General features: G+C 45.0%; 7 protein-coding genes across 19 annotated transcripts; 5 read left to right on the top strand and 2 right to left on the bottom strand.

The window, feature by feature from the left end:
• Window positions 1-28,973: 28,973 nt before the first annotated feature.
• LOC117852582 (GDSL esterase/lipase APG) lies at window positions 28,974-30,853 on the top strand. The gene is made up of 5 exons (XM_034734721.2): window positions 28,974-29,265; window positions 29,371-29,501; window positions 29,654-29,887; window positions 29,969-30,224; window positions 30,338-30,853. The coding sequence occupies exons 1-5, from the start codon at window positions 29,010-29,012 to the stop codon at window positions 30,532-30,534; spliced, it is 1,074 nt and encodes a 357-aa protein (XP_034590612.2). The 5' UTR covers window positions 28,974-29,009; the 3' UTR covers window positions 30,535-30,853.
• Window positions 30,854-30,989: 136 nt separating this feature from the next.
• Window positions 30,990-39,328, bottom strand: LOC117852583 (uncharacterized). 7 transcript variants are annotated; one of them, XM_034734726.2, is made up of 9 exons: window positions 36,909-37,201; window positions 36,605-36,803; window positions 36,175-36,370; window positions 35,479-35,682; window positions 34,387-34,696; window positions 33,201-34,296; window positions 32,256-32,957; window positions 32,002-32,150; window positions 30,990-31,347 (listed from the first exon to the last, which is right to left on the bottom strand). In XM_034734726.2, exons 1-5 carry the CDS (start codon window positions 37,131-37,133, stop codon window positions 34,486-34,488), a joined length of 1,035 nt encoding a protein of 344 aa, XP_034590617.1. In that variant the 5' UTR covers window positions 37,134-37,201; the 3' UTR covers window positions 30,990-31,347; window positions 32,002-32,150; window positions 32,256-32,957; window positions 33,201-34,296; window positions 34,387-34,485. The 7 variants fall into 7 exon arrangements, with proteins under 7 accessions (XP_034590617.1, XP_034590614.1, XP_034590616.1 ...); XM_034734723.2 differs by having other exon boundaries at window positions 32,002-32,139; XM_034734725.2 differs by having other exon boundaries at window positions 32,002-32,409; window positions 32,798-32,957.
• Window positions 39,329-40,193: 865 nt separating this feature from the next.
• Window positions 40,194-44,013, top strand: LOC117853133 (nucleosome assembly protein 1;1). The gene is made up of 12 exons (XM_034735505.2): window positions 40,194-40,384; window positions 40,475-40,518; window positions 40,660-40,755; window positions 41,997-42,089; window positions 42,239-42,329; window positions 42,404-42,465; window positions 42,550-42,734; window positions 42,850-43,027; window positions 43,105-43,148; window positions 43,247-43,442; window positions 43,542-43,565; window positions 43,672-44,013. The coding sequence occupies exons 1-12, from the start codon at window positions 40,318-40,320 to the stop codon at window positions 43,729-43,731; spliced, it is 1,140 nt and encodes a 379-aa protein (XP_034591396.1). The 5' UTR covers window positions 40,194-40,317; the 3' UTR covers window positions 43,732-44,013.
• A 301-nt stretch (window positions 44,014-44,314) lies between these two features.
• LOC117853134 (cysteine synthase, chloroplastic/chromoplastic) lies at window positions 44,315-46,781 on the bottom strand. 2 transcript variants are annotated; one of them, XM_034735506.2, is made up of 6 exons: window positions 46,440-46,781; window positions 45,757-46,087; window positions 45,516-45,641; window positions 45,185-45,343; window positions 44,842-45,035; window positions 44,315-44,737 (listed from the first exon to the last, which is right to left on the bottom strand). In XM_034735506.2, the coding sequence occupies exons 1-6, from the start codon at window positions 46,551-46,553 to the stop codon at window positions 44,612-44,614; spliced, it is 1,050 nt and encodes a 349-aa protein (XP_034591397.1). In that variant the 5' UTR covers window positions 46,554-46,781; the 3' UTR covers window positions 44,315-44,611. The 2 variants fall into 2 exon arrangements, with proteins under 2 accessions (XP_034591397.1, XP_034591398.1); XM_034735507.2 differs by having other exon boundaries at window positions 45,757-46,097; window positions 46,440-46,780.
• Window positions 46,782-50,952: 4,171 nt separating this feature from the next.
• On the top strand, window positions 50,953-53,084 carry LOC117854069 (uncharacterized). Its single transcript, XM_034736348.2, has 2 exons — window positions 50,953-51,443; window positions 52,742-53,084. The coding sequence occupies exons 1-2, from the start codon at window positions 51,134-51,136 to the stop codon at window positions 52,777-52,779; spliced, it is 348 nt and encodes a 115-aa protein (XP_034592239.1). The 5' UTR covers window positions 50,953-51,133; the 3' UTR covers window positions 52,780-53,084.
• Window positions 53,085-53,223: 139 nt separating this feature from the next.
• Window positions 53,224-55,788, top strand: LOC117854068 (cysteine synthase). The gene is made up of 7 exons (XM_034736347.2): window positions 53,224-53,841; window positions 53,976-54,103; window positions 54,231-54,433; window positions 54,548-54,673; window positions 54,839-54,997; window positions 55,153-55,346; window positions 55,452-55,788. The coding sequence occupies exons 1-7, from the start codon at window positions 53,728-53,730 to the stop codon at window positions 55,575-55,577; spliced, it is 1,050 nt and encodes a 349-aa protein (XP_034592238.1). The 5' UTR covers window positions 53,224-53,727; the 3' UTR covers window positions 55,578-55,788.
• Window positions 55,789-57,123: 1,335 nt separating this feature from the next.
• Window positions 57,124-61,624, top strand: LOC117851469 (cysteine synthase, chloroplastic/chromoplastic). Of its 6 annotated transcripts, XR_004639544.1 has the most exons (9): window positions 57,124-57,285; window positions 57,404-57,531; window positions 58,168-58,370; window positions 58,494-58,619; window positions 58,974-59,132; window positions 59,283-59,476; window positions 59,562-59,654; window positions 60,842-61,034; window positions 61,124-61,263. XR_004639544.1 is itself a non-coding variant. In XM_034733293.2 (8 exons), exons 2-8 carry the CDS (start codon window positions 57,482-57,484, stop codon window positions 61,415-61,417), a joined length of 1,119 nt encoding a protein of 372 aa, XP_034589184.1. In that variant the 5' UTR covers window positions 57,124-57,285; window positions 57,404-57,481; the 3' UTR covers window positions 61,418-61,624. The 6 variants fall into 6 exon arrangements, 5 of the variants coding, with proteins under 5 accessions (XP_034589184.1, XP_034589188.1, XP_034589187.1 ...); XM_034733293.2 differs by lacking the exon at window positions 60,842-61,034 and having other exon boundaries at window positions 61,124-61,624; XM_034733297.2 differs by lacking the exons at window positions 60,842-61,034; window positions 61,124-61,263 and adding an exon at window positions 59,927-60,136.
• The last annotated feature ends 7,340 nt before the right edge of the window (window positions 61,625-68,964 follow it).

Raw genomic sequence — 68,964 nt, 5'->3', positions numbered from 1 at the left:
AGTGCTCTTTTGCGACTGCTTGAACTGCACAAATGAATCCTAGTGATCTCTTAACTTCAGGTGCTTCGTGAAATCTACTGTAAGGCCCTTCTTTATGTAGTCTTTGTTTAGATTCTTCTTGTACGTCTGAAAAGTAGTTGCACCCTTTTGAAAGCTCCAATCTTTCACTTTTTCTTCATCTACACCTTCAAACGTGAAGTTTTCTTTTATCTGCTCCCATATCATTTCCATCTCTCGCTCGGGGATCGTGCTTATGGGGACCGTGCTTGTGGGGACCACGCTCTCATCAATTTCGGAGCTTTTCCAATTCTGAAAGTTTATTGGGATGTTATCCCTAACAAGAAACACAATTTGATTCATCAATTTGGTTTTAGCATTGTCTGGAGCAATTGGTTCACCCTCTTCATTAACTTCCATGATGATGATACGGCCCTCTAACTTCTTCTTTGAGCCTCATTTCCGTTTAGGCCTACTTGATCTAGATGGCTGAAAAATGAAAAAACTATTAATACCCAATAATCTTGATAAGTAGAGAATTCAAATTATGTTTATGTATAATAATTGCTATACCTCGCATTGTTGCCCATCATTGCTTCCCTCAATAATTGGTTGCTCCTCATTGCCATCACCAGACATGTTGAGGTAGATGTCAGTCTGGCTGTGATCAACCTCTTCATTCGGTGGATCGTTCGTGCGACCTTGAGCAATCAAGTCCATTAGGTATTCCTCATCCAATCGGGCCTGCTCATCCTCTGATCGTACCATTGTAATTAAAATAATAAAAAAGAATTATTCTAAGAATGACTATAACTTATACAGATTTTCAAACAATAAATAACTTATACAGATTTTCAAACAACAAATGACTAAAAAAGAATGAAACACTTATAAAATTTGTTATAATAAATGACTACAACAATATTTACTGTGAATTGCTAGTAAATGACAAAAAATAAACACTTATACAATTTGTTACAATAAATGACTACAACAATATTTACTGTGAATTGCTAGTAAATGATAACAAGAAATGAGTTAAACACTTATACAATTTGTTACAATAAATGACTACAACAATTATTATTTACTGTGAATTGCTAGTAAATGACAAAAAAGAATGAATAAATAAAACTTCTACATTTTGTAACAATAATTGACTACGGAATGGATGCCTAATATTTATACATTTTCTAACAATAATTGACTGAAAGATTAACACGATTTCTAAAGAAATTTGGAAATTTCTAAAAGTATCAAAGTAGTTTTCTAGTATTTCTAAACATTTCTAACAATTAACACAATTTTCTAACATCTCATGATGTACAATTTACAATTAATAGGATTTCTAGCTAATTCAAGAATTTTTCTATATTTTCTAGCTAATTCAACATTTTTTCTAATTTTCTGGCTAATTCAACATTTCTAGAAATAAAAAATAAAAAAATGACAACAACCGGCCGCGGGCCTACGTCAACGGAGAATACAGAACCCGCAACCGTCAGTTGCGCTTTGTGGAGGACAAGTCGGGGGCGGTGCCGGTGGTGTCGGGGCGGCGGAGTGGGGGAGGCGCCGGCGGTCGGGTCGGGGGCGGCACCGGTGTCAGGGAGGCTGGTCGACAGCACGCCGACAGGGAGGAGGCCGGCGTGGAGTGGAGGAGGTGGCGCCGGTATGGTGGAAGAGGGGCGGCGGCGGAGTGGGGGAGGCGCCGGCAGCCGGGTTGGGGGCGGCGCTGGTGTCGGGCGGGAGGCCGATGGTGGTAGAGTGGAGGAGGCCGAGGTGGCTATCGGTGTTTAGACCCGGCAACCTACTAAGGGGGTACCCAAGGTAGTTTTTTATGTGTGGGGCTCGTCGAAGACAAGGAACTCAAAGGTGAACTCAAACACACGATTTAGACAAGTTCGGGCTGCTTATGTCGCGTAATACCTTACGTCCTGTGTATTGGTTGGATTGTATTGATTGATGTTGTTCGGAGGGGATCCCTGCCTCGCCTTATATTGCCGGGGGTAGGGTTACAGGTCGGTTGTTTTACAAGAGTACTAGTTGGATTCGACTAGAGAGTCTACTCTAATGGCTACGAGTAGTTTTCTAATCCTCGACTAGTTCTTATCCTCCATGTAGACCATGCTATCCTGCACCGTAGTCTCCATGTCTGACACGTCTTGGTATACAGTCCTGTATCTAGGACTATCCAAGCCTCCCGGTGGGTCCATAGATGTATGGTCGACAAGCCCCCGAGTACTTTTTAGTCAAATGCAGCAGTATCGAGTACTTCTGTAGACGTCTCCGACTAGTTTGTGGTGCTACTTTTGAGTACTCCATTGGATTGAGTCTTCGAATGTGCTCGAGTATTGCCATGCAGCTAGAAGGTGCTCAAACCTCATTTAACTTAGTCTTGATTCTTCAATCTTCAATCTTGAATTTTATATGGAAGTGCAATGAAAATCGCACTCCATATGGAGTAGCCCCCAAGCCTTAGGTTGAATTGAAGAATCAGGCTGAGGGTCAATCTTGTAATTTCACATATTTTTTCCTTAAAACTCAAAGAAAAAACTTTTTGTCCAACGGGCACGTGGCACACAGCCCCTGAGCCGTTACACAACTAGTTTGGGTATAAGGGTCAACCTTTGGTCCACGTGATCGTTCAGCTTTAGAAACCTTATCTTTTTCAAAAAAAATTGGAAATAGTTCCAACGATAATTGAGGGCTTTTAAAAACGGAATATTCCCCGTAATTTTTGCCTCTCGGTTAACTATGTCGTGATTATAAATAACGGAGGGACTCATCTCTTCCATTTCACCCGAGCCATTGCACCCATTCATCTTCTGCACTATTGCCCTAGCGCCGCTGCTTGCCATTCTCGAGCTCGAGTGCCCTCCTCCCTCACTGCCTAGCCCTCCAACTCATGCGCCTGAAGACCATAGGGGCAATGGCACTGAAGAAGGCATCCTCCAGCAAGGTGGTGAACCAATAAGCGTAAGGCCGCCAAGAAGGAGAAAGAGATCCAGCTGCTGGCGCCCAAGTATGGGAAGACTGATCAGACGGCGCCACTGAATCAGGCCTGCGCCTGGAAGAAATCCATCCTGAAAGAGGTGGACATCCAAGCACTGGTGGATGCTGATCTTCTCTAGGAGAAGAAGTTCATTGATTGGAGGGAAGCAGCCAGCAACCCCTGACCTCTGGAGAGCTACCCTAATGAGACATTCATCTTCGCACATTTCATTAAGTGCGGGCTGGCTCTACCATCGTCCGACTTCTTCTAGGGTCTTTTGAGGTACTACAACTTGAAGCTAGTTCACCTCAACCCCAATTCCATTCTCCACATCGCTATCTTTGTACACCTCTGTGAGGCGTTCCTAGGCATTCAGCTCTACTTCTAGTTGTTTCGGAAGTTTTTTTTAGAGTGAAGCCCCACCCTAGATTGGAACATACAGAAGTAGTCGGGGGGGGAATCCAGCTTCGGGAACAAGTCAAGAGCCAGTACCTGGAGTACGAACTCGTGGATTCCCACTCTGGATGGAAGCAACGGTGGTTTTACATTGGAAACTATGAACCCCGTCTTCCCAAGGTCACCGGTTGCCGTCCAGTATGGAATAACAAATGGCTGGACGAGCCGAGTACTACCGATAGCTTTCAGCTGCCAGATTTGATTAAGAATATCGCTGCCCTCAAGAGAGAAGGCCCGACCGGAATCTGTGTGGCCTTCAGCTTCATTAAGAGGCGTGTCCAGCCCCTGCAGCTGCGTTGCACTCCAGAGTATGACTACTCGGGTCCCAATGACCCATCGCGGATGACGTCAAAGGAGTTGTCCCCGGATGAAGTGCTGGCACGTCTAAAGTGATTTTTCAAGAATGTCAAGGGCCAAATCCCGTAAGTACCCGTGGCCTGCAGCCCCTGAGTACTAATTTTAGCGTCTGTTATTTTCTTGACTAGTCTTCTTTTTGCAGGATGAACTCAACTTGTACATCTCCAACCCTCCTCCTCCTAGAGCTAACATCACTCCATGTGCACAGTCCCTTGTGGCTGTGCAGAAGATGATTGAGGAGGAGGAGAAGGGAAAAAAAAGGATTTGCCGGATTGGTCCTCATTCAGCAGCTCTGAGTCAGAGGCTGCTAAGAAGTATGTTGTAAAGCCCCATCTTTCTGATAGGGTGGGGTCATCTTTTGGGGCATCCAAGCATGAAGCTAAGGACGTCCTTGAAGTCAAAGTGGAACCACCCCCGAAGAAGGCCCGAACTGCTGCCATCAAGCGGGTGGCCAAGAAGTCATCCGCCGATGAAGTCCGGCCACCGGTTATTACTCCTGAAGATCAAGTACTTGTAAGTTGTATTCCTTTCTACCATGCCTAACTTATTTCTGAAATTGGCGAGTTGCAGGTAGTCGAGATGGAGACAGAGGCAGTAGAATCGACTGCTGATGTCGTGCAGCAAAAGCTACCGACGATAGAGGAAGTTGTGGTGCTGGAGGATGACCCTGTCCCGGTGCATACTACTCGGGTGGTGGAGATGACAACGGAGGCTGGCAAGGATCCATCTGCGACCTAAGGACCTGTGCTAAAGAAGTCATCGCCTACCATGAAGTCTCTGTGATGAGGACACCACGAGTACATCTACACCAGCAGCACCTCAGGCGCCTCCAGTTGCTCCTCCACCTCAGGCGCCTACAGTTGCTCATCCAGTTGGGCCAATCACTCGAGCCCGTGCGAGAGAATTAAACTTCATCATGCTGTTAAGGAACGAAGGCCCATCGGAATAAGAAGATGGCCCAACAGGGCAGCCCAGGTGGGGCGCCTAGGGTTGGGCGCCGTGACCCCTTCGGACTCCAGGGGCTGCGCCCCCTTTATTTAGTCCGAGTCCTTTTTGTTTACGACTTGAGTTTTGTTTTACATATAGCTTTAGCTACTCTTGAACACGCGCAAATACGCGCTGTCCTTGTGATTCAGAACTCCACCTTCGAGTGATATTTAGATTGCTCGCCTCTCTTTCTTGTTCGTTCTTCGATTGCGGACAGGAATCGATCTTCGTGATCAGGCTGATCTCGCACCAGCGAGGTTGGTAACCATCGGGAGTTGGTTCAGCGATTGCATTGGCGCTTCGGGTTCGCTCGTCGTAGTCGGATCGTTAGGGTCTACTTCCACCAAGTCGAATTTATCTCCACTCACCGAAAGATCGGGCACTCCGACTCTATCACTCTGTGTCTAGAGATTGGGCACTCCATCAAGATAAGAAGGTCCACCACGTAAGTATCTGACCACTAATTTTAACTTGATGTCGCCGAGTAGTGTGTTGTAACGCTTGCCTTGTTTTAGGAAATCCACCAACGTGGAAGCTAAGGGCTCGAGTTCAAAGTCTGGAGTGGATGGCAGTAGCCACTCAGTCCAGGAAGTCGTCCTGAAGTCCGCAGTTCCACCATCGGAGGGGCAGCCCGCACCTGAGATTGTTCCAGGTGCGGTATCCTTGTCGCAGCTCTTATGCATGACATTTTGGTGTTACTTAACATTTTTGCAGTGCCAGCCCCCAAGCTGCCAGAGGTCGAACCCATCATGGAGAGTACTTCTAGGTGGTGACGCAGCTGGTGGCCCTCATGCTGAATCCAGAAGCCGAGGCAGAGCCAGAGGCCGAGGTGAAGGTGGCGACTGCGGATGAAATCGAGGCTGCACTTGCAGCCCCCGAGCCAAAAGCTGATGTCGAGGCTACTAGGGCACTTCGATTGTTAGCTATTGTCCCGCCGTCTGAGGCAGGGTCATCAACTATTCGCAAGGCAGCCTCTCTTCTCCCTTCGGTAAGCGGTACAACTAGCCAGGAGCTGGTTCCCCTCGGTGCACCTGATGCTAAGGAGCACGAGGAGCGTGATGAAGACTAGATTGCTCCTGGGGTGGACCTGTAGAAGATCCAGTTGATTGCTGACCCTCTGGCCACCATTGAAATGCATTGCCGTGTGGGCGAATTTACAGAGGTAAGTTTCACTTCTGCCATAGTCTTTGTCTTGGAATTGGTACTCGGTGCTTATACGAGTATTTGCTCCATAGAAACTGATCCGGCACTCATGCGAGAAGTCAAAATATATCCAAGGGTATGGGGACACTATCTGTGACGACCGGCCCCAAATCTTCCAAGTTAATCTTAATCCTAGCCCTGAGCACCTGTCTAGTTTTCTGTGCCTAAGTGTTCAGTTCAACCTTCCGACCGGTCCCGACCCCTGAGACCCGACCCCTCCCCGCTTCGCTCCGATTCCGACCCCGCCAACACCAGCCCACCGTCGGATCTTCTAAGTCCTTCCTAAAACACCGTTCTATCCGACCGGTGGGCCCGTGAGATCTTTTTCCCCCAGATCTTCCGCGACAGGCGCACTCGAGTTGCATGCCCGCGTTAGAGTCTCCCCACCGCGTGGCTCATCTTCTCCGACGCCCGCCGCTCAGCCTCGTCTCTGACCCGCGACCGAATGGATTCTCGCACCCCCTTCCCCAATGGCAGCGGAAGCCCCTCTGCAACGTTTCTGCAACACCTCGCCTCCCGCGCCCATCATCACACCGCCAGATCCCGGCCGCAGAGCCCGATGTCGCCCGTCTTTTCCGTCGCTTCGAACACAGTCGCGCCGCCTGGTCTTCGCTACCCGACGATTCCTCCTTCACCAACCCAGACCACGGCAGCGACAACTCCTTTCCCCACCCTGTCAGAAGCCACCCGACAATCTGTTGCTCCGCGCTCGCCCGCGCGCCCGCGGCTGCCTGTCTTTTCACCTGTGCGCCCTCGATTCTAGCGCCGTTAAACCGGTCTCTTCCATCAAATCTACCGCACGACGACGCCCGCCTCCACCAAATCCCAACCACCAGCATACCCGCTCCTGCGCCGCCCTGACGCTAGAGCCCAATGACCGCTGGCGTCATCCCCGAAGTCCTGCACCACAGCCCTCGTCGCTCAATCGCCGCCCCAGCAGAGCACTCCATTGCTTCTTCCCCAGCCTTCGCGCCGCTCCCCTTCTCGCTCCTGCGCCGCTTCCCTTCTCCCTTCCCAGCCGCTATAAAAGGGAATGCGCGAGCCCGCCGGAGTTCCCTTCGCCATTGCTGCCTTCCGCCATTTCTCCAGCTCCCTGCTCAAGCTCCCAGCACCACACCCTAAGTTCCTGAGGAACTCTCCTCTCCGCTCCCCTCCGTTTTCCCCAAGCCACCCAGCCGCTTGCTCCTCCGTGCTGCGTAAGAGCTCACTTGTGATCCACAAGAAGCACCGCCGCCGCCGGAGCACTGCCGGACTTAGCCGTTGTTCAAAGCCTTAGTCCCTCCGCCCAAGTCTGCTTCTTCCCGACCCCAAGCTCTCCTTATAGGAAGAAGGTAAGCTGCCGACCCCAGTCCGCTTCGCCCGACCCCTCTTATCCGCCCGACCCCGGTTCCATCTCGCCCGACCCTATCTGTTCCGCCGACCCCTATCCGCCTCGCCCGAGGGCTCGGCTGTGATCTTTTTCTTCAACCCGAGGGTGTATGTGTAAAACCTGGGAACCCTTCAGCGCTTGAGTCTGAGGATCCCTAGTATACCAAATCCTCTAGTTTAAGGATCAGACCATAAGTTCCTTTCCCAACCCTTACCTCTTGATCTCCACCAGCTCCCTTGAACCTCCCCACCCTCCTGCTCTTTGTCGCGAGTTTCTGGGCTCAGACTTGCAAGTGTTGCTGTTGAAATAACCGTCTATGCTAACTCTTGCATTGCATTCGTGTAGAGCTGCGCCTCGCCGACGGCTTCTACGAGCTACACCCTGCGCCAGAAGACGACGGTGTAGCGGAGCTCCTGCCCCCAGAAGCCGAAGCCGCACCTGAAGTCGAGCAGTTCTCTTCCTCTTTGCTCGAAGGCAAGCCCCGGTTGCATGAAAACCTTGTGTTGTTTTCCAAACTTGCGCATGCCTTCCTTAAAACATGCTTGTGCATTTACGTATAGGAGTTGTTTTAAACCCTAGATGCATGACTTAGCTTCCCAGGATTTGAACACTAGCTGTTGGACCGAGTAGCTGCCTTGCCTAACTAGGAGACGGTAAAAGCCGAGTGATTCCCTGTCACTCGTGAGTTGTAGGAGTTGGATGTCTACCTTTCTGTTACAACTATAAGGACGATGGATGGGGCAGGGTTTTGGGTAACTCTCTTTGGTGGTCGGATGGTTGCCCCGTCTGTCTATGAAAACTTGCTAAGGCCCGATAGTGGTAGTGTTCGTGATCAAGTGTTTGAAAGTACTAACCTCATACTTAGTATGGAATGAGGAAGCCGAGTACCGGATTCAACCTAGACGTGAGCGGTCGCCCCATTGTTCTTGGAACGGAGTTTCCCCTGCTGGTTGTCGCACGTGGTGGCAAGCGTGGTCACGGAACGGCAGAGGCCGGGTATGTGGAACCTTGCACCAAAGGAAATGGGCCCGACACGGGTTAGGGGATTGATGGGGAAGGCCGACACAGGAAGCAACCTTCGGGTGCGCGGATGTTGTGAGGTTAGGTTCACCATGCATGGTTAAAGAACTCGAATCGATTCGTCTGCCTCTCACAGTTTGAGATTGCTTGATCGCTATGTCACCCTGAGTAAATGAGGAATCTGATGATGACATGGTTTTGTTGATATATCTACATATCTTGTTTGGTTCTATGATTGCTTAGAATAGGTTGCAAAAACCTAGACCGGTTAATGAACCTAGAACCGGAGCTAAAACTTGAAAATAGGGTTTTACTTAGCGCTTTTGGCAAACAAACCCCCAGCCAAGAAGCCCTGCATATCTAGAAGTGTGGAGTAGTTTTACTCCTGTCGGTTAAGTCTTGTTGAGCTTAGTAGCTCAGCCTTGTGGTGGCTCCTGTTTTTCGGGTGAAGTTGCTGCTCCCGACCCTCCTCCTGCTGGCACTTGACCGCCCCAGCTCCCTCCGGGTTGGACGGTTGAGTAGGATCCCTCCTCGGACGGTGAGGAGAGGGATCTGTGATGTCCCGGCTGGCCTCACCAGGACGTCCGACCCCGACGATTGCTTCCGCTAGTGTTTTACCTTCTGTGTTTTTCTGAAACTCTGTAAAACTCTGATGTTTATTTCATAATCAAACTAAGTGGTTAAGTTGTTAACCCGGTGGACTTGTTGTACTCTCTGGAACCGCTCACCTTCATGTGAGTCTGCTAAAATGGTCCTGTTCAAGTGGTTAAATCGGAGGAAATCCGACGGCACTTCGTGTTTACTCGGCTTAGGCATGAGCGTCGCGTATCAGGCGGCTAAATCATGTTTAACCGAGTAGATCCGAAGTGGATCCACCACACTATCCTACGGGCCGAGGTGCTGGAACAAAAACTAGCCGAAGAGAGGTAGTACTCCTCTCGGTTTCTTATGAAGTATGATGGCCAGGCCGCCGAGTATTGGAACCTTGTGCAGAAAACTAATGAAGAAAGGACCGGCTCCAGAAACTCAACAAGGGCCTGAGGAACCAAAATGAAGGTAGGCTGTTATCCTCCGTTGTCTCCGAGTACTCATTTGGCCTTGGCGGTACTTACTTGTTCGATGCCTTTGTTCTTGCAGATCTCATCAAAGAGAATAAAGATCTCCAGGGTCGCGCTATGGACTAGCAAAACTCGTACTACCGGGTCACGAATGAGTACAACAAGTTGACCACGAAGTATGAGACTCTGGAGCACAAGCTCAAGAAGGAGAAGAAGCTGCACGTTGATGGGGAGTTCCAACTTGTTGACTTGATGACGAAACTCTGAGCGCAGGAGGCTAAGTTGGCGGCCAAAGATCTTGCTCTCAAGGAGCTAACAGAAGCCGCTCAACCCATCGCTGACATGGTGGAGCCCCCAAAGGAAGGCGTAGAGCCCCACCCCTTGGCAGTAATACTCAAGAAAGTACCCGATAAGATCACTAGTTACGTCAAGAAGACAGTAGAGTTTGTCTCCAAACAGTTGCTAGTGATGGTGAAGTCATTATACCCACAAGCCGACTTGGCTCCTATGGCGGAGGGCATCCCCGAACACTGCTCTGATGAGCAGTTCCAACATTATCTGGAGGAGATGGCTCCGATTGCCGAGGAAGTAGCCAGTCAAATAAACCTTGAGTAGCGGCAAAAACAATTGTTATAATATAAACAAGTTATGTGTATGAAATGTAAATTCTTTGAAGTCTTGTCGCAATTTTTGTTTGCATGTCAACTTGTTTGAATATTTTTGGTTTAGTGCATGTCACGAACTACCCTAATGTTTGCTCGTGTGGTAGTTGTGAGTGTCTGCACACAAGGCTACTCTTGTGGGCCTCTTCAGATACACGATGTTGAGTACAATTTAGGATGCAACCCTTTTTTGCGGAGTGCAAGTACTCTAGTATCTGGGTAGTCAAACTTCTTAGACGAGTAGACTTTTTCAGGACTTCGTGATCTGGAGCCTACCTTTGCAACCTCTCTGGGTTGTTCAAGTGTTGTGCTCCAAAGGCCTGGAACTACAAACTTATTATTACAAGTTGCGACTAGACAGACTTGTCTAGATAAGATCTCGGGTAGTGTAGATAACTCCCAATTTGTTTGACAACTTCTTTTTGCGAAGGCCGTCGATGGATAGATTTGTCCAAGGAGCTAATTAGCTCAAAGATTTTGTTTGCAGGCTTGCCTTTGTGCAAATTGCTGCTACCTAACGAGTTGAATAACCCGAAAGATATGTGTGCAAACTTGTGAACACAAGTCGCAAGTGGGCAGAGATTGGTCATTTCCCACAAAAAATAACTCTGCTTTATTGAATTGTAATTATACAAATGAGGCCAATGGCCAATTTACATGAGTATGTAAACTATGGGTAGTATCGACTCAAGTGTTCAATGTTCCACGAGTTGTCGACTTCTTCGCTAGTAAGAGTTTGGAGCCTATACAACAAAGGTCCAGTGACCTTGGAGATGATGAAAGGACCCTCCCAAGTGAGTTTAGCTTGTGCAGCCCCTTGATGTCTTGAATATGCTTGAGGACCATGTCGCATGTGGTGAACGAACGTTCTTTGATGTTGCAATCATGATAGCAGCGAAGTCCTTTAAGGTATCTTGCTGATTGGATGAGTGCTGCACAACGAGCTTCTTCGAAGCTGTCTAAGTCTAGACGCCTTATTTCTTCAGCCGTACCTTCCTCATATTTCTCGACTACTCGAGATTTCCACATGACGTCGGCAGGCAGGATGGCTTCTGATCCATAGACTAGGAAGTAGGGTGAGTACCCCGTAGGCTTGCACGGCTGTGTGCGAAGCCCCCAGAGGACATTGGGTAGCTCCTTGAGCCACTTGCCTCCTTTGGTGTTGCCAATGTCATGTAGTCTCTTCTTGAGAGCTTCCAGTACCATCCCGTTGGCGCGCTCAACCTGGCCGTTGGCCCATGGATGAGCGACTGAGACGCATCGGACGTCAATCCTGCTATTCTCACAATACTCTCAGAACTCATGATTGTTGAAATTCGAGCCTAGGTCTCTGATGATGCGATTGGGGAAACCGTAGCAAAGGACTATCTTGTCGAGGAAGTCAAGTACCCTGTCTGCCTTGGGACAGGTTATTGGTTTCACCTCGATCCACTAGGTAAACTTTTCGATCACCATGAGTACTCAATAGAAGCCCCTGGGCGCCGTAGGCAGAGGGACAATCATGTCTGCCCCCCAGCATGCGAAAGGCCAGGAGGGTGGTATGGTGATCAACTTGTAGGCAGGGACATGTTGCTGCTTGGTGAAGAATTGACAATCTTGGCACCGCTGAACTAGTTCTTCGGCGTTAGCGAGAGCTGCAGGCCAATAGAATCCCGCTCTAAAATCTTTGCCCACAATCATTCTGGATGATGCGTGGTTACCGCAGATGCCGTTGTGGATCTCTTCCAGTATGTCCTTTCCATCTTGCCTTGAGATGCACTTCATGAGTACTCCTGATGATGCACCTCATGTAGGGATATGAGGTAGGCTACGCTAGTGCAAAAATAAAAATTTTCTACCACGTAAACCAGGAAAACAGCCGTACATGGATCACGGGATTACCACTCGACGCACTGGTGCGAAAGATGAAGAATCGCGTCGGGGTAGTGAAGTCGATCAGCGTAGTCAATCATGTCGACGTCGAGTAGCTCCTCAGCAGCTCGTCCACGTGCAGCAAGATCCTTCTCGTGCCGTGGCTCATCATTGGCTCGTCGACGACTCGTCATGGCTCGTCCAAGTGCCTCGTCGGCGACTCGTCATGGCTCGTCCAAGTGCTACAGGTGCAACACCTCCAAGGTATCCACACGTGCAGGGAGGAAGTGTCACAAGCCGAACTGCTAGGTCCGCGAGTTGCAACAGGGCGAGGGTATGGGAGGTGCGGCAGATGTGTTTCGGCCAAAGGGATGAAACCATAGGGCGCCCCATCCCTCTATTTATAGAGGTTCCTGACGGGCCTCTGGGTCTGAGGCCCATTAGTACTTCTAAACCTGATCCAACTCGGATCATATCCGAATTGGGCTTCCAGCCCCTTAAGTGTGTGATCCTATGGGTTCGAATACGTATAGACATGGCCTAACTACTCCTACTCAGCCCAATAGTCGGTAGCGGCCTCTAGCAAGACGTGCCAACTCCTATACGCACACGAAGATCATATCAGATGAACCGTCACAACATCATGTACATGCTATTCCCTTTGCCTCATGATATTTGGTCTACCTTCAAGCCAACCGCTCTTTCTCGATCCTGTGATTCGGAATCCCTTTGTAGGTTAACTCTTCACCGTACGTAGCATGGCCATGCATTTCCAGATCCGATCACTCGAGGGGCCCAAAGATATCACTCTCAATCAGAGAGGGGCAAATCCCATCTTGATTCACCATGCCTCACGGCATGCTTCCTGACAAACCTGAAAGCTACATTTTTAACTACCCTGTTACGATGTAGCGTTTGATAGCCCCTAAGTAAGTCGATCCACATCTTGAGTCATGCAACAATCTCAGGTCTAAGGACAAAGCGTACATGTTGTGTAAAGAGAGAACTACTTCTCGCGTTGGGTCAGTCTTAGCACATGTCTCCACATATACCTACATTATTAGTTTGACATCTCCATGTCCATGACTTGTGAAACATAGTCATCAACTAATACATGTACTAGTCTAATATTCATGTGTGTCCACACATGAACTCCGACTAGGGACAACTTTTAGCATAACCATACAAGTAAACGGTTCCATATACAATTCACATAATTGTAGATCAATTCAAGTAGCCTTTAATGGATATTCAATGAACACAATATACAAATCAGGGATACAATCAGATATCATCATTTCTATGATTGCCTCTAGGGCATACCTCCAACACCTCGTCTATAGAGCTTATCTCTGACTAGAACGTAGTTCTTGCCACACCACGAGACTTGCTCAGCTTCTATCTTGTCTGGAGGTAGTTTGTCCTCCTTGATGTAGTCGAAGAAGGAGATTCTCCAGTCTACATCGATCATCATAACCTCCTAATCTAACGCATCGTTGCCTCGATAAGTGGTTTTAGACGGTGCTGGCTCTACTATGGATGACTTGTGTAGCTCCTAGACGAAGACCCCAGCTAGAACTTGAGCACGAGTAGATCCGAGATTGGACAAGACATCTGCGGCTACGTTGTTGTCATGAGCCACATGATGGAACTCTAGACCAGAGAACTTGTTCTCTAGCTTGCGTACTTCTAGGCAGTACGCATTCATATTATCCTTATGGTGATCCCACTCATCATTAACTTGCTTGATGACTACTAGTGAGTCGTCGTAGACCAACAACCGCTTATTTTCCCAGCGAGACTACCAGGCGGAGCCCGTGCAGAAGCACTTTATATTCAGCTTAATTGTTGGACACCTCCCAGAAAATTTGCAACACATATTTGAGTTGTTTGCCTTTGAGAGAGATTAAGAGTACTCTTGCGCTGGCGTCCTCGAGCTTGAGCGATCCATCGAAGTATATGACCTAATGTTCTGGGCATTCTGCCGATGTAGGTACTTGATTTTCCCGCCACTCTGCTAGGAAATCGACTAGTGCTTGCGACTTGATGGCAGTCCTTGACTTGAATTCTAGGGACAAGGCTCCAAGTTTTACAGCCCACTTGGATATTTTTCCTGTTGCTTCTCGATTGTGGAGAATTTCACCCAAGGGGAAGTCTGTGACGACGGAGATATTGTGTTCCAGGAAGTAGTGTTGTAGCTTCCGCGAGGTGAGTAGTATTGCATATAGCAGCTTTTCGACTAGCGGGTACCTTGTTTTAGAATCTAACAACACCTCGTTGACAAAGTAGATGGGCCTCTGTACTTTGTATACATGGCCTACTTCTGTTCTTCGACAACGATCGCCGTGCTGACGACATTAGTAGTCGCGGCAATATAGAGCAGCAAGTCTTAATTTGGGTAGGCGCCATGAGGACTGGTGGCTTTGATAAGAAGTCCTTCAACTGTTGAAGGGCTTGTTCCGCCTCCTCGGTCCACTGGAACTTTTCTTGCCGCTTGAGTAGTTTGAACAAGGGTAGTCCCCGTTCTCCAAGTCTTGAGGTGAATCTGTTGAGTGCCGCCATGCATCTAGTCAGCTTCTAGATGTCCTTGATGCTCGATGGGGCGTGCAAGTTGGTGATGGCAACAATCTTCTTGGGGTTAGCCTCGATTCCTCGATGACTTATGATGAACATAAGTAGTTTTCTGGAGGGTACACCGAACACGCATTTTGTTGGATTTAGTTTCCACCGGAAACTTTGCAAGCTTGCAAAGGTTTCTTCAAGATCCACAATCAAGTCGTCAGGATTTCTGGTCTTTACGACCATGTCATCCATGTACGCTTCTAAGTTGTGGTGTAGTTGTTTCTTGAAGCACTCTTGGATGGCTCGTTGATATGTGGCACCTGCATTCCTCAACCCGAAGGACATTGTAGTATAGTCGAAAGCTCCATATGGGGTGATGAATACAGTCTTAATCTGGTTTTCTTCCTTGAGATACCCCGAGTAGCGGTCAAGGAAACATAGTAGAGCGTATCCAGCCGTTGAGTCGATGACTTGATCAATCCTAGGAGCCCAAAGGGATCCTTTGGACAATTCTTATTGAGGTCCGTGTAGTCGACACACATTCTCCACTCGTTGTTGATCTTTTTCCACACCAAGATGGGGTTGGCCAACCAATCTGGATGATAAACTTCTTTTATGAAGCCAGCCGCGAGTAGTTTGGCTAACTCTTTTTTGATGTCTTCTCTCCTGTCTTGGGCAAATCGAGCTTTGGTCTAACTTTGGGATCCATATTTAGTGAGTGCTCGATCAACCCCCTGGGCACCCCGGCATATCCGATGGCTTCCATGCAAAGATGTCTCGGTTGGCCCGAAGGAAGCTGACGAGCGCATCTTCCTATTTGGGATCCATCCCTGAGCCAATCAGGGCTGTCTTGGAGATGTCACCAGTGCCAAGGTCAATGGCTTTGATGTCGAGGTCACTGGCCGGCTTGACCTTGGTTGCCCCTGACTTCTTCTCTGGGACGTCGAGTTCCATTGGGGACAGTTTCTTGGAGGCAACAAAGACTTGCATCATGGAGTTGGGCACCTGAGTAGTCGCTGCCAGCACTACGCCTTCTGTGTTGCAGTCGTATGATCTCTTCAAGTCTCCGCACAGGGAGAGTACTCCCTTGGATCCCGGCATCTTGAGTACTAGGTACACATAATGCGGGATGGCCATGAACTTGGCCAGTGCTAGTCTTTCGAGGATGGCGTGATACGAAGTTTCAAAGTCACCCACCTCAAACCAGATGTACTCGGTACGGTAGTGATCCTTAGTCCCGAAGGTAACTAGCAAGACCACCTGACCAAGAGGGACACCTTCGTTGCCCGGGACGATCCCGTAGAACATAGAGTTCATTGGGGTAAGCGTATCTATTACGTCGAGGCCCATCTTCCTCAAAGTATTGGCGAAGAGCACGTTGAGGCCACTGTCGCTGTCGATGAGTACTTTTGTGAGTCAAGAGCCTGCGACTACTGGATCCAGAACGAGAGGATAGAGTCCTGAGTCGGAGAAACTAGTCCACTGATCCTTTCTTGAAAAGGTGATTGGCACCTTGGACCACTTAAGGAACATAGGCGTTGCTGGCTCAATGGACATGATTTCCCGGAGGGCTAGTTTCTGGGACCGCTTGGTAGCAGTACCCGGAGTGCCGCCAAATATGATGTTGACGATGTTGGTTGGATTCTGGAATTTCCCGTTGTCGTCCTCGTCTTCGTTTTCTTTTGCCTTGCCCTTATCCTTTGCTCCAGAATGTTCCGGCAGATCCTTCATAACTCTACGAAGGCTATAGCAATCCATCGCAGAGTGTTTGGAGTGTGGGTGCCATGAGCACTGCTTTTTCAGGATCTCCCTGAACGGAGTCCGCTCCTGATTTCTGTTGCTATGTGAGTATGAAGGCTTCATGTTCCGAAACTAATTATAGAAGTCCGATGATTTGGTGTCAACACAGGCCCCCCAGTTTCGGAGTATGAAGGCTTCATGTTTCGAAACTGATCATAGAAGTCCGATGATTCGGTGTCTTTAGAGCCAATGACGTCTGGTTGCAATATTCAAAGCACCATCGACTCCTCTTGAAATATAAAGAACTCCATCAGCTTGATGTCTTGATCCCACTCTGAGCTGATGAATCCGCTGGCAATGGAAACAAAAGATCAAATATATTGACACCAAAACTTGGTGCAGTAACCAACAAGCTTTTGTTGTCAACACAGGCCTCCCAGTTTGGGAGTATGAATATTCCATGCTTCGAAATTAATATCTGATACATTCTATAAGCAGCCGATACTATCTTGCTTGAACCAATCAATCGATGCAATCTGCCCGAACTAAACGGCCGATGCAACTTTTATTAGCCAAGCAATCAGCCGATGCTGTTTGCTAAGCAGTCAATCGGCCGATGCATTTTTTTAATTAGCCGATACCCTTTTTTATCTTAATAGGCCGATGTACTTTTTTTTATTAGCCTATACCCCTTTTTATCTAAATCGGCAGATGCACTTTTTTCAATTAGCCGATACCTTTTTTTATATATCCCAATCGGCCGATGTATTTAATTAGCCGATGCTTCCCTATCTCAATCAGTCGATGCATCTTTTGAACCAGCCAGCCTATGCTTTCCTTATTTCAATCGGCCGAAATATATATATATATATATATATATATATATATGTATGTATATATATATATATTAATCAGCTGATACAACTTTTGATCGGCCGATCCAATTTTCAATCGGCCGATTTTTTTTATCAATAAGGAGACGCATGAATGGCCGATGGCCCTCTCTTTTTTTTTTGACACACGAATGGCCGACGCTCCTCTTTTTATCAATGCACCAATGTGGCCGATGCTAATCGGCCGATGCCTTTCTCTCTCTTTTTTTTTAATTCCAACTGAGTGATGCTAATCGGCTGATGCCTTTCTCTACAATCAGCCGTTGTTTTTTTTCTTAATCAGCTGATACAACTCCAATTGGCCGATCCCATTTTCCATTAGCTGATGCAATTTCCAATCGGCCGATCCCTATTTATTTTTCCAATCAACCGATACAACTGTCAATCGGCCGATGCAATTTTCAATCTACCGATGCATTTTTTTTATTTCAGCCGATGCACGAATACGCCCCGTAATTGCAACATGGGCCTCTATATATGTCAAATAAAAAAGCAATTCTTCCCAGATAGAGTAGCGAATCATTTTGCAGGAAGCTTCATCTCTAATCATCATTGGCATTTATGAAGATGATCCTACCGGAACATGCGTATACACGCACACTTGACTTGGCCTTTTCTCCAATCGCTACATCGGCTGCTTTTGCTGAAATATTATATTGAATTAATTCTAACAAGCCCATGAACCCTCATTTGGCCGATGAATTCGATACAGCTGCCGAAGATGCTTTTTTATATGAATAAAAATGTGAACCTTATAATCGTGTCCCACTCGGCGTGCCAAAATGTGTTGACGCAAAATCCTGACGGTGATGGAGCCTACATCAGCACATGAGGACCTGGGAGATCTGCTTAACTCCAGTGCAGAATCCAAATTGGCGCGCGTGGTGTGCGCGCGGGCTTGCCAGTCAGTTTGACCATTCAACTGACAAGGTGGAGATAATTCTCTCGAAGTTCGATGGAGTCGGCCGATCGGGCCGATATGATCCTTGATGTGATAACCATCGGCTAGAGAGCCACAAGCCAATGATATCTAAACTAATGTCACCACCAATATTTCTAGGTGAATCCACAGCGATGCGCCCGGTAGTTGCAGTCTAGAAATATTTAGCAGGACGTTAATCTAAACCCCGCCAACCGATGAATCCAATCACAAAGAAACTCAATTCCGACGGCATTCGAGGGGTAAACAAGATTAAGATGCAACAGGCTATTAAAAACAGATCTATCGTCTATTCTGACAAAATTAATAACAATTAATATGTTATAAACGGCAAGACCAAAGAACAGATAAATATCAATCAATGCAAGCTTAATCAAGGCAGGATAACTGGTGAATACCGTAGATCGAGACAGAAACGATGCGCCGTAAGTCAAAGATCCAAGATACTCGATAACTGGCAGATGAAACTAGATGAAACCACAGCGATGCGCCCGGTGGTTAAAGCCTAAAACACCTGGTGACAGAACTTGCAGCTCGCCGGAGATCGAAATCGATGCAGCCCAACTTGCTAGAAGGAACTCGTCGAGAAGCTACATTACTCCTACTCCTAGGGCAATGGCGTGAAGCCAAAAGGTAAAGGTAAATATGTTGTATTATTGACCGTGTGATGAAAATTACAATGGCCACAACCCCTTATATTTATAGGGCGGATGGCCTCTTACGCACCACGTACAAGCCAAGTCATGTACACAATCTTTTCTAATCAAAACTCTATCTCTAACTAATCCAACTCTATCTCTAATCAAGCTTATCCTAACCAACTCTATCTCCAGAATATTTTATTCAATTCTTGCCGCGTGCGTTGATTTCCTTTTCTTGCTTTTTCTTTCTTCATCCTTATTTAGGAGATTTCATTATTTTTTTGCATCATCGGCCGATACCTTCCTTTTAGAGCACATTTCTAAATTTTGATGTTAACACAGGTCAATAGAGGCGATGGTGGCGGGAGGAGTGTGATGATGACGTGATTGAACAGCTAGATCTAAGTTCATGATCAGTAGGTTAGATGCGAGGTGGCGGTGACAGTCTACTTGTGCCGCGTTTCTTGCTCGCCGACATGTCCTTTGACTTTCAATTTCTTCTCCTTGCACATTAGCGGAGAGTTCATCTGCCGACACGTCGTATGGATGGCGCTCGCGTCGCAGATGCATTTCTGGTGGTTCTTCACTATCGCCCTCTTGAGGAGCGACGATGGCGAGTAGTTCTCGCTCTGGAGAAAAACTAGTTGAGCTTGACATGACAATCTCGTAGGGCTATCTTCTTTGTGGATAGGAGACAGAGGAGTACCCTCTTGGTAAGGGAGAGTATCGAGATATGCAACAAGGCATGACTCGTCGTCCTTGGCAAGAGTAGATGGCTTCATGTCGGGCCAGTAGACGAATCTGCCTTGTGGAATAGATGTGATTACCAGGCCCTGTTGCAGTCCTAATAAAGGGATTTCTTCGTCCGGATCCGAGTAGTAGTCGAGGTCCTCGATCGAATCTGAGTTGGATTGAGATTTGGAAAGGCTAGCTTGGTAGATAGCGCCCGAGTTTCGAAGTCCAAATGGGAATCAAGTTGTATCGTAGACCGATTCGCATGACGGCTTGAGCGCCAGCTCATGGGAACCAGTCCAACTGGTGGGAGAAGTCGACTTGTACTCAAACTTGTCCCTTGAGCCTCGGAAGAGGTCAAAAATTTAGTGATGGAGGTTGATGTCGCAGTGCTTCTCCTCCGGAGCCGGTGCGATATGGCGGTGGAAGTTTCCAGTGCCGTCCACGACGCAGACCCATGAGCTGAAGACGAATGTCGCACCTTCTTTGAACGTGATGGTGGGCTTGACGATGACTTGGGCCATCGAGTTCACCAGTCGATCTTTAGCGAGAACCCCTACCTAGCATGTCAGTTGTCGGTGTTTAGACCCGACAAACTACCGAGGGGGTACCCGAGGTAGTGTTTTATGCGTGGGGCTCGCCGAAGATTAGGAACTCGAAGGTGAACTCGAACACACGTTTTATGTCACGTAATACCCTACGTCTTGTGTGTTGGTTGGATTGTATTGATTAATGTTGTTTGGAGGGAGTCCCTACCTCATGTTATATTGCTGGGGGCAGGGTTACAGGACGGTTGTTTTACAAGAGTACTAGTCGGATTCGACTAGAGAGTCCTACTCTAATTGCTATGAGTAGTTTCCTAATCCTCAACTAGTTCTTGTCCTCCACGTAGACCACGCCGTCCTGCACCGTAGTCTCCATATCTGGCACGTCTCGATGTACAGCCCTGTATCTAGGACTGTCCAAGCCTCCCGGTGAGCCCATAGATGTATAGTTGACAGCGACAGCGGTGGAGGAGGGGCGGCACCGGCATGGAGGATGGGCAGCACTGGCGTGGAGGTTAGGCGCCTGCAACGGGGGGCGATGGAGGCGCGCGTGTGAGAGGGGGTGATGGAGGCGTGTGCGACGGGGCGATAGCGGCAACGAGGGTGATGTGGGGGCAGCATCAGAGAAGGCATCGGGGGCGCGACACGACAGCGGCGCGCGGTGGGAGGAGAGGCGGCGGTGCGCGGTGGGAGGAGGGGCGGCGGTGGAGGATCCAGTGAGGAAGGGGGCGATGATCGCGGCTAAGTGTTGGGGAGGAAGGGAATTAGGTTTTTATCCCCCCTAGCACCGGGCCTCACCCCGACCCGGTACTAATGCCCTTTAGTACCGGCTGGTAGCTATGCCCGGTTGCAAAACAAAAGCACACCCATTTAGTATCGGATGTAGCTACCACCCGATACTAAAGGATTTCCAACCCCCTGTTTCAATTCTCGCCAAGACAAATATTTTTTCTTTTATTTTAAATTTCTATTATATTATTTATTGCGTGTAAATCAAATAACATTCATAAAATTGCAAAAAGAAGTTTGTTATCTTGGTGTTTATTAGATCTACACAATAAAAATATTAGATGCACCTAAATATCAAACATACTAAATTAGTAATATTAAGTTAGGAATAGGTTATAAATTGTCATAATACTTATGTTAACTTAAAAATTAGAAAAATAAATAAATATTTTGACCATGCAAAAATCTAGAAAATAGTGCCTGTAGTGTTATTAACATGTTTTCCATTACTTAGTCATGTACTTGTTTAATTGTATCTAAATTTATTATTTAACATTTAATGGTGCTAAAAAATCAAAATAATTAATATTTTAACCATGCAAAAATTAGTTCTTGTTTAATAACTCTATAGAACATTATTATATTATTTTGTCACTTGACCACAAAACTTTGTCACTTGACCACAATACATTTCATACCATTACAATGCATTATTACATTAATTTATCACTTGACCATAAAACACAGCATAATGGTTCTAATACATTACACATCATCATCTAATGGAACGTTAATAACCTTCCTTTTGACGAACGTCCCTTGGTTGTGATCGCGGTGTAAGTATAGAGCATCCTCTTTGGCTAACAGGTTGCTTGGGTCAACCTCGACTGAAAATGGAGAAAGATCATCGAACTGATCATAATCTTCTGAAATGTTAGTTTTGTCCTCAACTCCAACGATTTTTCTTTTCCCTAGAAAAACTATGTGGCGCTTTGGCTGGTCATTTGACTTATTAGTACCCTTCTGTTTTGGTTTGCTTGGCATGTCCTTCACATAGAAAACTTGAGTCACATCATTGGCTAGGATGAACGGTTCATCTGAGTATTCAATCTTGTTGAGGTCCACTATTGTCATCCCATAGTTGTCTGTCGTTACACCTCCTCCAGTAAGTTTCACACATTGGCACCAAAATATAGGGATTTTCAAAGCTCCATAGCCGAGTTCCCATATCTCCTCAATGACACCATAGTATCTATCTTTTTTTCCATTATTATCTATTGCATCTATACAGACACCACTATTTTAGTTTGTGCTCTTTTGGTCTTGGGCTGTCGTGTAAAATGTGTACCCATTTATCTCATATCCTTGGAATGTCGATACTGAGATAGATGGACCCCTAGCCAACCATGCTAGTTGCTTTTCAATTGTGTCATCACCTATCAGTCATCGCCACAACTAAGAGGCAAAAGTGTCAATGTGATGACGTGTAATCCAGGCCTCAGTCTTTCCCTGATTTGAGGACCGTACAATGATCTTGTGCTCCTCCAAATATGGAGCCACCAGGGATGATTGTTGCAGGACCGTGAAGTGTGCTTTACAAAATGTACTCTCATCAATGTCCATCCGAGCTTTCCTCCCTAGTGTGCCCTTTCCCTTGAGTTTCCCCTCATGACGTGATATAGGGACTCCAATCGAACTTAGGTGATCAATAAAATTAATACAAAACTCAATGACCTCCTATGTTTCAAATCATTTTGTGATGCTTCCTTCTGGACAAACACGATTATGAACATACTTCTTCAGAACTTCCATAAATCTCTCGAAAAGGAACATATTGTGTAGAAATACAGGACCGAGAAAAAAAATATCTTCAACAAGGTGGACTAGAAGGTGGGTCATAATATTAAAGAAGGAAGGTAGAAAGACCATCTCAAAGCTGATAAGGTATTGCACCACATCATTCTGCAGCTTTAGTAGATTGTTTGGATGGATTGCATTCTAAGAAATCATGTTGAGGAGTGCACATAGCTTCACGATTGTCATTCTCACATTCTCTAGTAGAATACCCCTCAGTGCAACAGGCATTATTTGTTTCATCAGGATGTGGCAGTCATGAGCCTTTACATTTATGAATTTCTTCTCTTTGATATTGTTGACGCCAGATTTTGACACGAGTAAAATCGGCATCATGAGAAGAAGAGATTGGAAGATGCGGCGAGATACAAGGGTGATGATTGGAAATTGGCCAATTGATGCTACAGTTGAGGATCGGCCGATTGATCCTTGGAGTTCCGCCTCGCCCGACCCCTGAGGTTTGGGATCGGACACGCCCGACCCTCCAAGGGAGGATTTCCGCCTCGCCCGACCCCTGAGGCTTGGGATCGGACGCGCCTGACCCGCCAAGGGAGGATCTCCGCCTCGCCCGACCCCTAGGGTTTGGGATCGGACGCGCCTGACCCGCCAAGGGAGGATCTCCGCCTCGCCCGACCCCTGGGGTTTGGGATCGGACGCACCCGACCCTCCAAGGGAGGACTTCCGCCTCGTCCGACCTTAGTCCCCAGGGTCGGGATGAGTATGAGCCCTCGACGTATGGATCCTGATCGGTTACCCCCTTGCCAAAGAGGTGATCGGCCGATTAGGAGGTTGGAATAGTTGGGCCGATGTGGGCTTAAAAAAGATTATGAAGATGAAGAAGAGGTCAGCCCATGAAGCGCGTGAAAATAGTACGAATCGTACTTGTAAATATTCGTTTTCTGTTTAAACTTAGGGATAGAGTTCTAGTCGGATAAGAAGTCGTTTGTACGGGGCTATAAATAGCCACCCTTGTAGATCTGTAATCATCATCAACTCAATACAACAAACTACTTTTTCCTCGTACTTACTTTCAAGCAGGCGACTTCGCCAATACTTTTTCTCCTTTTTCACGAGTTCGTATGGATTGGCGGGGCTGCGTCAACTTGACCTCCGGCTGATCTTGTAAGTTCCGTTTATCGAGTAATTTCTAAGCTTTAACTTCGGGCCCATCGCTGTCGTTTCGTTTAGATTTATTCACCATGTATCGATACTCACTAGAATTCTAGGTTTTACCTGTTGTTCTAGTTTTATCACCAGTTATCCAGCTAGGAATCAGTAGTTTCGGCTTTCCTTGCACTTCATTGTTTAATCTACATATTTCATACATAGCCGATTAGATCTGTTCCTAGTGTTGCTACTGTAGCGTTGTTTAGATTACTCTAGCAGTCTTCTTTATAAACGTTGCCTGGTAATCGGTTGCATCATAGCCGATTTCCTTATTACTGCAAATCGGCCGATTCGCTGATAAGTTTTCTCAAGATCGGAACCTTAGCCGATCGCAACCTCTGGGAACTGACACGTTTATTTCCTTGCCAATCAACAGGTCAGATTGGCTGGCACGCCGCGCGAACCGCACCAGGGAGATCACCCGAACAGGAGCTAAGCAGATTCTCCCAGGTCGTGTGTGTGACGCTGGGAATTCGATCAGTGATTTCTAGCGCCAACAGATATTTATTATTCTCTATATATTTGAGGAGTAGTCTGATGGGACCTTGATACTATTCAAGCACTCAAACATGCTTTCCTTCTCTTCCTTTCTGAGAGTGTAACTGGCACGATGCAAGTAATGTCCATCATCTCTCTTTTTTGGATATAGGCCATCTCGTTGTTTCATATGTTGCAGGTCCCGACGTGCTTCAATTATAGCATTTGCCTTTCCATATGTACCTAGGAAGCCAAGCACGTTCATGCAAAGATGTTTCGTCAGGTGCATCACATCGATTGCATTACAGATCTCAAGTACTTCCCAATAAGGTAGATCCCAAAATATAGAATTCTTCTTTCACATGGGTGCATGTCTGTCCTCATCGTTCGGAACAGGTTGGCTACCAGAGCCCTTGCCAAAGATTACCCTCACATCCTTTATCATAGAAAAAACATGTTTACCATTACAGTAAATGGGCTTAGTACGTTTTTCTTCCTCCCCTTCAAAATGCTTCCCTTTCTTTCTTAACGGGTGATTAACAGGAAAAAATCAACGATGGCCCGTATACACAATCTTCCTACAGTGTTTCAAATACATGCTACAAGTATCATCTAAACAGTGCGTGAAGACTCGATATCCCTTGTTTGTCTATCCGGACAAATTACCAAGCGTCGGCCAATTATTGATGGTTACAAACAACAATACTTGTATATTAAAGTCTACTTTTTATCCTCATCCCACACACGTACACATTCTTCCTTCCATAACAGTAAAAGTTCATCAATCAACGGTCTTAGGTAAACATCAATATCGTTGTCAGGTTATTTTGGGCCTTGGATAATTACTGGCATCATAATGAACTTTCGCTTCATGCACATCCAGGGTGGAAGGTTGAACATATATAAGATCACAGGCCAAGTGCTATGACCACTAATGAACTCACTGAATGGATTGAATCCATCTGTACTTAAACAAAATCGTATGTTCCTTGCATCCTTTTCAAACTCGGGAAATTCTCTATCAACTGTTCTCCACTAGGACCCATCAGCGGGGTGTCTGATCATTTTATCTTGCTTACGTTCTTCTTTATGCCAATGCATCAACTTTGCATGTGCCTTATTTCTGAACAAATGCTTCAAGCGTGATACTACAGGGAAATACCACATTACCTTCGCATGAACTTTCTTCTTCCTAGCCTACCCCTCAACATCAAAGGGATCATCTCGGCTAATCTTATAAAGCAACACTTTGCACATAGGACAAGCCTCCAATATCTCGTATTCCTCACTGCGATAGAGGATACATTCATTAGGACATGCATGTATCTATTGTACCTCCAAACCCAGAGGGCAAACAACATTTTTCGCTTCATACGTTGAGAATGGCAATTCGTTCCCCTCGGAAAATATGTTCTTTATGATTTTCATTAACTCATCAAAACCCTTATCAGAAACTCCATTTTTTGCCTTCTATTGCAACATTTCCAGTGTGGTACCCAACTTCTTGTACCCCCATTTGCAATCTAGGTACAACAATTTCTTATGATCATCTATCATATGCTCAAACTTTTTTGACTCCTTCACATTCTCACGGTCTTCCTTTGAATCTCGCAACACCTGACCTAGATCATCGGTAGGATCTTCTTCTGCAACCATCTCTTCTTCAGCCTCGCCCATTGCAGCATTTGCAAAGACTCCTCATTGAGTCCAATTAGGAATGTAGTTACCATCTTCTTCATTACCATCATCTTCCATCATAACTCCTCATTCCCCGTGCTTGGTCCAAACGAAATAGTTAGGCATGAATCCCGAACTATATACGTGGGCATGAATAGTATTTCTGGATGAGTAATCCTTCTCATTTTTGCAAATTCGGTATGGACAACAAATGAAACCAGACAACAGCTTGTTGGACTCTGCCAGATTGAGAAAAACCACGCAAACCATTAATGTACTCCATGGAGCATTTATCCGCGTTGTACATCCATTGCCGGTCCGTCTACAAAGTATTACCGAACCAAATATATTAATCATCCATAGAATTATACATGAAATATAACAAACATGATACAAATACCATTAAACTCAAATGTTGTTGAAAGTTTAGATAGAAATACATAAATTTAAATTTCAGACCCAAACAACATGGTACACTACGAAGAACTCAAATGTTGCTGAAAGTTTAGATAAAAATACACAAATTTAAATTTCAGACCCAAATAACATGATACACTATGACAAACCATCCACTGAGTACTACCTAGGAGGACTTTAAGCATCCTTGGATGGCGCAGACGAAGGTTTCGCTAACCCAGCCTCATCCTATGGTTTATTTGTATCTCTTGCAACGGTAGTACTCGGTGGATCTAAAACACCCGGGACTGGCGGTAGAGCATAACAACCACAAAAAAGAGGTTCCTGACGCGCCGCAACAGCATCTTCATTACATCTTTCCAAATAACGAAGCATTGCTCTCTTCCACGTGCTCATTTTCTTCGGCTTATCATGAGGGCCAACTATGGTTTTCCCGTTGCCATGAGACGAATGACGATCGCCATCACCATCACCACTACCTCCAGCAGTAGTAGTCATCCCTATTTACCACAATTTATTTCGCTCATATTTGCAAATGACTAAACTATGAACATTTTTCCCCACAATTTATTTAGCTCAAACATAACATATAAATGAAAAGTTTCTCCATTGTAGCTTATTCTAAAAATGACTAATTACATACCTCTATTTCATCTTATTATCTCTATGTACCATAATTTATCTCGGTCATATTTGCAAATGACTAAAAATATGAACAAATTATATTTTTCCCATAATTTATTTAGCTCAAATTTGTAGGGGACTAAACTATGAAATTATTCATCTAACCTCATATCAATTTCTTTAACTAATATGGAAAACATAGCATCCAAAAAACTATAGCTTATTCTAAAAATCACAAATATGAGCTCTAAATAACACATGCATATAAATGAAAATTTTCTTCATTGTACCTTATTCTAAAAATCACAAATTACTCTAGCTCTAAAGCATAAAACTTAGTATACTAACCAAGTATCAAGGGAAGATGAAGTTTCTAACCTTTAGAACACTTGAATGAGTGAAATCCCCACAAAATGGTCAAAAATTTGACAGCACCTCCCTATTTCGCCATGAATGGATGAAGCCGGAGCTGGAGGAAAATAGCTCGAGCAGGAGGAGGAAGACGCTTGATTTATAGGAGGGAAGTTAGTACCGGTTGGGAGCTCCAGCCTGTACTAAAGGTCACCCATCAGTACTCAAGCACATTACTACCAGTGGAGGCTCCACCCGGTAACCTTTAGTACTGGTTGGAGCCCCCAACCGGTACTAAAGGGGGTCACAGGGGGCTCCTGAGGAACTAGCCGTTAGACCTGGTACAATGCTCACAGTAGTACCGGGTCAAAAACGAACCGGTACTAAACCTCAGAACGAATGCCGAGTTTTCCAGTAGTGCACTATGGCTGTTAATGACCTTTAGCTACGATAACCTATTAGCCTTCTAAATTAGTTGTCATCTTGGAAGACGTTTGTGATAGGCGACACAACATGTGCGCTTGTGGCATCAATGACTTAGGCTTCATAAGATTTGGAATAGAGAATACAGGATGGACTTGAATTGCAAGATGTTGGAGGGAAAACAGAGAATATATGACGATGAATTTGAGAAGCGGAATGCAGAAAACCGAATGATTTCGAGGAATGGTCAAGAGCTGAAAAATTTCGTTGCTCTTTCCTAAGTTTATTTAGTTGAAAGTTTAAACAACCATGTTCATTAGTAGTGTGTGGGTGGAAATGTGAGGTGGAGTGCGTATGTGTGATAGCTTACCACTACTAGATAAATAACATTTCGTCCCATATCTTAAGTACCGATCATTTTTTGACCCACTACTACTGTTAGTAGCAGTGTACCAGTTCCTCCTTATATTCAACTAATGAGTGAACGCAAGTTGCAAGCGGCTGTTGGCTTGTGGCCATCCATCCTTAAACACAAAGCCTTTCATCCCAGACTGGGGTCGCTCGCTCCAAGTAACTATAGGTACTATCTGTCGCGGGTATCATCAACCGTCAGTCATCAAGCCTCACGCTTTCAATTCATGTCATCAGGTATCTCACTTGGCCAGATATTTTTTGAGGAACCTATATGTTCAGTTTCCGTTTACGTGCAAGTCATCCGTCTCTCGAAGGACTCCGTCAATTTCAAGATGAGCTGATATGGGTAAAGTGTGCGTACTTCTTATTGTCCAATAGATCCGATTCTAAATATAGAGAAATCTTGTGCTATCCATTTACCATATATACTTGAGTGTTAGTGTCTATACATACTTGAGTTTCCAAAAAACACCATATCATACAGTTGCGCATGTCACAATGAAATATACTCCCTCTATCCCATAGGTTATTTTGGTTTTTTAATTCATAGACTTTGTTATGTACTTAGATATACCCTCTATGCATCTAGAAAACTAAAACAACCTATAATTTGAAATAGAGGGAGCAGATCATTACGAACTTCATAGCCTATTAGTACCAGGGGAAAATGCATTTACGGCTTAAAACGATGTAAATAATCAGGCGTCACGTCGGTACAGCTTGGACGACGCCTTCAATTATTCCACGCCCAACCGCGAGCCACATCGATGTGGACGTGTCGTACCATGTATACTATGTTGACTATCGCATATAAGTGTCTTTGCCAGTGTGTCGGCCACGGTGCAGCGCACTCGAGCGTAAAGAGGCTAGCATGGCGTCGTCCACGGTAGCGTTGCTGGCCGTGTCCCTGCTCGCGGCGTCGGCGATGAGCGGCGGCGGCGGCGTCCGGGCGCAGCCGCTCGTGCCGGCGGTCATCTCCTTCGGCGACTCGACCATCGACGTCGGCAACAACAACTACCTCCCCCGCGCGGTGTTCAAGGCCGACTACGCGCCCTACGGGGAGAACTTCGTCCGCCAGGAGCCCACCGGCCGGTTCTCCGACGGCAAGATCGTCACCGACATCACCGGTGAATTTGCCGTGCACTGCCACACATGACACATGCCCTGCAGCTACCAGTCTCCGGTGGCTGTGACGACGACTGACGACGGCCGTGCGTGTGTTGTGGTTGCAGCTGAGACTCTGGGGTTCGAGAGCTACGCGCCGCCGTACCTCAGCCCGCAGGCGTCGGGGAAGAACCTGCTCATCGGCGCCAACTTCGCCTCGGCGGCGTCCAGCTACTACGACGACACGGCGGCCGTGTATGTAAGTATCATAAGTTCATCGCACCATGTCAGCATGTTGCTACATATAGAGCAAAAGACTTTGGGTCAGTACAGCCATTTTTAGCAGCACAAGATTTTGCATCATGAGACTACGTGACAGGTACGTCTACTACTTGTTGTGCACACGTGCAGGACGCGATCACGCTGACCCAGCAGCTCAAGTACTACAAGGAGTACCAGTCCAAGCTGGCCGCGGTGGCCGGGCGCGCCAAGGCTCGCTCCATCCTCACTGGCGCGCTGTACGTCGTCAGCACGGGCACCGGCGACTTCCTCCAGAACTACTACCACAACGCCTCCCTGTCCCGCCGCTACAACGTCGACCAGTACTGCGACCTCCTCGTCGGCATCTTATCCAACTTCGCCAGCGTCAGTCCAACGCCTCTGCTCTGCCTCTGCGTTCTTGGGCTCGCCATGGATTCTCACACTTCGTGTTGTACGAATCTGCAGGAGTTGTATAAGCTGGGGGCGCGGCGGATCGGCGTCACGTCCATGCCGCCGCTGGGGTGCCTCCCGGCGTCCATCAGGCTGTACGGCGAGGGCCGCGACGCGTGCGTGGCGAGGCTCAACCGCGACGCCGAGACCTTCAACTGGAAGCTGAACGCCACCGTCAAGGCGCTGAAGGGGCAGCACGCCGACCTCAAGATGGCCATCTTCGACATCTACACGCCGCTCCGGAAGCTCGCCGAAGCGCCGGCGGAGCAAGGTACTTGTGCTGGAACAGAGTAACAAAACGATGTGAAGATTCCCTCGTGTGCTGGAACTTGATAACCGATTAACCATATGATTGAAACGGTCGATGTGGTTTGGCCTTGTTAGGCTTCGCGGACGCGAGGGGGACGTGCTGCCGGACGGGGACGGCGAAGACGAGGGTGTACCTCTGCAACCCGACGACGGGCGGGACGTGCCGGAACGCCAGCAGCTACGTGTTCTTCGACGGCGTCCACCCGTCGGAGGCGGCCAACCTGTTCATGGCGGAGTCCATGGTCGAAGCCGGCATCGAGCTGGTCACGTAGTAATGGCGTCAATAAACAAAGTACTGTTACACAGCAGCAGTTGCAGATGTTGCAGCGACAAGCCGACAAGGCAGTATGATACCGATAGGCCATATCCATCTCTGGCTGCTCATTAGTTTCCTGATCCATCGAAGAAAACTTAGGCCATATCCATCTCTCGCTGCTCATTAGTTTCCTGTTCAGCCAGGTTGCGCGGTAGCAGGATCGGTCCTACGACTTCAGTAATACTGTTATCCTTCATGTTTTCCTATGTATACATTTCTCTGTGTTCTAAACAAGTATGAATGGGTGGTGTGGCCTAATGCTTGTGGTTTTTCAATTCTCTTGGATTCTTTTTATGCAAGTTTATAGTGTTTGATATACTGATGGTACTCCCTCCGTTTTTCTACAAGACTTGTTCCGTTTCGTTAGGACGAGGTTTAACCATGAATTGCCCCCTCAGTATTTCACTGATGTGATACAAAAATATATTCATAAGTCTTTTTTTAATACGAATCTACTATCATCAATGTTAGTCAAAGTAGTCCTCACCAAATAAAATAAACAGTATAATTTCAAATAGAGGGAGTACCACACAAATGTGTGAGATATATACATTGGTATTAGGGGTTGTTTGGTTCTACGCCACAACCAGCCACAACACATTGGTGGCGGCCCCAGAATAATTGAGAAGCAGTTGTTTGGTTGGTTATGAAGTTTTAGCACGCCACAACAAATCAGTGCTTCGACAGCACTTTTCTCATTGCAGAGTGTGGCGCGGGATTTTTCCGCCACAGTGTGGCGCGCCGCAAGTTCGGATTGGCTCGTCGTGACCTACAACCAAGCACGCCCTAATACATTAAATGCTCATAACATTTTAGGTACGCAAGAAACAAACATCAATAGACTGAAATTGTTCATCCGATGGTGTTTGGATCCATGAACTACTTTTTAGTTCGGGTCACATCGGATGTTTAGATATCAATTAGAAGGACTAAACGTGAACTAATTATAAAACTAATTGCACAAGTCGTGGTTAATTCGCGAGACAAATCTATTAAGCCTAATTAATTCATAATTAGCACATATTTACTGTAGCATCACATGGTCAAATCATGGACTAATTAGATTTAATAGATTCATCTCGCGAATGCAATTGGTTTTGTAATTAACCTATATTTAATATTTCTAATTAGTATCTAAACATTCGATGTGATAGGTAATAAACTTTAGTCCCCTGAACCAAACAGTCACTAACAAAGTTGTATTTTCGTGTGCTTGCATTTTGATGCTGAGTTCATTTAAAAAGACCTTAACAGCACCACCAGCCAACGACGAACTATTTCCAGCAAGCCATAAACTGACTAACTGCAACAGGCTACAGGAGTACAGGTATATATCAAATCTAGTGGCCGAATAAATGCTCATGACCCAAGGAAACACAATTGTTTGCTTGCATTAACTCACGAATGAAAAGAGCATGTTTACCTGCAGGCTGCAGACCATCCTTGTTGCAGAATTGACAACTCCCCTGGAATCCGTACCAGAACCATGAATGTTGCACATGAACACATTGCGTCATCCATACTTCGCATTACTTCACATGGCAAGCAGGTCCCATTGTTCCTGGAAAGCAGCTATGGATGAATTCTTAACATGAAGACATACCACCGAGGGCAGCATGAAGAAATGAAAACCTGGAACCCTGAAATACATAACACTAGCAGTTTAGCATGTGATACCTTAACCACTGCGAACAATAGCTAGCATTCACGACACTGAGCAACTGGTGCAATTATTAAATTGCTTGTCAAGTTGAGGCGGATGGCCAACCCACAATCAATGACTCAGATGGTCAGACCAGACCCCAGCGCAGCATCAGCATCTGTGGAGATACTATTAACAGTACTGGGATCAGGTCAAAGGAAGAGAAGCATTGGGCCCATAGTAAATTTGGCATTAGCTGTAACTGTACAAAATTCAAGTTCTTTCACATAAGTTCTAAACTACCATATGCAACGTCAGGGTAGAAAAGTTGAAGATATAATGAAGACAGGAAACCCACAACTTGCCAGAACAATGTATCCAGTCTGGCAAGGCACAATTAAGACTACTGCATCAACTCAACTTTGTCTCAACTGTTATGTTTGAATCCAATACAATAAGAGTCCTTCAAGATATTTTGGCTTCCGTCCTCTCTGTGTGATGTTACACATCACTTTGGAGCAAGTATGCAGGTAACGAAAATAAGGTATAGCTCAAAGAGAAAATACTGTAAAACAACCTGTTCCTCAGGAGCAGTTTGATAGTTTGATTCCTGCACGAGCAGCTCAAAGCTTCCATATTGCAACAACAAGCACCGTTTGTGGTAAGCATCTCAAAAGAAGTTGGCCAAGTAACAGCAATCCTTTGGTATTGTAATCAGCAAGATCGTTGACAAGGTGCTGTGTAAAAGCACATGTTGGTAAATTACAGAGGAAAGTTCCAGATTGGAGACAGAAGGCAGAAGATATATTTGCAAGTGAAGTCGATTTTACTCATTTACTTGCCCGTTCCATATTTCAATATTTGTATGTGTTCCAGTTCCAGATATTACTTTAAATTATCTACAACTGACATATACCATGAAATTACATTATCTTGAATTGATCAGGATTTATTGCACTCTTTAAATGGACAGAACTTACCGTTCTAGAAGGATAATGGATCTGATGCAACTCAACAGTTCAGACTTCAGAGTACTGTGCTTCATTCGACCATATTACCATTACCGTCAGAATGGAGATTGACAACCAATTTAGACACATTCAAATATTAATAGCTGCATAAATCCATGGTCACTGCTACTAAGGAAGTTTAAACTTTTTATTCATTTTGAGGATAACATCCCCAAATATCTCACAGCCCTGCCCATGCTTATCCCAGTTTAACAACCTATTATGAAGATCGATTACGAAATCTCTATCTTGATCTGCCTCATCCAGCATCTCGAATAAAAACTTTACACACTTGAGCAGATAGGGGCCTGTCTTGGTTCTGAGTTGACTGAGAAAATGCTGACATCTATCTTCAGGATCAAGTATCAGTGAGGACATATCTTCAACAACATCAAGCCAGCCAAAGATGAGATACGAACCACCCAAAGCCCATCTATCAGCAGTACCACTGCAGCTGCTCGAGAAACCATCATTGCTTACATGATCATTTGTTTTCATCTGCACTTCATTTGACTTGAGAGCCTGCCCAGTGCTTGCGTAGCGCAGAAGCATGTTGCAATTCTGCTCATTAACACAACTATATGATACAAGCAAGACTCCTAAAGGAATCCACAGATGCAACAGATTATGGCATGAGGGAAGGAAGTCTGATAGTTTTTCAGCTTGCACTTGAGAGGCAATTGTGCTACAAAATTTGAAACAGCAATCATCAAATTCTTTAATCAGGGAGCTTACACTGTTGGTCTCTGAGTCCACAGCAGTGGGTAATTGCAGCTTCCTCCTGTGATTTACAGTACTACTAGGGTAGCTTGGGCGCTTTTTGTTATTCCTAGCCCAAGAATGTGATATTTCCAAAATATTATTAGCTAGCATCTGGCACTGATCATCATTAGATGGTCATAAGACCCAAGAAAGGTAAAAGGCTGCCCTCTGAGCAAGACTGACATCACTTATTGAATCAGTCTCTTTGGATATTGTTTCTGATAAATAATCTTGTGAGCCTGCTCGGTGGAAAAGTAAAGCAGTTGCAAAACTGAACCAAACAGGGAAATTTACAATCATGTACCTGCAGAAGTACAGTCACAGCAGGTGCAATTAACTTTTGTCAGACAAAATTCTAAACATCTAGCTTCCTTGTGTATTTAAAAGCACATACCAAGCAGAATTATATTTTACCAATCCCTTCAATGGTTGCAGTTGTGAGTTTTTCGGTGAAGAGCATCTGGTTCTTGTGTTGTCCAGATGAACCAAAGAATCAATACAAGAAACTAGTCAAAAGGGCTTTACATGATAAGGGTCCAGTTAGTATTGCAAGCAAGTCACTATGCTGGATTGGAAAATAAGCATGTGAAAAGGGGAACTTCTGTCCCAATTCTATGGATATTCCCCATGACATTGGCTTGAGAAGAATGTCTAATGCTGAAGATACTAATGCACTGTGAAGTTCTAGCACAGAACCCAAACCCCTGCACAAAAAAAAAGGGTGAATAAACAGATTTTACAAGAAGCGGTCCTTAAACAAAGAGCCCACATTGTATATCTAAATCAGAAAATATACAGTGCTGTGTAAATGTAACATCAGTGTTGTTGGTACAATATGATTTAGACCTAGAGGAAGCAAGGCTACAAAAATTAATGAAAATATCAGCCCATTTTATTTCAGCAACAGCGGGAGCAGCTAGTGCAAACAGTTAGGATAGGTACATAGCTTGGATCCCTAAACACCCTAGGTTGTTTCTTTGGCCTTATAATCTGCTCATATAATCCTGTCTTGCGAGCATAATTCCAGCCCGCGTTGAAAAACTAAACCCAATTTTCTTATTAATACAAAGATACGCAGCTCTCCTGCGTATTCTCGAAAAATCAGTCCATTTTATTTCTTTCAAGCATGTAAGGTTAATAGTAGAATTGAAAGTTAAGTGACAAATATGGAATCAAGCTCCACAGAGATTGTTTGGTAGTGTTCATCATGACATCTGTTTCAAACCACTCTACTGAGATAAACATTAAACTCGTGACCTGTTTGGTTTTGGTTCTCTGCCAAGCTTTGCCAAGCCTAAGCTTAGTCATGCAAGGGTTTCGCAGACAACTGTTTGGTGGGACTGCCACAATCTTGGCAAACCACAGTTTGTCAGCAGTTTCATTTGTAAGATTAAAGTACTTGTAGAAGCAAATTGACAGACACATCGAACTCGGTGCAAACAAGAATATAGAACATTTCATACAAATGTTTGAGGTGTGAACTTACGTTGCTAGAAACCAGAAGTGCAATAATGATCTCATTTCCATAAACATTGTTGGGGAGCAAACCAGGCAAATTATGATGATACGCCATTCCATCCGATTATGTAATTCCTTTCTCAGGCAAAGTAAGGGCCTTCTAACTATTTCCTGGAGCATCGCCGACAGATCATGCTTAATGATTGATGGATCAAGATGCCATAAAAGCAACCTAGCACAAACAGAAGATGTGACAAATCAGTATATTATGTAAGGAAACAGAAAGCAGATTTCTGAAGTCCATGCAGCAGGAGCAAGATGCACATAAGCATAATTAAGGTAGCATTGCCTGCCAGTGTACTACAGATCAAAAAAAAAAGGTAGAGAGCTATGCTGGTGAACCAAACCAACAGAAGTTATTATCATGTAAGCACAAAACTTCATTCCAAGCTTTCGAGTTCAAGAGCCCCCTTCGCATTTTATTTTATCCGAAATAACATATTTTCATAGAAAGCAATAGTTTCACATTGGAGACCATGCCAATGTCCTAAATGGATTACATTTGGAATCAGAGGAACTATTTCCTTATTCCTACTACCACATTTGCAGCAAAGAAATAGCATGTGTTTAATAGCTGCAACACCAACACAATTTTTACTTAAACCTTCCCTTTATTAGTAGCACACAATGATCCACAATTAATAGCTGCAAGTATACTGCATACCTCAGTGGGATTGAGTTATCACTAGGAGGGACATGATTGGAAGTATGGTCTATTAACTCTGCAGCAATGGCTCCCATATCATATACGCTTTCTCCCACTTCCTTATAATATGGTAATGGGAAAAGACATTGGTAGTGAGGGGATAACACCGCTGTTTTCGCAGCAACATACAACAGATCATAAGAATGCCTTCCAGCTGCATTGGAGAAACATAAAAGTGACAGCATTAAGACAAAACAGATAATAAACCTACTGGTGAGAACATAGCATTTATAAGCTGATCTGAACTGCAAAACTACTCATAATAGACATTAAGAATGTCACATCATCTTCTAATCGTTTGGTGACCACAGCATTGATGGGCATGTCCAGTAAACCCAAACAAGCCTAATTGCAACGGATTGGTATAGAACCCGGCAAAAAATCTCACCATCGCAATCCCCCAATTTATGCACAAGGGCTGCACACGACTGGAGCAGCTCGCGGCAATCCCCTGGCGAGACGGAGCTCCCGGCACAGAGCATCTCCTCACCAGCGCCCCCATCGGGCCGGACCACGCGGCACCAGAATGACGCGGAGAGCGCGGAGAGGAGGGTGCGGACCAGGCAGTCGACGCGAGCCCTATTCACCTGCATCCACACACACGCGCTTCCATCAGTATTCAGTACGAGTTTAAGCTAAAATGAATAGGGGTAGCAATCGAGTTGGGAACACGATGAGGAAGGTCGCCTTGCCTCTAGCGGGTCGAAGCACATGAGCGAGAGCGCGGCGTCCAGAACCCGGGTTCCAGATGAGGCGCCGCCCCTGCCGCTGTTGGGGTTGAGAGTGGCGGCGAGGGATGAGATGGAGGCCGAGAGGGCGTCTCCCGCGGAGGCGGCACCCCCGCCGGCGGGAGGCCGGGAGAGGCGCCCCGCGAGCTCGGCCAGCACCCGGGTGATATCTTCGAGGGGAGGCGCCATTTTCGGGGAGCGGAGCGGCGGGAGGGAAAGGGTACGGTGGCCGCCGTGAGAACGGAAAAGGGGGGCATCCAGCGTGCTGCGCCTGTGTGCGACTGAAAATTGGGTAATGGGCTGAAACAAATCGGCGACCTGGTTGAGGCCCATGAATCGGCCCAATGAATCGGAGGGTCGCAACCAATCATTGATTGCTCAGCATTTTACTAGCGAAATGTCTGGCAAGCATCGCTCCAGTTTTTGTTGTCTGCATTTGAAGGGCCATGCACAGGAAACAAGAGATACAGCCAGAGGCATTGTTACATTAAAAATATTCTACATCTACAGATATCTCAGTTGTACATATGCTGGTCTAACTGTAAATAACTAGGATTCTACACATGAAACTGCAGAAGAGCTTCAGGATCTACATGCACAGGGCAAACAGATCATGGCTCACAGTATGGCAGAAGAAATCAGGTTAGGCATACAGTGTGAGTAACAGGTAGCTCATCACATTGAGCAACCAAAACTATTGCATGGAAGTAAACCATAATTTGGGGAAAACTCAACACTGTCATTCTTATTCCCAAGATTAAAAAAACATGGAGCATCAAAAACTGCTCCGGTAGTTTATTGACTACGGCGTCCTTTCTCTTCTGGACCTCTGGATCATTTTGTTTCTGCCTTCGGAGTATCTTTGCTTGTGTCTTTTCCGGAAATGGCAGCCGATGCTGCCGCTGTCACAGCCGCAGCAGCTGCACCAATCTTGACACCTCCTGCGGCTTTCATCACCCCACCGATCTTTGCAAATGCTGCTATCCCACCAACTAGGGCAGCACGTAGAGCTACCATCGGTCTGACCTCCATGGTATATTCCTGAAGTAGTTAAAGCATACATGAGCAATTTCAGAACAAGTTTGACGCAAGCATCACACTTCTCAAAATACATTCAATGTTAGTAAATTGTGAATATATTTCTCGCAGCTCAGTGATAAAAAGAACAGTAATGATCATACAACCTACAGTATTTTCACTGACATGGTGTTCCCTTTTAGCTAATCCCACCATTTCTCCATTTGCTAATGAAATTATGTTGTTTTAGCAGACAGCACCTACCTAGCATCTTTCTTATCATGTTTGTGGCCAGCTGAACACAATGGATGGCTAGATACGAGCTAGCCAAGGTACTACTTAAAATAGGAAGGAAAAAGGTGAATTCGTTTTTGGGCAAAAGATGATGCTTGAGTCTCTTCCATTATACATTGAGATAGAGCTGAGTAATGTGAAATACACTGGGGCACCTAACATACAAGAAGATGGAGGAAACTTAGCGGCAAGACCTGATGAACAGCATAGAACCACAAGTTTGCAGTGCATCAATCATCCATGCTGATTAATTAAAACAGTACACCAAACCAACCAGGTAATTGGCCTAGAATTGCAAGGCTTGTCATTCTTCATAGTTTGTTTTACTCAGGACTACTAGCCAGCCTACTTAACGCTCACAGGTTCCCCCAATTTTTGTTTCTAGATGACCAGGGCAAGGCAACGCAGCCATATCCACCAAACGACCAAAATGAGACAACACATCCTGGCTCAGGGTACAAAAGTGCAAGCTGATCTGCCTACAGCACCAATCAGCTATTCAGCTTCACTTGAACAGACAAGCCAGTTCAACTAATTCAAGAAACAAGTAAATGGGCATGTCTGGTTCGTGCCTATTGCAGCCACAACTAACATAAGGACCAATTTAAGCAAGGCCTAAAACTCAAACTCTAGCAAAACCTACATGTAAAACAGATTCCACCTCGAGATCCAACATCCAAGCTAGCACTTAGACAGGGAGAAGCGATTCCCCGTGGGGCAAATTGGACAGCGTGGGCTAAAGATGGGGATTGGGTTTCGGCTGAAATCTCAATTAGCACTACTCCTAGCGGGAACAGTATCGCGACACGAATGGGAGATTTGGGTTTAAAGGTCGTAGCAGATCCCGCATAACAGAACGAGCAAAAAAAGCAATACACCCTAGCAGGGAAGGAAGGGGATACTCACCGACCGAAGGAAAGGAAGCCTCCAGGCGTGTTCGGGCGCCGTGGGGCGGCCCGATAGCACTCGGCGGACGGCGGCGGTGGCCTGGACGCCTGGTGGAGACCTTCAGAGTTCAGACAGATGCGTCGAATGGTTCCACCGTGGTAGCGTAACGGGGGCAGAGGAAGCGAGAAGGATTAGGATTTCCAAGGGCTAATTAGTAATTTTCGTACATTTGAGGTATTTCGGAATATACCGTATATGTCACCTAGAATCATTAAATTTGAAGTACAATTCTCATAAAAATATTTATTCCACCCATGTCAAATCTTAAAATTCAACTCTCCAGAAATAATCGGGCTAATCCAGAATAAACATTTTGACCACTATGATGCAAACCTCAACGTATTAGTGATTCGCAAGTGGACCGGAAACTCGACATTATCGAAACTATTTGCAATTCGTCATGCACAAAATTTTGTGATAGTGCAATTAATTTATCAGATTCCTTTTTTGTTTCTAGTGATTCTTTTAGCATAAAATGTACTTAATTTATCGGGGTTGAAACTCCACTGTGATTTATCTAGACCCTTCCACATAGCATGAACAAATACATGGAAATACGCTTGTCGGGCATGATAAGCATCCAATCATGTACTATACTTCTGAGTTGCCCATGTTAACTTAGATATAGCAGCAAATAAAATGTTGTCATAGCTTCAGCAAAACTCTTAAATATATTGTATGGAGACATCGTGTCGTGTTTCATGAAACCGTCCTTTTGGGGATAAAAATAAGCCAAATCTGAAACCCTAGAGCATTTAAAATTGAAATACACATTTTCCATTTGTTTGAGTAGTTTTTTGCGAAATCTAGAGTTCTAAACACAATTTTTTTTAATAACCCAAATACACAGGACATCTCCAAATGCGCTCTCTTCAGGTAGAGGGGATCATTGCTAGTTTTGCACACATCCAAGGGTCTAAAATGCAAAACACACGCGCCTCTTCCTCGCGGCGCCTCTCCCCCTTCTTATACCCGGAGACTAGGGTTTTAGTGGCATCCCTTCTCTCTCTCCTCTCGCCGCCCAGCTTCGCGTCCTCTCTTTCTCTCTCTTCGGCGGCGCAGCGGCGGCGAACTCCGAATCGAGCGCGATCCGAGCCTCGCCGAAGAACCAGCGATGGGCGGCGAGAAGGATACCTTCGACCTGGCCGACCTTAACGCCTCCCTCCCCGCCGCCGCCGCAGGTAACCTCCGCTCCGCCGACGCCGAATCGCATTCGCTCGCCCTTGGGTTCCCCCCTAATCGATCCGCGTTGTCTTGTGGTTTGCCTGCAGCTCTCAGCGCCGAGGACCGCGCCGGCCTCGTCAATGCCTTAAAGGTACGTCGATTTGGGTGATTGATTGGGCGTATGTAATTTCCGTTCGATTCTGTTGTGTTGTGATGATTTATGCATTCTCCATCCCGTTTACTCTGATGTATTTTGTGCCTTCTGTTAATGTATGATCTGATTTGGTCTCAGGACAAGCTGCAGAGCTTGGCAGGTCAGCACGCCGATGTGCTAGAGACGCTCTCGCCCAATGTTAGAAAGCGCGTCGAGTTTTTGAGAGAGATCCAGGTAGACTTAACACTGTTACCTTTCTCTGTTTTCACACAAATCTGATACGTTTTTTTTCACTGATGTGAGTGCTTAGGAACATCATTTGAATGCAATGTTGAAATGCAATTTTTTTTCACTGATGTGACTGCTTAGGAACATCATTTGAATGCGATGTTGAAGTGCAGTGTTACAATTTTTCAGGTTTAGCTTGTTTCCTGTGCATTGTCTTTTTTAGGATGAATTGATGAAATAGGTTAAGTTTACATGCTCTGCTGATCCTTAATCAATTGCCCTAGCTAGAATGTAAGCAGAGAGTAATTCTAGTGTTGTCCCTGTGCCTGGCAACGACAATGCGTTGTTTTGTTGTATTGATCGGTCTGCCTTTGTTGACCATAGATGCACTTATTGGACAACATCAGAATCAATCTTGAACTTGCAGGACATTTGTATTCGATAGCTATGGTTTGAGTTCTTTGAGTAGCTGTACTTTAGTCTAATTGATGAATAAAACTTCATAAATTGGCATTGACTATTGGGACATGAGATTACAACTCATGAAGTGATGAATGTTTAGTAGCTACAATAGGTGGGCCTTTTACTTAGTTTGTTCGGATTGGAACTCAGAAATTGACCTCTGTAGTGGAATGATCCATTTGTTGATTTTAACTAGATATCCATAATGTCTCTAGGTGTATATGGCTGCTGTTGGCTGTTAATGACATCCAACACTCTTCAGTTTCTGTTACTATAGAAATATTCTCTCTTTGATTCTGGATTTACCATGATGTTTGCTTTGGTAAGCTGTCTTCTCTCTTGGCAGAATCATACTTGAATAAACATCTCCAATATATAGTTACGGTCCTTAGTACTTTTCTTGTGAAATAAGGGAGGACAATACAGAGTCCCTACCAAATTTTACAAACAGTATATGCAGTGAACCTGTGATTCATAATTTCCATTCTCTTCTGTGATGTCCTATCTCAGTTTGCTGATGCTGACTGCTAGGAAATTTTGTGTAAATTTGTATTACATAATTGAGGAACGAGTTTGCTCAATTTAGTTTATAAAATCTTCCATCTTTCTTGATGACTTGCATGCAAGTTTCCCAGTGCACTAACTTCTTGATTGTCTTTTTTTATCAATGGTAACACCAAACTAAACTGGGTTAACTTGTGATATTCCTTTGTGGGGGGCTCCAAACTCTCTCACTGTGCTCCCTTAGCATGCACTCAACCAACCTTTCCTCTCTAATGACGCAGGGCCAACATGATGACATTGAGGCGAAGTTTTTTGAAGAACGAGCTGCACTGGAAGCAAAGTACCAGAAGCTGTATGAACCTTTGTACACAAAGGTACAATTTTCCTTTATGTTTGTATATTGTATTTTCTTTTCACCATGATCTTTTAAAAAGATCCATCTTCAGGTTGTTGTTTGGAAGCAAAGTACTAGGTTGTTTTTTGTGTGCAAATTCTGGACTTGACTTTTTTGCTTTCTTTTCAGAGGTATGAAATTGTAAATGGAGTAGTGGAGGTAGAAGGTGTCAGTGATGAACCAACCAGCGAAAATGCTGCCGAGGGAAAAGAATCAGATGGTATGAAATTGAACTTTAACTCTGCATATATTTCCCATTCTGAATATCTGATTTATGTTTGCACCATTTATCAGCTAAAGGAGTTCCGGATTTTTGGCTTACTGCTATGAAAACGAATGAAATCTTGTCTGAGGAGGTAATATTGTGCCCTGCCCCTCTTTTTGTGTGGTTTTTTTAGATACACTGCTGTATTGTTGACTAGATTTATGCTTAATTTTAGATACAAGAGCGTGATGAAGCCGCTTTGAAGTATCTAAAAGATATCAAGTGGTCTAGAATTGAGGATCCTAAGGGTTTCAAGCTGGAGTTTTTCTTTGATACAAATCCTTTCTTCAAGAACTCCATCCTAACAAAGACCTACCACATGGTTGATGAAGATGATCCGATTTTGGAGAAAGCTATTGGGTTGGTACTTTTATATTCTGTGTTTTCTTTTCATCTATGGTGCTCTGTCACTTTATTCTTTATTGGTGTGGCCCTGTGTGTGCATACCTTAATAAATAAACAATATTGGCTGCAGAACTGAAATTGAGTGGTATCCTGGGAAAAACCTTACACAGAAGATTCTAAAAAAGAAACCAAAGAAAGGTTCAAAGAATGCGAAGCCTATTACTAAAACTGAAGTGTGTGAGAGTTTCTTCAACTTTTTCAATCCCCCAGAGGTCCCTGATGATGAGGAGGACATTGATGAAGAAACTGTACGTCTAAGATCTGTCATTGAACTTATCACACTTTCTATCACTCTCTAATAAACTACATTCAACTTTCTCTGTAGGCTGATGAGCTGCAGGGTCAAATGGAGCATGATTATGACATCGGGTAAGTGCAGTTCATTATCATTTCCTGAATCCCTTGCACCTGCTGATGGTATTCTGTCTTGTGGCTCATTTCCTGATATTGCTGAAATTGTCATTCAGGACCACCATAAGGGATAAGATCATCCCTCATGCTGTTTCCTGGTTTACCGGTGAGGCTGTGCAAGCTGATGATTTTGAGGACATGGGTGATGATGATGAGGATGACAATGAGGACGAGGATGATGATGAAGATGAAGATGAGGAAGAGGAAGAGGATGAGGAGGATGAGGAGGAAGAAAGCAAACCAGCAAGGAAGGTAGGCTTGCAGTAGGGCAGCAATCTGTTAGAAACTTTAAATGTGGTCATTCAGCCTTGGCCCCTTGCTAATACATTTCCTTTCTAATTGTTTGAGCAGTCGGGCTCGGGCCGCAAACAAAAGGTACAAGCTCTGAAATTCCACACCTAACTGAAGTGTCCCAATACTTGTTTTTCCCTAGTTTCCTGGTAGCATCTAGGGCACATATCTAACACATGGTATGTTACAGGTAACGCAGAAAGTGACACAAGGAAATGCTGAACAACCACCGGAGTGCAAGCAGCAGTAGGCTATCCTGGGGCCCCATTATCCATATGTTTGCGATGGTGTTTGGTGATGCAGTATTTTCCATTGAACTGCCAAGGAGCTTTTTCGGTCGTTTCTGTGAGCGGGTGATGTTATCAGGTGGTTAGGCTGTTGTCTGGAGCACTCTGTGCTGCTTTGGTGGAGGGTTAATGGTTTGGGACTTCTCTGTTAGCGTCTTATGTTTCAGTTGTATGCAATTGGATGGTATTATATGATTGTGTAATTATTTTTGCACTTCCTATAAGGGTGTCTACGCTCTTGAGTATTTCACAGGGTTGATTGTCGATTCTTTTTCGGGCGCCTTCATTCTTGTTCGTTGAGATGATCAAGTATAACATGTAAGATCAGAAGTCTGAGTTCTGAAGCGATGAAAGCAAACATATCAGCAGTGCAGACCTGTACTGATGCTGTCTTGGCTGCCTGCTATAGTCAAGCTCTGGTTATATTCTTACATGATTGATCGGGGGGCTCAGTCTGTTCTTCGACTGTTTCGTGCCAAGTTATTTTCTGCGCCTCGTCTGTTTATATCTGCTTTGCCCCTTTTCATAGCACCTCGTACATGAGTCTTTCTCTCCTGCACATATTCTTTATTATCCTTGGAAAGTACCAAAAATTGGTACCTCTCAGTTAATAATTCGTGGTACAATTCTTTGCTGGAAGTTGTGTGTCAATATGCAAAACTATAAAGCAAATAAGCACGTCCAACCACAGCAACGCTCAATGGAATGCGTATGCTGAGCAATCTTGTTCAACAGTTTGTGAAGTTCCAAAACTAGAATCCAATCCACCTCCGCAAGTTGTCGGATCAAATGATGCAATTTATATGCTGAGCCATGCCAGATCACCACTAACAAGCGTCGACATCAGAAGGTCATGGCAATGCATTCCTCTCTCACGGCTGCAAAGAGGTCGGAGTTCATGTATCTCTCGCCACCACTAGGAAACACAGTGACAATCATCTTCCCTTTGTTCTCTTCTCGTGATGCCACCTAGAAGTACATTTTAAAAAATAAGGTAAGATAAGCAAAGATGGAAAAGAAATTAAATGGAGCTAGATCCAGTCAAAAGAACTAGAATTTGCGGTAGCATAAACCTTCAGGCAAGCTGCCAGATTTGCTCCAGACGATATGCCAACTAGCAGGCCCTCTTCTTTTGCCAACCTCCTTGCGTTCGCCATAGCATCTTCTGCCGTTACTGTAATGATCTCATCAGTGACTGATCTGTCCAAGTTCTTGGGCACAAATCCTGGGCCAAGTCCCTGAATTTTATGCCGAGAAGGCTTGCCACCTATAACAAGATCAGCAAACACTAGTGTAGTAAATTATTTGCAAGTGACAAGTTTACAATTTTTAATTCTAATTTTCTTGTAGCATTTCATGATTCAGTGAGGTATTTTATGTTTACAACTTTACATGATTGTAGGATTACCGATTTACCTGAAATAACTGGACTCTCAGCAGGCTCAACACAAATGACCTTCACAGCTGGGTTCTTCATCTTCAAGTATTTGCCGACACCAGACACAGTACCTCCTGTGCCTGCACCGGCCACAAAGATGTCTACTTTGCCTGCTGTATCCTTCCAAATCTCAGGTCCTAATTAAGTACAAATGGACGGGCGCAAATGTGTCATGCAACACAACATTTTTCAGATCCGGATCAAAAGATTAATGTAATGTAAACCACCGCTACTTTTTCGTAGGTTATAGGTAAGTTCATCATCACTCTTTTACATTTGGTGACCTTTGTAAGAATAGGTGCCACGTACCAGTCCATGTAAAGTGTGCTTCAGGGTTCGCTGCGTTTGCTGTCTGGTCAAGGAAATGCACATTGGGTACTTCTTTCTTGAGCTGTTCCAGCTTGTCAAGTTGTCCCTGAATACCAAGCGTAGGATCTGAAAACAGCACAGCATTTTACATTAGAATTCAGCATATAACGCCAGTCTTGCGAATGCGAAAAGTAAACAAAAATCGAGATGACATGATGAGCTCTGTGGCTGCAATCCTTACCAGTTAACACCACATCGGCTCCTAGGTACCTCAGCAGGATGTGCTTGTCCAGTGAGTCCCCGGCAGGCATGACTGCAACGAACCTGTAACCTCTGAGCAAAGAAATGTACGCCAAGCCTATCCCCATGTTACCGCTCGTTGGCTCGACAAGCGTGGTGGAGCCAGGCGAGATCAGCCCTTTCTCCTCTGCATCTTCAATCATTCTCAGAGCGCCGCGGTCCTTGATGGAGCAGAGCGGCTGGTAGAACTCCATCTTGCCAACAATCCGAGCGTTGATACCATCCTTCTCAGCGATTCTCTTCAGTTCTATAAGTGGCGTCCATCCTACAAGCTGCAGGAAACTGGATTTGATATATAGTGTATTAGGGTGTTTGATTTTTTGGAATGAGTTAGTTCATCTTCATCTCCTCACCCTTTACTTGGTTTGCGGAACGGAATGAGTTGATCTACTGACACCTCATTCCTCATAAGTAAATAATTAGTACTACATGTTAATTTTGAGAATTGACTCGTGATGCACCACCTCATCTAGAATATGTATATCGATATATGCTAGTTCAAACCAACACTTCACTAATACATGCATGGAAACAAATCCTTCCAGTAAAGAACATGGAAACATGCAGGACAAACCCAAACAAATGCCAGCCAGCAGGATGGAGAGACTGCAGAGAATGCTGCACCTGGGTAATGTTAGAAGCGATGTGCTCCTGCTTTAGAGAAGCAGCTTCCGGTTGAGGCGACGACGGCAATTTCAGCAGAGAAGGGATCCCTCTCCTCCCCACTTCTTCCTCCATGCTCTCTTCTTGCTCTTTTACAGAAACGGCAGGGCAAATAGTGTGTGTTGCTCTTGAGAACTACTACTCCCTCAATTTAAAATTCTATGTCGTTTTAGCCTTTTCTAGATACTTAATTTTTGCTACGCACCTAGATACAATGGATGTCTAAATGCATAATACTATCTATGATCCAAAAAAACCAAAACAATCTACAATTTGAAACGGAGGACTACCCTATTTCCTCTGCATGACTAGTATGCTTTATACAATACAAATCATACAAAATAATGATGATATGTCACCTTCATAGGGAGTTAGGGACCGTCCATTTTTTCACGAATATGAGGCATGCTCTGGTCTAAAAATGCGCTAAAAACAAGCACACTGATGCCTGCAGTTTAGTCGTTTTCTCCGTAGCTGCACTTTCTGCTCTGCCTTTGAATATATAACATTTAGAACAAATTATTTAGATCATGTTTTAACTACTTATATTATCCTAAACGTCATATAGCCATTCGATGAGAAATGATCGGAGGTATTTAAATTTACACGTTCGAAAATGATTCAACCATCGCTCGAAATTGTGCGAGAGATTTCTTACGGTATTATAAATATATAAGGTGTGATTGGTTGCTCCGAGCACGAGGAGCCGGGATGGAGGACTGGTCCAGGTTCACGGGAGGCAGGCTGAAACCGTGCACCCAGCTATGTTTGGTTGTCTTTGTTGTTGGTCCAGTATGAGATGGGATCGTGTTTGATTGCATGTATGGATGAGAGTTTTTGGTGTATGTCACATGGTCCCTGCACGCTCACCTGCACCGTGCCATTCCGGCTCGCGAGGGAAGGTCGTTTTTGGGCGGACGGAGGGATGTGGGATGGAAGGGGTGGAGCGAACGAGGAGGTACATGCATATGGTGCGGGGAGGAGAACCATTCACGTCCAAGTGCACGAGACTGTGCCGGATGACCCTCCGGACGATCCCGTCCCACCTACCAATCACGCCCATATTGAATCGTTCTTGAATCGTTCAGGCCTTCTGGCCACCAGCCATGTAACTGTACATGCACATACGCGTACATAAAAAAAAACATGCGTGCATGCAGCCTCGCAGGCGCGTGAAAGTGAGGCCCGGCCGGGAAGAGAGAGTTGGCGCCCAACATTTTAGGTGCGCCCGTATGGTCCCTGTTGCGTCGTTGCAATTGTGTCGCATGCATATAGTGACAAAACCACAATGTGATCCCTTGACAGCACTGTTTGCAATTGCAAGCATGCGAAACGTTGCAATAATGAAGCCAATGATGATCGGTCGATGCTCAAGTACGTTATGATTAGCTTAAGAACGTACTTTTGCACTGGTGATCATTAACTTTGTTTAGAGGACAACAACTAATGATAAACTAAGCGCAGCCCCGCTAATAAGAGATTACTTGTGTCGACAGCGGACGTCAATGTTATATTTTGAAAAAAAAAGAAATTATAAACTCGTGTTTACAGGTGGTTAACGTGTCGGCGTCAAGTGCATGAGGGCCCCCGGGGTGTCTGTGTCACCGGCCGACAGGGGGGGATGGGGAATTGAGGACGCCCTCGTGCAGCCATGCTCGTGCCTGCGTGAGTTGTCACGGCGGCGTCTCGTGGTGTAGGCTGTTTTGCACGTCTATATTGAAGATTTGCAGATTTGCGTACGTCTGCATCTATAATGTATTTCGGAAAAAATTGATAAAACTCATGTTTACAGGTGGGTAACGGGTCGGCGTCTAGTGGATTTATTTAATTTTAACCTTTTTAAATATAAAATTTTATAAATAACCCATTCCGATCTATATTTCCAAGAAGTAGCCTTTTGGTAGCTACATGGCATGATTAATAGTTGAAGCACGTCACATGCAATGGCGTGACAATATAATACGGTGACGCGGATAAAAATTGAGTAACACGTGACAGTGACAGTGGAGCAAGTCATGCCAACCATCTAGCGTGAGGTCACGCTAGGGAGAATGGCGCGACCAGCCCGCTGGTTGCTGGCTGCACTCGAAGTGCATAAAAATGCAACCGATTTAGCCATGTTTCGTCCTCTATTTTAATTAGTTAATGAACTCTTAAATTTGTCAAACTTGACAAGCATAATTTATATTTATATAGTATATATATATTCCATTTTAAGTGTTCGCAATATGGTTTGCAAAATGAGAAATTCAATTTCTAAAAAGGCTAAGTGTTATTGGTTGTATGCAGAGTAGTGTAGCGTTTACAGATTGCTGGTAGAAAAGAAGGAAGGAGGAGGGTCAAAAGAAGAAGAAGAAATAAAATAAATTGAGATGCGTTACCAACAGCATACCAATGTAAAAAAAATCCTGATATCAAGTTTAGCTTATGCACGTAATAGTTAAAAAATCAGAGAAAAAGCTAAACAGAACGTAATCTGCATGCAGACTACCATTCTACTAATAGTGATTGTATATGTATATGTATATGTATATGTATATGTATATGTATATGTATATGTATATGTATAGTTACTCTGTGATTTGCTCATGTTGAATTCTATACTCTGAAAATATTTATGCCTTAGTAGGTTAATTACTGAGGTACTAAATTTATTGTCTGGAACATTTACATTTGTGTGCAGTGAAAAAGGTTCAAATGCACAGTTACAATCTGTGTATTAGAAATATCTGTTCTCATACGACAAGTAACAAGATAGAGCAATACAAAAGAGCTGACTATCAAGTGATTGATTAGATTGGGAAAAAAGCTGATTAGTCCCCGCGATTCATGCTTGAAATTTGATAGTCAACTTCAAGCGTCTTGGGTTAGTCGTCAGGAAAAGGATGCGTTGGTTTTCAACATTAGTTAACCCCTCATTCTCGTGTCGTTGCTTTTTAGGATGGCGTGTTCCTGCTGAAGCAGACATTTGAGGTTCTGCTGCAGCTATTTGAAGTTGAAGTTTGTTATGTTTATTGCCTTCTGCTACACTCTGAATGTTTCTCACAGCTTAACAACCTGTTACAGATTACATGTCCCCCTCATGCTAGCTGATCTTGTCGGAGCCAGTAAAGAAAGAGTATCCTGACTATCCGGTGCAACACATGGACCAATACTGTTGTGCTAATGAGGTCGTTCTATTGTTCTTCAGGCTTAGTCTCATGTTGCAACCAGAATCTTTAATATCCATATAAGTCCCTCATCTGCAGCAACTCATGGGCCATGCATCATAATTTACGTGATTAATTGTTTTGGGCCAATATTCATAGCTCAAATTCAAAGAATAATATTGAAGTTTGCTTATGCAATCAAATTAGGATGTCACACAATGAATAACTGAATCGATGTTATCATCGTTTGGTTTGATCTCTTTAGATACAAGGATACAACCAATAACACTTAGCATATTTATAAATTGAATTTCTCACTTTCCATGCTATGTTTTGAAGTACTTCATAGATTTATAATAGTAGATTTTTGACAAATTTAAGAGCTCATTAATTGATTAGAATGGAAGATGAAATATGGCTAAATGGCCTGCATTTTTTGCACTTTGAGTGCAGGCGATGGGAGTCACGCTTGGCTTGGCGTGACTCGCTCCACCGTATCATCATCACGTCATCACCATGCAGCTATCGTTATTTGTCCGCGCCACCGTGTCATATTAGTCACGCCATTGCATATGGCGCGACTCAACTATTAATCACGCCGAGTTAGTCACGCCATGGAGCTCGACGTGACAAAGAGCTACTTCTTGTAATATAGATCCGAAGAGGTTATTTATAAATTTTAATTTTAAAAAGGTTAAAATTAAAAAAATTCCGTCAAGTGCAGGAGGGCCGAACGCCTGAGTGCCCCAGGGCGCCTCCATGCCCGTGCGTGCGCGAGTTGTCACGGCGGCGACTCGTGGTGTAGGCCGTTTTGTACGTACGACGTTGTCGATCCGCGACGTACGTAGCAGCTACCAGCCTACCAGCAAGTAACGTACGTACACGTGTGCCGCCCAGCGCGATCGGGGGACCTGCAAATCTTACTGGACTGGGCTGACCAAACAAACGGCCCGCTGAACTGGGCTGACCCAATCACCCAACTGAGCCGAAGCATCCCCGTGGGTCGTGGTTAAGTTCCCAGCTATCCCAACTAACCGCACCAGCCGTCTCGTCGTCGTGCCGCCCCGCGCCCCCGCCCCGACGCGCCGCCGGGAATAGGGATGGCAATCGCGCGGGTCTCCACCTGAGACCCGCGGGTTTCAGACCCGACGGAGGCGGGGGCGGATCCGGAATCCCCCCGCGAGTCTTGGGGATCCGACACATGACGAGTGCGGAGGCGAATTTATAGTTCCCCGCGGGTGACCCACGAGGCCCCGAGTTATACATTTCGACCAAAGACTAGCCCAGCCCAACAACCATCTAGATATATAATCTCCATTCACCCACTCTCCCTCCCGGCCAGCGCCGCACGCCCGCACCCCGGCCCCAAATCCCCATCGCCCCCTCGCCCGCGCCTCGCCCGCGAGCGGCGCCGGCCGGCCGCGCCCTCGCCCGCGAGCGCCGCCCAGGCGCCCACTGCCACACTGTCACACCGGCTCGGGAAGGCACTCGGGAGAGGGGAGAGAGATGGAGGCGGCGCTGCGTGGGATCAGGGGGAAGCTTACGGAGCACCGGGAGAAGGTGGTGAGCGCTCTGCTGTTCGGCTCGTTCGTGGCGCTGGGGTGGCGGTCGGCGGAGCAGCAGCGCGAGATCGAGGGCCTGGAGGCCGAGAAGAATTCCCTCCGCGCCGCCAACGCCGCCATGTCCACCGTCATGTGGGGATGGCGGGAGGAGCTCTTCTCCCTCGCCGCCACGCCCTCCTCACCCATCTCCGCCTCCCGCCTCCGCCACATCTACGGCGAGGAGGAGCCCGCGCCGCCCAGGCCCAGGCAGCCAGGTTGGTACCTCAGTGCTCGCTGCAGCTATCTGATGGTATACTAGATTTTTTGTCTACCAGAGCTTGATGCTACTCCCGTGAAAATTGCCTGTTTGATTTGGATCGAAACGTGTACTACTTCCACTCTTCCAGTTCAGGAGGTTTTTTCACCTTTCACACCTGACGATGCTTAGCTTGTGACCTTGTGATCTCATTTGTTATGACGTATGTAGTAGGTCCAAATTGCACTAAGATAGGGGGGATTTCACTGTTCTTAGTGTGGAGGTTATGCTCTTGCACGTGAATTAGACAGCTTTACTGCAGTAGTATGAATGTATGGTGGCATTCTATATACTGTACCAAATTTACAGTTTTACGTGAAGAGTGTGGGGACTTAACAAAAATTCCAATGCATGCCTGGAGATCAGTTTTGTGGGTTGCTATGTTAGAGCCATTTTTGAGAAAATTTCTTACAGAGTAAGAGTTTGCCATTTGCTTATGATTAGTTTGCCATTTGCTTATGATTTTATCCTTTGTAAATTTCCTGTTCAATTAGCAATTTTTTGTTCCATGATTTTGTCATTCAAAATGTTTAGGCTGCACCATCGTCCATATTGACTGACATATAGCACCGGAAGCATGAAATGTACCTCAAGGGTTTATTGCTGTAAATCAATAAATGTGTATGTTATGCTCTTGAATCACCTTGTACCAGTAGTCTGGTACTGGTACTTAACCATGATGATGTGCAAAATTAGTTTATCTTCCTCAAAACTGTAAATTTATAATGTAGTCCTTGTCTGTTGTCTCAATGATAGATGTACTGTGTTTCCATATTCTCCATTTTATTTGCTGTAGAGGATGGAAAAGTAGCAACTATGCATTGGTTGTGTGAAGTATGCATGATTAGTTTATCTTCCTCAAAACTGTAAATTTATAATGTAGTCCCTGTCTGTTGTCTCAATGATAGATGTACTGTGTTTCCATATTCTCCGTTTTATTTGCTGGTAGAGGATGGAAAAGTAGTATTTGCAAGGTATTGCAATTCAGTATCTTTATTTTGTCCCTCAATCATGCCTTGATTTGCAAATGTTAGTATGGTTTACACTTCACAGTGAGAACTCTTTTTACAAGCTGTGTTCGGTGAGGTGTTTCTGAGTGTTTGCCTTCTCACCTTTTTGAATTTGAGACATTTGGTGCACATCATAACATCATGTTAATTTACATTGCCTCCAGCAAGACAATAGTGAAAAATTACTTATCACTAGTTTACATAATTACATTCATTGTAGTAATAAAATGGCATTTTCAATCTGCAGGATCAGATGCTGGGGAGGAATCGATCTCTATAGCGTGAATCTTTTGCGCCTTTTCTGTTGCAGTGTACGGTGTTTAGCATTGTCAGATAGCCAGACTGTCTCCCTGAAGGCAATAATGTTTTGTTAGTTAACCAGAGTAATTTTGCACTGTGTTGCAAATAAGCTTACCGATTTTCATCGACCCTAACATATGGAACAGTGTCGTCCTTGGTTTTGCCTTTCAAAGCTATACTGTGAGCTGGCATAATATAAGGAACAGTGTTGTATGATGTGCTGCTTTTCCCCTCTGGAAACTTGAAATTATGTGCTGCTTTTAATGTATGGTAATAGTTGGTGAGCTGAAGGTTGTGGGCATTTCGTGCTGTGCAAATACTTCCTCTGTCCTAAATTATAGGTTATTTTGACTTTTCTAGATTCATAGACTTTGTTATACACTTAGATATACTCTGCATAATAATATCTATCAATCTAGAAAAGCTAAAATGACATAATTTGGGATGGAGTATTGCTCATCCTCCTGCAAACATGCACCTAATTTCACTGACCAACACTAGTACTTCGAATCACACACTACTCTCATGTACGCTAGCAATTAGCAAATCGATGGACCAAAAATTTAACAAAACGTATAACTATGTGGAACAAATCGATAAGAACAGTGCAGCTATGGAGGAAACGATAAAGTTGCGGCATCAGTTGACGAGCCTCGTTCTTGCTACCCTGCAGACATGGAGGAAATGTATAAACAAGATTGCATAGCCACCAACTAGAGCATTTTTTAGGGGAAAGGAAACGTATAAACAAGATTGCATAGCCACCAACTAGAGCATTTTTTAGGGGAAAGGAAACGTATAAACAAGATGGCATAGCCACCAACTAGAGCATTTTTTAGGGGGGAAAAACACAAGTGGTTACAATGGAAGTGCAGCATAGCTAGCTGAAGAGTGAAGAGCAACACTCCTGCTCTACCATTGGGGCAAGAAAGCATGGAGGAAGAGGAGGGGAGGAGGGGGATCCCTGCCCTGCTGAGATCGCCGTCAACGCCTGAAACTGAAGCTGCTTCTGCGCATCAGGAACACATCGCCTCTGATATTACCCAGGTGTGGCCATCTCTACCCTGGCACCCCGTTTTGATATCTCCCTTTACCTGTTTGTTGGAACTACTACCATATTTCTAGACATCTCTGGTTCTAAGAGCCATGTAACAACCTCAAGTCCACTGTCATCACTTCAGCTTGTAGGATGGACGCCACTGATAGAGCTGAAGAGAATCGCCGAGAAGGACCAGGTCAACGCCCGGATCGTTGGCAAGCTGGAGTGGTACCAGCCGCTCTGCTCCGTCAAGGACCGCAGCGCTCTGAGGTATCTATCCAGGGTTTTGAATTCAGATCATGTTGAAGTTACCTGCTGATGCACGAGTTATCAATGACAGTCTCTGATCTGATCCAAAAGTAACCCGGGCGGCTGGCACTGTGGTGTTTCTTTGCAGGATGATTGAGGATGCAGAGGGGAAAGGGCTGATCTCACCTGGCACCACAACACTGATCGAGCCGACGAGCGGCAATATGGGGATAGGTCTGGCGTACATCGCTTTGATCAGAGGTTACAGGTTCGTTGCAGTCATGCCTGCTGAGTATTCACTTGACAAGCAGATCTTGCTGAGGTATCTGGGAGCAGATGTGGTTTTAACTGGTGAGAATACATAGCCAGCTTTGTGACCAGAGAGGTGTTCGGTGCCTGTTTAGTTTTGTGTTTGCAGGGCTAGCTCTGTATTAACTCTAATGTTCAACGCTCTTCTGTTTTCAGATCCTATGCTTGGCTTTCAAGGACAACTTGACAAAGTGGAGCAGCTCAAGAAAGATTTACCCAATGTTCATGTTCTTGATCAGTTTGCAAATGCAGCAAATCCTGAAGCACACTTTGCATGGACTGGTACCTATCCTTATAAAATGTTATCTGATTGAAAAATAGATAATATAATTATCTACAGAAAACTAGAAGTGCTTCACATTAATCTTCTGACACAGTCATGGATCAGATGACTTATGTTTCTGCTGCATTTCGTAATATATATTGTGTATGTCCACTCCTACCTAGGACCTGAGATTTGGAGGGATACGGCTGGCAAAGTAGATATCTTTGTAGCTGGTTCGGGCACTGGAGGTACTGTCTCTGGTGTTGGCAAGTACTTGAAGATGAAGAACCCAGCTGTGAAGGTCATTTGTGTTGAGCCTGCAGAGAGTCCAGTTATTTCAGGTAAACTGGTAATCCAAAAATCATGTACAATTGTGCACTGCACTGAATGGTCAAATGCTCCACGAAACAAAGATAGAAATGTACAAAACAGTAGCCTGAATAATTGACAATACGAGGTAATTGCTTTAATAGCTTTGCTGATTTTTTTTTTGTAGGTGGCAAACCTTCCCGGCATAAAATTCAGGGAGTTGGCCCAGGATTTGTACCCAAGAACTTAGACACCTCACTAATTGATGAGATCATTACAGTAACTGCAGAAGATGCAATGGCGAATGCAAGGAGGCTGTCAAGGGAAGAGGGCCTGCTAGTTGGGATATCATCTGGAGCAAATTTGGCAGCCTGCTTGAAGGTTTGCAATACTGCAAACTTAAACTCTAATCCTTCTGACTTGATTCTACCTCCAGTTCTTTCCCATCTTTGCCCACCTTACCTTATATTTGAAATGTATTTTTAGGTGGCGTCAAGAGAAGAGAACCAAGACAAGATGATTGTCACTGTGTTTCCCAGCGGTGGCGAGAGATACACGACCTCCGACCTCTTTGCTGCTGTAAGAGAGGAATGCATCGCCATGACCTTCTGATCTGGATACTTGTGTACATCCGTAGTGGTGGTCTAGTCTGGCATGGAAGCATGTGCGTTCCATTTGTGTGTTTGTGTTTTTGATCAGAAATTCAGGAACCTTTACAGTGTGGAACTGTAGATTGGCATGCCTGTCTGCTTTCTACTTTTGCAGATTGACATGGAACTCTCAGTCACAATTCTTCGGAAAATACTACATGGTCACTTAAACATATTAATTTCCCTCATATTCCAAAATTCATCAACTTGTATTGCAAGAAAAGCTGTTGAGCAGGGCCATCACTGGACGTTTCACCCCAGTTTACTTCAATTCGTTGATAAAAGTTTGAAGATCAGTCTCCTCGGTTAGTTTGTTATTTTCGTATGAATTAATCTAGAAAGATTTTGAACCTTAACTTTTTCGACCAAAATATGAACCATGGATATGCCAAGTTTAATTTGTTTTCGGAAGTTAAAAGTTCGCTTTTGAATAATTTTTCACCATTTTTTCGCTCGTTTTCCCATTTTCAACATAGCTTTCGCATAGCTCGGCTGCGACTCCCTATCAACAAAGTGCAGAATTATTGTAATGTGGACACCGGTGATGCCAAAGTAGTGGTGGTCTAATCTGGCATGGAAAACATGTGCGTTCCATTTGTGTGTTTTTGATCAGAAAGTCAGGAACTTTTAGATTGTAGTTTGGCATGCCTGCTTTCTACTTTTGCAGATTGACATGGAACTTTCAGTCACCATTCTCCAGAAAATACTACATGGTCACTTAAACATATTAATTTCCCTCATATTCCAAAACTCATTAACTTGTATTACAAGAAAAGCAGTTGAGCAGGGCCAGCACTGGACATTTCACCTCAGTTTACTTCATTTCATTGATTGACCTACTCTTCGCAGCTTCTTTGAAGATCATTATCCTTGGTTAATTTGTTATTTTCGTATGAATTAATTGATAAAGAGTGCGAACATTTACCTTTTGCGATCAAGATATGAACTATGTATATGCCAAGTTTTTTTTTCGAAACTTAAAAGTTTTCTTTTGAATAAATTTTTGCCGTTTTCCTATCGTTTTCCCATTTTCAACATATCTTTCGCATAGTTCAGCTACAACTCGCGATCAACAAAGTGCGGAATTAGGAGGTGTTTGGTTCCACGAACTAAAGTTTAGTTCGTGTCACATCGAATGTTTAGTTACTAATTAGAAGTATTAAATATAGACTAATTATAAAACCAATTGTACAGACGGAGGCTAATTCGCGAGACGAATCTATTAAGCCTAATTAATCCATGATCAGCACACATTTACTGTAGTATCACATTATCAAATCATGGACTAATTATGTTTAATAAACTCGTCTCGCGAATTAGTCTCCGTCTGTGAAATTGATTTTATAATTAATATATATTTAATACTCCAAATTAGTATCTAAACATTCGATGTGACGGTACTTTTAAACTTTGGACTAAAGAACTAGACGGGCCCCTATTGTGATGTGGACACTGCAGCTATAATGGATACATCCAAATCGCAGGAGTCGTCAATGTCTTCCTGCTGCTCCTCTGACTATAAAGAAGCCAACAAGCAGTAGCGTAGAGCAGCATCCACGGAGACAGAGGAGGTTGGGAGGAGGGGCATCCCTTCTCTCTTGAAGCCATCTTCTTCTTCCAGCGATGGTGTTGCTGGGCGGGAGGAGCACATTGCCTCCGATGTCACGCAGGTGAGATCTCCTATCTATTCGATTTTATCCTCTTCCGGTTCCTGTTTGTTTGTTGCTGCTACCGGCTTTCTACGTGGCATGAGCGACTGAGATTGTTCGTGCGCAACAATTTCCTCAGCTCATAGGATGGACGCCGCTGATCGAGCTGAAGCGAATCGCCAGCAAGGATGGAGTAGACGCGCGGATCGTCGGCAAGATGGAGGCGTACCAGCCGCTCTGCTCCGTCAAGGATCGATGCGCTTTGAGGTGTTCTGATGTTTCCCTTGCTCCTACCCAATTTTTTCACTGAATTGGTCAGAGAGTTATCTCTGTTTATGCTAATCCAGATAGGGAGGTTGTATTAAGCTAGTTCAGCTTACATACTACTCTGACAAGATTAAGTTAAAAGGGTGCTTATTGATCATCACCTGCTTTGAACTTGTTTTTATTGAATAATGGTAGATTGAGAGAATACAAAGTCAACCAATTGTCCTGTCCGCCTGTGAACAAGTGTGCCAAGTTCAGACAAGTGTAGCCTGCATTGCTGTTGCTGCCCTGCAATTCCAAGTCGTTTGATTGCCCATAGTGTTACTAGCACCTGGATTTGTGGTGTACCTGTCATTTGGTCCTACAATGTACCCAATTTGTAACACTGTGCTACCACTTCTGTTTTCTTCTGAAGAATGATAGAAGATGCACATCTGTGCTGACACTTCCTTCTGTTTTCTTCTGAACAATGACAGAAGATGCACATCTGTGCTGACACTTCCTTCTGTTTTCTTCTGAACAATCACACAAGATGCACATCTGTTCTGTGCTGACACTTCCTTCTGTTGTCTTCTAAAGAATGACAGAAAATGCACATCTGTGCTGACTGCTGACACCTCCTGTTTTCTTCTGAAGAATGATAGAAGATGCAGAGGAGAGAGGACTGATTTCACCTGGTGTCACCACACTAATCGAGCCAACAAGTGGTAACATGGGGTTAGGATTGGTTCTCATTGCTATTCACAAAGGTTACAGGTTTATAGCTGTTGTGCCAGCTAAATATTCACTTGACAAGCAGATCTTGTTGAGATACATGGGTGCTGAGCTGTATTTAACTGGTATGATAAGTTGTACCAAGTTATGGCATCACCTTGCATGCTTTTTTCACTTTTAGATTTGATAATCTTTAATCAGTAGAAACTTCATGGGTGACCTTCTCCCTTGCGGTTGACCGTATGCAGATCCCGCCCTCGGCTTTCAAGGCATGTGGGACAAGGTTGAACAGCTCCAAAAAGAATTGCCCAATGTACATGTTCTTGATCAAACTACCAATAAAGCAAATTCTGAAGCACACTTCAGATTAACTGGTATGGACGTATGATTTGTAAAATGCGTTGAAATGTGATGTTTTTACCTTGGTAAACAGCTTTGTTTAGATAAAGAAGATGAGTTAGATTCTGTGGACTAATTTTTTCTTAGAGATACCATATATGTACTTCCTTGATTTTGATTATTGTTGCTGTTGCTTTAACACAAGCTGATGCAAAAAAAAAATACTGTACCAGAAATTCAGAACCTGAATCCTGAGCGCACCAAAAAAATTATTGGCCCTGATTGTTATCATTGCTTAGAAGCCCATTTTATGCTTTTCATATCTTCATAGGAAAAGCATATTTTTGTACATGATATCACAATACAATGACTGTTGTTTACAAATACAGGACCTGAGATTTGGAAGGACACAGCCGGCAAGGTGGACATTTTTGTGGCTGCTTCAGGCTCGGGAGGTACTGTATCCGGTGTGGGGAAGTATCTGAAAATGCAAAACCCAGGCGTCCAAATCGTTTGCGTTGAGCCTGTAGAGAGCCCAGTCATTTCAGGTAACACACCATTGCAGAAACAAACGTTACTTGAAAGTATGCTTTTGGATGTCAGGAGCCGTGGCTCAGCTCTAAGAATAGTAGTAGGTAGTAACATTTTATTTCCTCGACAGATGAAAATGTCAGATCTGACATGGTATGGTTTTTTAGGTGGCGCCCCTGGCAAGCACAAAATCCAGGGAATAGGACCAGGATTTCTACCTGAAGTCCTGGACATGTCGGCCATCGACGAGACTGTCACGGTGACCACTGAGGAGGCAATGGCGAATGCGAGGAGGCTGGCGAAGGAGGAGGGCCTGCTTGTGGGCATTTCTTCAGGAGCAAACCTGGCAGCTTGCTTGAAGGTTCACACAATCCTAGCTGATCGACTGTCTCTACCATTGTCATTTCACTTTCTGATGTTTCATGATCCTTCAAATGTGTCTTCAGATTGCATCGAGAGAAGAGAACAAGGGGAAGATGATCGTCACCATGTTCCCAAGCGGTGGCGAGAGATACATGAACTCCGACCTGTTTGCAGATGTAAGAGAGGAGTGTATTGCCATGGCATTCTGATTCATTTTCTTTTTTTTTCTTTTGGAAAATAACATCTTGATTTCGGAACAGTTGTATCGTTTGTGTAAAAAATAAAAGGTCTAGGTAGACCACTTGTTGCTGATTGCACAATGTATTGCAGACACATAGTACTACATGACAAACAGTTCAGCAGGCATGTCACTACTGAACATTTCACCTTCAGTTTAATCAGTTTGCTTCACGGCTTTGCTTGGCTGACCCTTCGTCTCTTCTCCCAGGATCGTTGTCCTTGGTTCTAGCGAAGTCAGATGTCATCAAAGTATGGCTGCCCTGAGCATGTTACCAAATGGATTATGCACAACTAGACACACGCTTAACTGGATAAACAAGGCTGATTATGTCACTGAACATGTCACATACCTCGTGCTGAGACTCGCTACCAACGAACCGCAAGCCTCCAATCTATTTTTTTTTTTGCAAATTTATTAGTATATATGACATGGACACTGGTGAACCGTATCATACCATATCCTAAAAGAAACAAAAAATAGTACAAGTAGTCATGGGCAGAGTGCAAGTGCCGATTTTTTTTTGTTTTTAGCCTTTTTTTCGAAAGATTCTCACAAATAGGCTCTGGGAGGAAACATTTCGGAAAATGGACCCTGAGCTTGGCGCCACCGCCAAGCATATACGCCTCGGCGCCAGAGCCGATGGCGTCTAGATCCTTGCGCAGGTGTTGACCTGGATGCTGACATGGCGCACGCGCTTGGTGCCAGGCTGGGTGGCGCCAAGCTTTGAACCCCTACCACCTGCCTCCTTCCTGTTTGAGCCTTCCTCCTCTTCTTTCTCCTCCCTCTCGGTTTTTCTATCTCTCCACTTCGCCATACATCACAAATCGGCCTATGGCACCTTGGAAACTTTGATTTGCTCTGTGGATCTTCAAGAGCAAGGTATCCTCGCTCCTTCATAGTTTTTTTTTCACATCGATTCGATATATAATAGTCAGATTTTTTAACTTAGGGTTTCATGCAACCGTAAGATGTCAAGGCGTGGAAAAGTTAGGAAACCAAGATAACCTCAGCAACGCACGTTGTTATGTTATGGGTTCATTGTTGTGGATTGAATGGAAACCCTAGGTGTAGGTTTAATGTTAATTCCTTTCGGTTCTTACAACGAAAATGACTAAATTGTAGTTATGGCCGGATGATTGGAAATGCCTTCGACCCATTGCCTCTGCCTAGTGGTGTTCCAGTGCCCATGTGCTTTTGCGGTGATCCTTGCAAGGTAGCCAAGTCCGATGCAGAGGACACGTACAGGCAGAGGTATTGGATGTGTTCCAATTTTGCGTTTGAGCCTACACTTTGTTAGCGGTGCATTAATAAGATGGTGAGAAATCGATATTGTCTAGTAATTAATTTGTGTCGTATGGCATATTTCATGTTTTTTTTATTTTGTAACAATTGTATTTGTTGCAGACCCCTTCACCGCTCTGTGATTTTGAGCAGTGGATCGACACTGAGATCAAGCTTGAAGACAAGGAGGAGATGCAGGAAATGTTGCGTTGGAAGGCAGAGAAGAAGGAGACAATGGAGAAGAGACGTAGAGAGGAGGCTGCAGAAAAGGAGCACAAGGAAGAGGAGGAAAGGAGGCGTGTAGCTGCGAACAGGGAGGAGAGGGAGAAGAAGCTTGAGCGTGCACGCCGAGCGAAAGTAGCGATTGAGGAGAATCCCGATGCCCTGAGGAAGGGAAAGTGGCATCGTTGCACATAGTAGTCTCCATTACTGTTGGACTTTTCATTGTGTTGTCATGTAATGCACTTTAAGTATGGTCGATAACAAAAAGAAGTACCGACTAGAGGGGCGTTGTAGGACCGGACCCTCCGGCCCAAGCGGACTGTCCGAATAAAACACATGCAGACCGTCTGCCTTTTAGACGGTCCGAAAACATGTTTCTGTCTACGTTTAGGTGACCGTCCACCACCTAGGGCCGGACCGTCCGCCTTTGAGAAATAATTTCTCAGCCCGAGAATATGTTTCTGTCTAGGTTTAGGTGACCATCCGCCACCTAGGGCCGGACCGTCCGCTCCAAGCGGACTGTCTACCAAAATCACCTGCGGACCGTCTGCCGTTGAGATATAATTTCTCGGTCCGAAAACATGTTTCTGTCTAGGTTTAGGTGACTGTCCGCCACCTAGGGCCGGACCATCCGCACCAAGCGGACTGTCTACCAAGAACACTAGCGGACCGTCCGCCTTTGAGATATAATTTCTCCACCGAAGAACATGTTTCTGTCTAGGTTTAGCTGACCGTCCGCTACCTAGGACCGGACCGTTTGCCACCTAGGGTCGGACCGTCCTCCCTAGTACAGGTAGACCTCTCTTAGAATAACTTTTTTTTGTCATTTCTTTCACTTTCTCGAACTAAGTTAATGAGTAGAGAAGAACTCCCCCGTACATATGTGCATATATTTTGATTCCATTAATTTCACATATGCATGGATATAGAGATTTTGGCGGAGACTACCCTACAAAATTGAAACCGAGGCTACAAGAGATAATATAATTGAAATCCATGAAAAAGTTAGCCTCAAATTTCCACAAACACTAGAACAAGAAAAAAAAGAAATAAAGCGTATAAACAAATTTCAACATGAATTACACCCAAGTTTTAGTGCGAAGCGAATTATTACAAACCAAAGTCCATGCAAACATAAATGCAAATATCCATTACATGAGCTTCCCTTGTAACAGGTTCACCACTCCAAGTCTCCAAACCTTCTCCCTCTTCGCCATAAAGTACAAAAAGAGTCTAGTCATCCTGTGGCACCGGTGGAGGAGGATAATAAGGTTGATGAGGATAGAACTTAGGGGGAGGTGCCGGAGCTGGAAATATGCTGTAGAAATGATCATTGAAACTCGAGAAGCTAGATGACAAAGTATTGAAGTCATTCTCTAGTTTATGCTGCCGCTCCTCAACCTGCTGACGCTGCTCAGTTATGTCTAAGTCACCGAATCTAGCATCTAAGGCCTCAATATCACTATGAAGACCCTCCTGAATGTGTTGCAGCCTAGTCATCATGGGCGCATACATAGTAGCGCGGATATGGTGCCCAAAAGCCACAAAACGGTTATCCATCTGCTAATGCACGTTCTGCTGCATATTCTGAAAGTTTGTCACCATTTGCTGCCCAAATGCCTCAAGGTGTGAACTGAGCCCCTGCTGCATAAGCTGGAAGTTCTCATTCATGTTGTGCTGCATTGTGGCAAAGTAAGGGTCAAAATAACCAGCTGGAGGTACCCACTGTGACTGCATAGGGGGAGGAGGAGGAGGCATAGCCTGAGCATCATCATCCTGAGGTGGAGCCTCTCCCATATATTCGATGTCTCCCTCATCTTTAACTCTTCCCACATCCGGGAAAGGAGTCAAGTCCCTTTCAAGAAAAACTTTATCATTCTTATAAGGCCTGAAGGGAGTGTGAACCACCTCACAAGGACCTCGGAACCTAGGTTTTTCTTTGATAAGTGCCATGATATATGGAGCAAAGTATACATTTATCTCAAGGTTGACCTTTTTGTCAGCAATTTGATCCATGATCAACCTAACCACATCAAACTTCTGACCATCCATCACATGGTCAACAAAGTTCCTATGGTAGCCCACAAAACCATCTTTATATCCACTCTTAGGCAGTATTGTTACTCTAGCAATCTTATTAATGACAGCCAGATGATGCCTAAGATCATTGGTCTTGCCATACATTCTAGAGATACCCGTCCTAGCCGGCTCATAATACTGAGTAATGGCATCAAGCTCTAGTGGATTCTCATCGACCATATTAAAGGTTTGATGATCAGTGAGGAAATATAATTTAATTGATTGACAGCAGCAAACTCAGCAATTGTGGCCTCATATTTCCTTTTACCTGTCATCCACTCCAATTTATCTTCCTCAAAATTAATCTCTACTGTAGCATGGAATTGACGAATGATGGTGTCATTCCAATCACATCTATGCTCAAGAAATACCCTTAAGCCAATAGCTTCAAATTTACCAACTAATTCAGTCATCACGGGTTGCTGAGCCATATAATGGAAATCAATGGTTTGGTGTTTAAAGACTGTCTTACTTAGAAAATGTCCAAAGAAGGCATCCTCTTGTACCTGAGCGTAGAAGAAGAGATTTGAAGTGGTTCGAGGAAAATTGTATTGATAAGGAGTTCTTTCTCTTGAATATGTATCCATTGTCCACCTCTTCTTAGGAGCAATATATGACAGCACATCAATAATCTCATCGACATCACCGCCTTGATTCATCTCATCATCCTCATCATTAACTAAACGAGCTACTGAAGATTCGACCTCAGTATCAGTGGGCTCATAGTCATCATCCCTTGAGTCATCATTACTTGAATCACCCTCATCATCCACTCTTGGCCTTTTAGAAGAACTTCCCCTTTTAAGCTTGCTTGCCAAAGCCTTAGTGATACGACGAGCACGATCACTATCAAGAACACGTGCACGAACATTAGTTTGATTTATATGAATAATTGAATAAGCAATAAGTCCCTTAGATGCACGGTTCTTACTCTGGTCGCTGATGACCTGCGGACGCGTAGTTCATCGCGAGACCACGATGAGGAACCGCGGGTTGCAATTTTCCAACCCTTGGATCTTCAACTATAGACAAAATCAACCGGCCAAATTTCAAACATATCTTCTCTAAGCCTTTACAAATCAATCCCCCAAACTTACAACAAATCCATGGATAAATCTTAAATCCCCCATCAAACCCTAACCACTATAGTCCTTTGAAATCCAAGACAATCAAGAAATGATTTGATGAAATACCGTCCGGTCATGATGAAGAATCTTGCGGAGAGTACGGAAAATTGCACAGACGGTCCGGGGAAGCCTCCAAAATCTTGCCCTAGGTGAGGGGTCTTTTTCTTTGTTTGAAGGAGGAAAAGAGAGAAAGCCTTGGGTAAGGAAACAGTAGGACTCGGGTAAGGAAGGAGAAAGGCCCGTGCCTTTCGATGTACCTGTCCGACCGCCGTGGACAGTCCGCCCATGGTGGAGCGGACGGTCTGCTAGTTAACGCTGCCACTCTACACGGTTTGAGTCTCTGACTCAGATTAGCGGACAATTCGTTGCTGTCCGTCGGACAGTCTGGTGGGGTCGGACGGTCCGCCATGGTCGAACGGACGGTCCACTGGGTAAAGCTGGCCGGTCGGTCCGCCAAGGTCGAGCGGATGGTCCGGAGGGTCCGGGCTGTTCGCCAGTTAGGAATTCGACGGTCCACCAATCATTTATAGAAACCTTTCCCTCATTATTCACTTTACCTTGTACATGTGTGGTGTTTTGGATTGATTGGTTTTTGCTTTTATGCATGATGTGCAGTGTGCAATTAGTTCATTCAGTTTGAACCATGGATTAACTGGCCAAAACTTACGAAAAACTTTTTTTTCACTTTTGTTTGAATTTTGGACGGGTACCTGGCCGAAACTTATGGGTTACCAGCAGATTACCCCTCAATGAAGGATTCAAGCTAATTAATTGTTACTTGAGACTCCACAATAGTACATGTACACAATAGTTCGTAATGGGAGTCCACAAAATCCATATTATTACAGATAAACATCTACCACAGACCCTCGCTGCCTCCTAGTCTCACCCTTACCCTTGTGACCAAGAGCGTCCGTGCCTGGAGGGTAAGGGGAAGGTGGACGGCGTCTCCTAGTGCCTGCAGGCTATGTAGGCTGAGTCAAGGGGACATCCTGCATCTGAGACAGGCCAAGCTCCTCGTGCCTCTCATCTTCCTCATCATCGTCCTTGTCGTCGTCGTCGTCATCATCCTCAGACGCAATGCCTTTGGCCCGTATAGTTGCTTGGCTAGACAAACCTATGCCTCCTGTGCATGGGGAAGGAACGTGCACGTATCGCGTCATGGCTGTCCTGCAACCACAACGAGCAGTCGTACGGCATAGCCGACGTGACAGTCTCTGTTGTACAAGAATAGGTTAACTAAAAGAATTTAAGGTATTAGTAATATATTTCAAAGGATATTTAGGATTTTACGTCTAGGAAGCTACGCGTCTCGTCATCCCTAACTCTCGGACAAAACCGCTCAATGTCATCAACCGAGATTTTGAGGGTATGGCCCTGCAACAAAGTGAATGAGTAAGTCCATACATACCTAAATCACTAAATCACTAATTCTACAAAAGTGACTTAACATAGAAAAATAATCCAATTGACTTAGCACTCTGTCCAATATTGGTCCTGCCTCCACCTACCTTCTTACACGAGTACTTTGGTCGTATGCCGTGTCTTCATCGTCGGAGGACTCGATGTCGCCGTAGTCATCTTGTGTCCATTGTAGTCTCAGCCTACAACGTGTTGCACCTTGGTACCAAGCTTGGTATCTCTTGTACTCACTGTTTGTCTGTGGCTCATTGTTCTCGTCCACATTGTCATGGAACTCCTCCCATTGGTCAATGTAAGGCTGGTGGAATACGTGCCACTCATAAACTTCCTGTTCTTCTTACGATCCAACCTGCATGTCACGTAAGATGTTAAAACTTGCCCATAGTCCTATAACTTACTCGTAGTCCTATAACCTGAGTTAATGTAATGGACCATCACAAGATAATTGAAATAACAAAATACTTGTAACTCTACGCTAGTCGAGAATGGAGCCGTCGGCCAAATCTGTCTCCTCCCAAATTGGCGTGTAACTTGATCAGGCAGGTGGAACTCGACGGCATAGAAACATATAAGGGGGCACCTCATCCTATATAAGTCATCGTCGCTCGAACACATGGTGCTAAGAGGAAAAGTTAGTGCCCCCTCTCCTACGTACGGCTCCCACAACACCTGCAACATGTCCAAACAAGATGTTAGATGATATACTTAACCAATTGAAATCGGCTTCGGAATTATAATTAACTTACACTAGACGCTGTGAGCGTGTCTAGCTCATTCGTGAAATCACTGTACACCCACTCCAACCTAGTGTGCGGAACCCTAATCTGGTCCCAAAGGTACGCCCAGGTAGGCTGCCGTCTAGGAGGCTGATCTGGGAACCACTCACGGTGAGATAGAACCTCCGGACGGCCAACTGGTAGACACGCCCACATCCACAACTGCAGTAGGTACACGCATCCACCAATTGACGCTGAGGTAGCAGACCAACGACAAGCCTCGCACAGCTGTCGGTACAGAAAACCCAACACTGCAGAGCCCCAGCTGTACTGACCCGCCTGGTTCCAGTCCGTGAGGCAGTGGATCCACATCCACGATGCTGTGTCACCCGTGGCGTCGGGGAAGAGAACACAGGCGAAGAGGTGTAGGATCCAGGCCCTGCAGTAGTTCCCAACAGTGTGCTCGTCTGCATCCTCGGGGCACTGTGCAAACTGTTGCCGCAGCCAAGAGATTAGAACACCAGAAGTGCGAGCACCTTACTCGTCAACCTCACGGCCAAGGAAGGCCGCTACTCGCTCTCTCCAACCATTTGACCTGCATGGCCCAGTCACTGCGTCACCGCGAATCGTCAGACCGAGCATCTTCTAACAGTCCTTGAGCATAACTGTCATCTCTCTGAACGGCAAGTGGAAGGTATGAGTCTCAGGCCGCCACCTACATTTTAGACAAAGGAAGGTTACATGTCAAATATGCAAGGGCATAAACAACAGGCTATGAATGGACGCAACGATTGAAGATAGTACCTGTCAACCAACGTTGTTATGGCCGCTCAGTTGAACTTGGGCAACCCACGACGAACCTGAAATGAGATGACATCTAGGCCAGCAGCCTGCAGCAAAGGAGTGTAGCGGTCATCGTACCGCATGTCCAAGAACCTATCGTGGGTTCTAGAACAAAGGAGCGGAAGGTCCTACATGCAATTAAACACAGTCTTCAGTTATTTCACAAACAACACATGCACGCTAACAAAAATTCGATCAACACGTACACATTATTACCTCCCTCCCCCCCCCCCCCGCTATGAGACATCCTCGGTGGGCGTGGGCGTACATCGGGTCGAGCAGGTGGAATTGCGCCATCCTACAAAAATTAAATGAAAAAAAATTCAATATGCAATGAAACATAAACTTATAAATGTACAAATAATTGACACAATTGCAATCATAAATTGAGACATGCATAATTAATTGAATGAATACAACATATACGAAATAATGAAAACAACCACTACTCGCACCTCACTAATCTGCCAATGGCAAGTGCGTGAATTGTGGCCCAGTCTACCGCACTTGCCACACTCGTTCTGCTCGGGGTCAGTAAGAAATGGGGTTGCTCTACCACGCCTTGTTCTTCCGGGTATCTGATCCATAACCATCTTGTGCCTCGTCCTCTTCCTTGATCCACGCTTGTTCCAACTGGATCCGCAATGTACTTAGGCCCATCATATGGAGGCCACTCTCTGGGGTCCCGAAAAGGCACGAAGCGGGAGCTCCATGTGTGCACAAGCGTGTCTACAGTGAACTCGTGAGGTATCATGTTCTCGATATCAAAGTTGCGATGCATAGCTGCTGCCACCAAATGAGAACATAGAAGGTGGTATTGCCTTGGTTTACCACAAGTGCATGTGAAATCTCGGAGGACTACCACATGGATCCTCAACTCTCAGACCTTGCTGTCGGACGTTGTGCCGCCCCTCTGCTCCACCTAATAAGTCCCTGTGTTGAGGTCAAAACATATAACCTCATGTGTGGCCGCCCTTTCTTTTGCCTTCTCTAGGTGTTCCTTTGTTTTGGGAGGCCATTTCTCTCCAGCACTCCGTAACTTCAATGCATAGGCGTATCTATCATTGAACCGAGAAACAAGCTTGTAGAAGGTGAATTGAACGATTGCGTTCATGGGCATTCCACATATCCCTTAGAACAACTTATTGAATGACTCTGCCATGTTGCTGCACTGAAACTCGTACCTCCATCCACCGACATCGTGAGCTCTTGTCCATTTGTCCAGATCCCTCATCAAACTTGTGAGCCATTGTCTACCTTCTGCATTTGTTGTGGTCCTGACCTGCTCCAACTTCCGCTGAAAGTACCTGTCCTCAAGCTGACGAGCAGCATCCTAGAACAGCTCAAAGTTATCCTTCACACCATCCTTCCGGAGTAGATTCTCGGCAAGGTGCCAAGTACACCAACGATGGTGCAAAGGTGCATACCCCTCTATCTGCTCTCGCACGACATTAAGTATGCCCTGATGCCTATTAGATATGATGCCAACCTCTCTACCATGCCCAACCACATGTAACCATACTAGCCTCAAGAACCATCCCCAACTGTCATTGTT

The sequence above is a fragment of the Setaria viridis genome, chromosome 4, assembly GCF_005286985.2.
Source record: "Setaria viridis chromosome 4, Setaria_viridis_v4.0, whole genome shotgun sequence".
Lineage (NCBI taxonomy): Eukaryota > Viridiplantae > Streptophyta > Magnoliopsida > Poales > Poaceae > Setaria > Setaria viridis.
This window is presented reverse-complemented; position numbering and strand designations above follow the sequence as displayed.

Coding starts and splice junctions, on each gene's coding strand:
- LOC117853134 (XM_034735506.2), bottom strand. CDS start 46,553: ATGGAGGAAGAAGTGGGGAGGAGAGGGATCCCTTCTCTGCTGAAATTG. Junction 45,642..45,756: donor AGCCGATGTGGTGTTAACTG/GTAAGGATTGCA, acceptor TGCTGTTTTCAG/ATCCTACGCTTGGTATTCAG. Junction 44,738..44,841: donor ATCTGGCAGCTTGCCTGAAG/GTTTATGCTACC, acceptor ATGTACTTCTAG/GTGGCATCACGAGAAGAGAA.
- LOC117854068 (XM_034736347.2), top strand. CDS start 53,728: ATGGAGGAAGAGGAGGGGAGGAGGGGGATCCCTGCCCTGCTGAGATCG. Junction 54,104..54,230: donor AAGGACCGCAGCGCTCTGAG/GTATCTATCCAG, acceptor GTTTCTTTGCAG/GATGATTGAGGATGCAGAGG. Junction 55,347..55,451: donor ATTTGGCAGCCTGCTTGAAG/GTTTGCAATACT, acceptor ATGTATTTTTAG/GTGGCGTCAAGAGAAGAGAA.
- LOC117854069 (XM_034736348.2), top strand. CDS start 51,134: ATGGAGGCGGCGCTGCGTGGGATCAGGGGGAAGCTTACGGAGCACCGG. Junction 51,444..52,741: donor GCCCAGGCCCAGGCAGCCAG/GTTGGTACCTCA, acceptor TTCAATCTGCAG/GATCAGATGCTGGGGAGGAA.
- LOC117851469 (XM_034733293.2), top strand. CDS start 57,482: ATGGAGGCGTACCAGCCGCTCTGCTCCGTCAAGGATCGATGCGCTTTG. Junction 57,532..58,167: donor AAGGATCGATGCGCTTTGAG/GTGTTCTGATGT, acceptor TTTCTTCTGAAG/AATGATAGAAGATGCAGAGG. Junction 58,371..58,493: donor TGCTGAGCTGTATTTAACTG/GTATGATAAGTT, acceptor GACCGTATGCAG/ATCCCGCCCTCGGCTTTCAA.
- LOC117853133 (XM_034735505.2), top strand. CDS start 40,318: ATGGGCGGCGAGAAGGATACCTTCGACCTGGCCGACCTTAACGCCTCC. Junction 42,090..42,238: donor ATGAACCTTTGTACACAAAG/GTACAATTTTCC, acceptor CTTTCTTTTCAG/AGGTATGAAATTGTAAATGG. Junction 43,566..43,671: donor GCTCGGGCCGCAAACAAAAG/GTACAAGCTCTG, acceptor GGTATGTTACAG/GTAACGCAGAAAGTGACACA.
- LOC117852582 (XM_034734721.2), top strand. CDS start 29,010: ATGGCGTCGTCCACGGTAGCGTTGCTGGCCGTGTCCCTGCTCGCGGCG. Junction 29,266..29,370: donor GATCGTCACCGACATCACCG/GTGAATTTGCCG, acceptor TTGTGGTTGCAG/CTGAGACTCTGGGGTTCGAG. Junction 29,888..29,968: donor TCTTATCCAACTTCGCCAGC/GTCAGTCCAACG, acceptor ACGAATCTGCAG/GAGTTGTATAAGCTGGGGGC.
- LOC117852583 (XM_034734722.2), bottom strand. CDS start 37,133: ATGGCGCCTCCCCTCGAAGATATCACCCGGGTGCTGGCCGAGCTCGCG. Junction 36,371..36,604: donor TAAATTGGGGGATTGCGATG/GTGAGATTTTTT, acceptor TCTCCAATGCAG/CTGGAAGGCATTCTTATGAT. Junction 35,683..36,174: donor GATAACTCAATCCCACTGAG/GTATGCAGTATA, acceptor TGTTTGTGCTAG/GTTGCTTTTATGGCATCTTG.